The sequence below is a fragment of the Chanodichthys erythropterus genome, chromosome 24 (assembly GCF_024489055.1).
Source record: "Chanodichthys erythropterus isolate Z2021 chromosome 24, ASM2448905v1, whole genome shotgun sequence".
Lineage (NCBI taxonomy): Eukaryota > Metazoa > Chordata > Actinopteri > Cypriniformes > Xenocyprididae > Chanodichthys > Chanodichthys erythropterus.
The window spans coordinates 27729414-27801502 of record NC_090244.1 but is presented as its reverse complement, the minus strand read 5'-3'; the positions used below and the strand labels follow the sequence as shown (position 1 = coordinate 27801502).

Genomic DNA, 72089 nt, shown 5'->3' with positions numbered 1-72089 from the left:
AGTCAGCAGAGAAAAGGCAGAAAATTGGATCCAAATTTTCTAGGTCCATACACAATTAAAAACATTGAAGGCAATTATGCTGATCTGATGAGGGAGGGGCAAGTTTGCCAAAAATCAATATTGACCATTTGAAATGGTATACTGAGCAGAAGCCTCGCATTCCACACAAGATTGTGGCCGGAAGATCAACAGCAGCAACTGCATAAAAAAAAAAAATGTCAAACTGCTATATCTTTGCTCTGCTACTAGCTGCATCTTTACCATCATCACCTACCATCTCCAAAGCGGCTGCCTCACCTGACTCCGCTGCTGAATCTGTGACATCATCACCTACCACCACAACATCAGCAGTACAGCAGAATCTTTTCAGCAGTAAGTCCACATCAGAACTAAAGTAAAGATGTAAACTAATGAAAGTTAAGTCGTGTTTTTTTCACATTTACAATTTTTCTATCAATACAGTTGTTTAAGAGGCATGGGCAGGAAAAAAAATGTCTATGTGTTGCTTTCCAAAATTGGGCCATATAAGATATTTTTTGCAGACCCTAATAAAACTTCTCCAAATAATGAGCTTGAAAGTGAGGTAAGATATTCTGCGATTGAAATAGTATATCAAATGTTAACTTCCATTGCTAATCCCACACTGTTTTGATTCCTTGTTTAAGGTTATTAATGCATACATGAGACTTGTGTGGCGTCACAATGAACAGTCAAAAGAACAAACCTTCCAAATTGAAACATTCGAGATGACCAGCATTTGGAATGGAAAACTAAATCTAAATTAAAGGTTGGTTGCACTGTTTTATTTATGTACCAATTTTTTTTTATTTTTATTTATGTACTCTCATAGGCATTGTGAATGACCACCACCATTGGACACTTGTGGTAAACAAATGAAAAATTTCAATTTGCATTTGTTATGCAGGTATTACAGCAATATTTATAATGTACAAGGATCTGATATAATAGTAAAATTGGTCTATTAACTTGTTTGGGGAATTACAGCTTTTCTCAGTCACTTTGGTACATTTCTAGAATCATCCTTACAATTTGCAAAACTGTCTGTTCATTTCTCGAAATAATTCATACAAACAGCACAACATATTGGATTACTTGCAAAAGCCTGGAACTTGCTCAGAATCCTTATTCAAGCAAGTATTTATTTCATTGAACATATCATTGCCACCAGAATGACAAGTCCTTGTGTCATTGTTCTCGAACAAGATAGTCAAAATACTTAGCCATGTTGTCAGGATAACAGTGATGAATATTTCAGATGTAGCCTAAACTATGGCTACAGTTTTTATGACAGTGAACAAATTACTGAAAAATGTCCTTGTGACAAATAAAAAAGACAAGACTATATATACATACACATATGTATTCATGTGTATATGTGTGATATAGTATGTGTCTATATAACGTTCATTTAGCCTACTATACTGTAAGTGTAAAAACACCACTATAGCATGCACATTAGTGTGCAGTGCACATTGCTAAAATACATACCTGTTATGTACATGAAATGCATGAATGATTGAGGAAAAGGTTTTTCTCCAAACATTCAGCTGCACATTTAGACCCACATAAGCCATTGTAAGGTCATGATTGAGACCATAGTTAACAATAGTGGGGCCTCATAGTGGGCCTCATTTCACCAGAAACGTGCCTATGCCCTTTGCCTTATCTACCTCTTCTTCTGTTTTGCTACCTTCTACCACACATCCTTACTCTTCTTCTTCTTCCCAGTTGTTGACCCCATTCTTCCATTATCAGAAATTTAAACTCCTGTGTTGTTGTAGGAGTGTTGGAATTAATCATTGCATCGATGCATCGCGATGCAGACCTTAATCGATTATAGCCTATGATGTCATTCGCATATACGCGTGTCATGAGAGTTTAAAATGGCGGAAACAGGTGAAACACAGGCGCGAATATTAAAAAAAATGTAACTACAAATTTTAAATCTGAGATCTGGGGACATTTTTGGTTTTTATGAACGAATTGGTAGGCACGACAAGCTGGACAAGACACATGCGGTGTGTAAAACCTGTCACGCTGTTAAGGGGCCGTTCACACAGAACGCGTTTTTCTATTCCAATGCGCTACTTCCCATTGTTTTTCTGTGTAAACACGGACGTCCATGACCGTTACCGTTACGCTCGTGTCTCGCGTCTTTTGCAGCGCCTCTCTTCTTCTTCTTCTTCTTCTTCTTCTTCTTCTTCTTCTATGGATTTATTGGTGGGTTGCAAACCAACTGAAAAGGTGCATACCGCCACCTACTGTGCTGGAGTATGAAAGAAGCTGATACATGGAAGATTCTCTATATTCTGTATTTCAAGCCACTATTCCTCAAGAACTTCATTAATGCTGTAATTTGTCTACCACACTCTATTCCTGTTTTTAAAATATTGTATATTGTGAACTATGTAATACCCAAAGCTTGCATATCTCTTTTAAGCTCCATTCTTTCTTGTTCAACTTTACATCTTATCAAAACATGTTCTACAGTTTCCATTTGCTGGCATACATTACAAAAACCAGAGTTGTGTTTGCCCATGATATGTAGTGTTGCATTAAGATTTGTGTGCCCCATTCTTAATCTTGTAAAAATAATAAATTCCTTTCTATTTATATTATGACTAATTTGACTTGGTTTTACATTATTTTGTATTCTATAGCAATGTCTTCCTTTCTTACATGAGTCCCAGTATTTCTGCCATTTACTCCCACAAGCTTGTTGAATCAATGACTTCCCTTCTACCCTACTTAAAGTGACTGCTTTGTCAATATTATCCACTTTGAGTGCCTCCTTGGCCATTTTATCTGCCGTTTCATTTCCCTGTAAAAAAAAGCCAAAAAAGTGGTACGAAGCAGCGGGGTGTTACAAAGCTCGCGCCGCGCTGACATGTCATCTGCGCGGATCAATGGGCCGAGCCGCGCGACCGACTCGTCAGCGCAGCGCGGACGTGTTTTCTAGCGCCACCCAATGGGCAGCGCGGCGCGAGCTAATCTCATCCAATAGTATCCAGCTGCAGACCCGCAGCACCAGTTTCCGAACCGCAGTTTCATGATGTCTACAGTATTTAACAACAATACTTTTAAATAAAGTCATTTTTTCTGTTCAAATAGGCCTAATATGCATAAGATATCATGATGTACAAAGAGCAAAATTTTAAAACAGCCTATATGCTTAATGTGAATGAATGGATACAAACACAGTCGTGTATAGGCTACTGCGAGAATAGGCTACAACTACGTTTTTATTTTTAAATTATTTTCTCCACGTTTTAAATAGGCTAATACAATGACACAGAGTTTGAGAAGATTTTTGTTTTTTTTAATTAATTCAAACATATTAATACATGTGTAACATTTGACTGTATATTTGATCGTATTATTTCCTTCATGTTCAAATTGTTACACATAATACTTACATTATGTAACGTACACTGCACAATTTTTCGTTGTAAATTTACAGTAAATAATTGGATAAATTTTGCATGACTTTCACAGTAAGGATTACAGCAATATACTGTGAAATATACTCACAGCAATTTACTGTAATTTTATATCTGTGATATTACAATGCATTGTTGTAAAAGCACAACTGTATACTGTAACTTCACAGCTTCAATGATAAAGCAATTACTGTGATATTACAGTACATTACTGGGGAATTACAATCTTTTGCTGTACATCATTACAACAAGGCCCTGTACTTTTACAGTGTGTACTGTGAAAGTAATGTACAAGTTGACAATAATTTACTGTGAATTTACAATCATTGTACAATTAACCCCCTCCCCCCAACAAACAACTCTGAGGTAAAGTCAACGTTAGCCCAATGGCATATTTATTAACAAATAAATATTTTTCAATGTACAGCAGATGCCAAGAACTTCAAGAGTTCAAGAAATTAAACTTTCTAGTCATAAAAGCCATCTTAAAATGCAGAAAATGCAGAGAAATTGTGCAAACTTGCAATTCAACTACCTGTTCAAAATTCAACTATTCAACTAGCTGTGTCACAATAACAGTAATGGACAGGATGGGAATGAGGCCTTCATGGCAAGATAAGAGAGCAAGGGAGAGAGTGATGAAGGAATGTCGTAAAGGGGTCAGGCGCTCCTCTCAGTCTCAAACATTATAATGAGTCCACACGCAACAGCATTGTGTAAAAATCTTGTAGTGCAAAGTTGTCTTGAAAAATTACAAAAAGAACAAGGCTACTCAAAACTGAGCCTGACAACTACCGCTGTAAAAAAAAAACTATGATGCCCACTCAAAGTCAAAAAGTTTCCTCAAAAGGGTGCTCACTTGAGGGTTCATTGTTGTCTGCTTCTTGGTCTTTGAGCCTCTTTCAGGATTGATGCCCAGGAAGCACCTGTTAATAAGCAAAGATAGTTTCAGTTTTAAATAGACTTGCAGTATGTATTGCAGACAGCATTTATCAAGGTGTGCTTTTTGCTGTGCTTTTTCCCTACATCAAACCCTAATAGATTTATAATCCAAACTTGTTAGATCTTACTCTCACCATAATTGTTTTTTGCCATTTTTAGCCAAGGAGCCTCAGGTTAGGTTTGCCAGAGGCAAAGCGGTTGATTGTCTACTATAAGAGGCCATATCAACGTGCGCCGCCACTGAAATGCATCTTCACGCAATTGGCCAGTTGGTAAATTGAAACCAAATCCTGTTGAAAGTATGACAAACACATCCTTTTCAATTAAAGGTGCTAAAGAGGATGTTACGTTTTATACATTTTTGCAATATTACTTGAAACTGTCTTTACTAACTGATAAAAAACTATTTATTAGGTGCACTGAAAGGAATGATATTAATATACATAATCTGTGCACGAAGTAGGGCCTTAAAAACATCAGACAATCGTTTAGCCGATCATCGCTTAAACGATTGGCCCTCTGGCTTGTCAATCACTGCCATGACGTTCCTTGTGAGAGACGAGTGCAGCTGCGTGCTCCAGTAACTTTCCACACTCCACAGGCGCCGCATGCGATGTTTTTGTCCGGAGACAGGAGTAACAACTGCAGATTATGAGTTACCTGCGGTGAGTCTGACATAATGAATCCACTAACACAACACAGCGAATGCCGATGGTAAACACTCGTGTTCCAATACGAGTGTTTACGAGTTTTGGGAGGCGTTCCTTCAAAGGAGGGGGGTTGTTCTTACGCATGCGCTCATTTCAAAAACTCAGTAACAGTAACAGTAACCAAAGTTTCTCAGTCGACGAAAAGATCCTCTTTAGCACCTTTAAGGGCCTAAGAGCATATTGTTCTGCTTTTAAAGAAACTTTAATCTACTTCATTCAATACATTCGCGTTTCGCAATACACGTTTCGAAATCATCATCACATAGCCTGCCCCAAAACAAAATAAATAGCTGTGATTGGACCGGCAGGTATTTGTCAGCATAACGTGTAAAAACCCAGACTGATCTGCAGAGCGTAATTGAATGAGTTCGTGAGATCAGGATGGTCTCACCAGGCTAGCCTCAGGTACCTCGTTTGTCAGCATTTTCAACCTCAAGACAATCATTGAGTTGGAAGCCTGTACTATAATGTGAATTACAAGATTAAATGTGATCTTTATAAAATACCTTTGAATGAACTCCAGCATCGAAGATCCAGCGGCAGGATACTCAAGGTTGAATACGTAATAGCTGCTGAAGAAAGCAACTACTCCGTGTAAAAAGAAAGGGTGTGGGCCCATCACGACATGTCCCTCGATGGATATAAGCCATCCAGACGGCTTCATCATGTCACCTGAAATGAACAGATACAACATTATGTGTTATGAGCACTTTGCGATCTGCTTAAGAGACAAAGGGCTATACAAATGTAATTAGGGCCCAAGCGAAAATTCGCGCAGGGCCCTCTTGTTCTTCTAAGGATTATTATTATTTTTTATTTTTTTTATTTTTTAGGGCCCAAGCGAAAATTCGCGCAGGGCCCTCTTGTTCTTCTAAGGATTATTATTATTATTATTTTTTTTTTTTTTCGTCTTCCGGGGCTTTTTGGGGGCCTTAACATGCTCAAAAACTCTTGAAAATTGGCACACACATTGGAATCCGCGGCCATTAGGACGCCGGAGAGGCTGGTACCCGGGCGTGGCAGGGGGGCTCGACAGCGCCCCCTTGAAAAAAGTCTGAAAATTTGGTCCATATATTAAACATGCTTGCACGTATTAGTATGAAACTCGGTACACATATAGACCTCATCGGGCCGAACAACTTTCGTGCTCTAAGTTAAACACCACGCCAACAGGAAGTCAGCTATTAAGGGTTGTTTGAAAAACGCATGCTCTGGAATTTGATATACTCCTCCTAGACGATTAATCCGATCGCCACCAAACTCGGTCAGCATGAAGTCAAGACACTGATGATTAAAAATTGCCAGGGGATTTTTGATATCTCGAACGGTTTGGCCGTGGCGAGGCAACGAATTTATGGCGAGAAAAAGGAAACAGGAAATGTGTTATAACGTCTTAATACATATATTGATCTTTATGAAACTTCACGAGTGTGTTCGTTATAGGAGTCTGATCACATGGATGTGACTATTGTGAGTCAAAGTTATAGCGCCACCAACTGGCAGCAGGAAGTGTATCACTTTTTGAAATGTTTTGAGATCACCCTCTTATTTTTACCTGATTTGCTTCAAACTTCATCAGTGTAATGTCAATACACAGCAGATGTAGACCTATGACAGGATTTTTGATATTTGAAATATTGTTGCCATGGCAACAGGTCAAACTGTAATAATATTCTTGAGTGTTTTTGAGGCTCTTAACATGCTTCAAATTGCATGAAACTCGACACACACATCAATATTGTCATCCAGTAGACATGGACAAAGCCATAGAAATGGGCGTGGTGGAGGTGCTCAGTAGCGCCACCTTTTGACAAAAGTGGGGGGGTTAGTTTTTCCTACAGTCACCAAACTCGGTACACATATTGTTCTCATCAAGCCGGACAATTTTCTAATTTACATTCATTAGCTCCGACCAACAGGAAGTCAGCTATTTTGGTTTGAATGTTAATTTTTTGAAAAAACAGGCTATGAATTTTATAATACTACTCCTACAGGGTTTATCCAATTTACACCAAGCTTTTTTTAACTTGTTGCGAACACATTGAAGTTGTTTAATTGCAAACAGATTTTGGATATCTCAAACGGTTTGGCCGTGGCGAGGCAACGAATTTATGGCGAGAAAAGGGAAACAGGAAATGTGTTATAACTTCTGCATACATTGATTGATGTTTATGAAACTTCAGGAGTGTGTTGGTTGTAGTAGTCTGATCACATGGATGTAACTATTGTGAGTCAAAGTTATAGCGCCACCAAATGGCAGCAAGAAGTGTATCACTTTTAAAATGCTTTGAGATCACCCTCTTATTTTTACCTGATTTGCTTCAAACTTCATCAGTGTAATGTCAATACACAGCAGATGTAGACCTATGACAGGATTTTTGATATTTGAAATATCGTTGCCATGGCGACAGGTCAAACTGTAATAATATTCTTGAGTGTTTTTGAAGCTCTTAACATGCTTCAATTTGCATGAAACTCGACACACACATCAATATTGTCAACCAATAGACATGGACAAAGCCATAGAAATGGGCGTGGTGGAGGGGCTCAGTAGCGCCACCTTTTGACAAAAGTGGGGGGGTTAGTTTTTCCTACAGTCACCAAACTCGGTACATATATTGATCTCATCAAGCCGGACAATTTTCTAATTTACATTCATTAGCTCCGACCAACAGGAAGTCGGCTATTTTTGTTTGAATGTTAATTTTTTGAAAAAACAGGCTATGAATTTTATACTACTACTCCTACAGGGTTTATCCAATTTACACCAAGCTTTTTTTAACTTGTTGCTAACACATTGAAGTTGTTTAATTGCAACCGGATTTTGGATATCTCAAACAGTTTGGCCGTGGCAAGGCAACAAATTTATGGCAAGAAAAGGGAAACAAAGTGTTATAACTTCTGCATACATTAATTGATTTTGATGAAACTTTGGCTTAGTCTTCGTTGTACAAGGCTGATCACATGGATTTGACTATTGTGATTCAAAGTCATAGCGCCACCAACTGGAAGCAGAAAATGTGTCACTTTCAGCATACATTGAGATCACCCTCTTATTTTTACCTGATTTGCTTCAAAATTCATCAGAATAATGTTAAAACTTGGCACATGTAATCCTTTGAAAATGGGCAGGGAGGAGGGGCTCTATAGCGGCACCTTGTAGTGCAGTAAATGTGGAGTGAATTTGACATAGTCCTTTGATGTTTAACCGTTTTAAGTGCCTATTGCCCGCCGTGCACAGTTGCCCTGAAGCCACCGGGGTGGCGGTGCCACCGGGCTTGGGCCCGCCATCGCTGCTCGCAGCTATATATATTTTTTTTTTTTTTTTTTTTTTCGTCTTCCGGGGCTTTTTGGGGGCCTTAACATGCTCAAAAACTCTTGAAAATTGGCACACACATTGGAATCCGCGGCCATTAGGACGCCGGAGAGGCTGGTACCCGGGCGTGGCAGGGGGGCTCGACAGCGCCCCCTTGAAAAAAGTCTGAAAATTTGGTCCATATATTAAACATGCTTGCACGTATTAGTATGAAACTCGGTACACATATAGACCTCATCGGGCCGAACAACTTTCGCGCTCTAAGTTAATCGCCACGCCAACAGGAAGTCAGCTATTAAGGGTTGTTTGAAAAACGCATGCTCTGGAATTTGATATACTCCTCCTAGACGATTAATCCGATCGCCACCAAACTCGGTCAGCATGAAGTCAAGACACTGATGATTAAAAATTGCCAGGGGATTTTTGATATCTCGAACGGTTTGGCCGTGGCGAGGCAACGAATTTATGGCGAGAAAAAGGAAACAGGAAATGTGTTATAACGTCTTAATACATATATTGATCTTTATGAAACTTCACGAGTGTGTTCGTTATAGGATTCTGATCACATGGATGTGACTATTGTGAGTCAAAGTTATAGCGCCACCAACTGGCAGCAGGAAGTGTATCACTTTTTGAAATGTTTTGAGATCACCCTCTTATTTTTACCTGATTTGCTTCAAACTTCATCAGTGTAATGTCAATACACAGCAGATGTAGACCTATGACAGGATTTTTGATATTTGAAATATTGTTGCCATGGCAACAGGTCAAACTGTAATAATATTCTTGAGTGTTTTTGAGGCTCTTAACATGCTTCAAATTGCATGAAACTCGACACACACATCAATATTGTCAACCAGTAGACATGGACAAAGCCATAGAAATGGGCGTGGTGGAGGGGCTCAGTAGCGCCACCTTTTGACAAAAGTGGGGGGGTTAGTTTTTCCTACAGTCACCAAACTCGGTACACATATTATTCTCATCAAGCCGGACAATTTTCTAATTTACATTCATTAGCTCCGACCAACAGGAAGTCAGCTATTTTGGTTTGAATGTTAATTTTTTGAAAAAACAGGCTATGAATTTTATACTACTACTCCTACAGGGTTTATCCAATTTACACCAAGCTTTTTTTAACTTGTTGCGAACACATTGAAGTTGTTTAATTGCAAACGGATTTTGGATATCTCAAACGGTTTGGCCGTGGCGAGGCAACGAATTTATGGCGAGAAAAGGGAAACAGGAAATGTGTTATAACTTCTGCATACATTGATTGATGTTTATGAAACTTCAGGAGTGTGTTGGTTCTAGTAGTCTGATCACATGGATGTAACTATTGTGAGTCAAAGTTATAGCGCCACCAAATGGCAGCAAGAAGTGTATCACTTTTAAAATGCTTTGAGATCACCCTCTTATTTTTACCTGATTTGCTTCAAACTTCATCAGTGTAATGTCAATACACAGCAGATGTAGACCTATGACAGGATTTTTGATATTTGAAATATTGTTGCCATGGCAACAGGTCAAACTGTAATAATATTCTTGAGTGTTTTTGAGGCTCTTAACATGCTTCAAATTGCATGAAACTCGACACACACATCAATATTGTCAACCAGTAGACATGGACAAAGCCATAGAAATGGGCGTGGTGGAGGGGCTCAGTAGCGCCACCTTTTGTCAAAAGTGGGGGTTAGTTTTTCCTACAGTCACCAAACTCGGTACACATATTATTCTCATCAAGCCGGACAATTTTCTAATTTACATTCATTAGCTCCGACCAACAGGAAGTCAGCTATTTTGGTTTGAATGTTAATTTTTTGAAAAAACAGGCTATGAATTTTATACTACTACTCCTACAGGGTTTATCCAATTTACACCAAGCTTTTTTAACTTGTTGCTAACACATTGAAGTTGTTTAATTGCAAACGGATTTTGGATATCTCAAACGGTTTGGCCGTGGCGAGGCAACGAATTTATGGCAAGAAAAGGGAAACAAAGTGTTATAACTTCTGCATACATTAATTGATTTTGATGAAACTTTGGCTTAGTCTTCGTTGTACAAGGCTGATCACATGGATTTGACTATTGTGATTCAAAGTCATAGCGCCACCAACTGGAAGCAGAAAATGTGTCACTTTCAGCATACATTGAGATCACCCTCTTATTTTTACCTGATTTGCTTCAAAATTCATTAGAATAATGTTAAAACTTGGCACATGTAATCCTTTGAAAATGGGCAGGGAGGAGGGGCTCTATAACGGCACCTTGTAGTGCAGTAAATGTGGAGTGAATTTGACATAGTCCTTTGATGTTTAACCGTTTTAAGTGCCTATTGCCCGCTGTGCACAGTTGCCCTGAAGCCACCGGGGTGGCGGTGCCACCGGGCTTGGGCCCGCCATCGCTGCTCGCAGCTATATTTCTTATTATAATTAATATTATTTATTGTGGTCATGTAGATTTCTAGAATGAAAACAAAATAATGAGTTAGAAATGTTGATACTAGATCAAAGTAACATTACCTTGAATGATCAAGCAGGGGTTGCCGGGGAGTTCTGCAGTATTGACGTCCACAGCAGTGGCACATGGCTGTAACATAGTTAATACACAATAGCATGGATTTAGGATGAAGGATAAATATTGTTCATTGGTCAGAGGTAGTAAATCATGCAAGGTAAATGTTGATAATGTAATCATTTTGCATTTTAAATATTTGAATAAAAAATCTTACATCAACTTCAAGCATCAAGCTCTCTTTTGGCTCTTTGAAGTACAACATTAGGAGCAGCAGGATGCAGACAGCCTTGTCAGAGTCTGGATCATAGCAGGCCAGAACATCACAGATCTTGGGGTTGGGGTTGCACAGTAATCCAGGATGGTCTGTCCTCATCTGTTTTGTGTGCTGAACATAGTTACACACATTCTCAGACACATGGTCACAGCCAACAAATTTACAGTTGAACATTGTGGTGCATGTTAACTAGTCACCTACCTAATCTTTTTCTCCTCACTCTTAGCCTGACACTGAACAGGATAGTTAGCCTCACCCTCTGATGACCTGGAAAGAAAAAGGAGAAATTACACAAAGGCAACCAACAATAAGAATTTCAGTTTGAATGCAGATTATGATCATTGATCGTAATTTAATTTTAGCCATATGTCAAAAATTATAGTGGTATATATTGTTTTTTTTTTTTTTTTTTTTTTTTTTTTTTGTAGCACTTTGAGATTGCTCTCTCAATGTAAAGTGCATTTTAAACTTTTACAATTATTATTCATTCATATCAGGACAAGTGGGAACCCCAGTGTTAAAACCCTCCCGTTGTCGAACACGACTTACTCCAGTTAGCTCAGTCATGTTGTAATTAGGATATCCGCTGGAAAAATATTTTTTCATGGACCGTTATTAAAGTTAAACAGCTAACGGTTAGCCCTGCTAATCTATGATAACCTTGACTAATTACAGAAATGTGCACACATAAATAGTAATGTTTGTCCCATCATTGGTTTTATAAACTTTACAAACACCAGATTTGTTTAAACGGTGATAGTGACATGCAAAATTATAGCGAAACTCTCGTCATTACTAACATTACTACTATTAGCAAAAGCTGTGAGAGAACTTTCAACAATTCCGGGCACTTGCTAACAAAATGTTAACTGTTGTAACGTTAACTAGGATATCCGCTGGAAAAAAAAAAAAAAAAAAAAAATTAATGGACCGTTTGAATCACTAAGTTATTAAAGTTAAAAAGCTAACGGTTAGCCCTGCTAATCTATGATAACCTTGACTAATTACAGAAATGTGCACGCATAGATTGTAATGTTTGTCCCATCATTGGTTTTATAAACGGTGATAGTAACATGAAAAATTATAGCGAAACTCTCGTCATTACTATTAGCAAATGCTGTGAGAGAACTTTCAACAATTCTGGGCACTTGCTAACAAAATGTGAACTGTGTCATGCGATAAACGTTTATTTGAAAGTAAATATTATAATTATATTAAAATAACATGGGTGTAAGTGATGCAAACTCACCTTCTCATTCAGCCCGGAATAGAAGAGGGACACGACGGCGCCTTCAGTTCAAAACCAAACAGTTCGGTTATGTCATGTGACTTCCCAGGGCATATTTCAATACAATATTTCACTGTAATAATACTGTTTAATGCTGTGAAATCCTTAATTTTTTTCACTGTGTTGCTGTGATACTACAGACCTTGTTGTGATATAACAGCAGGTTTTAGATTGCAAGATTTTACTGTAAAATAAGAGTTAAATGCTGTAAAATCCAAGGAAACTGTAGTTTTTACAGGTATTCATTGGGATATTACAGGGAAACTTAATTACAACAAGTTACTGTAAAATAATACTGTTAATTATTGTGAAATGCTGGTAATTTCTAACAGTGTAGGCTATTTAATGTCAAATAAAAATAACCATTTAAAAAAAAAGCCTTAAACAAGTAAAACGTGTGTTGAAAACAAATAGGATATAAAACATTTCTAAAATAATAGGATTAAAACATATTTAAACTGCTCATAATAAAATAAAAACAAGCAAAAAACAAATAATCATCTTAAAACACTTAAAGATTATAAGCCCATATCATGGCATTTCTGCAGAAAACCCTGTCTTTTCATCCCTGAAAACAAAATGAATAAGTTTTATTAATATTTAATATTAACACGATACATATCTTTGACAAATGCAAAAAAATCTTTAATGATAAAATGTAAATGATTCAATAGCCTAGCAGACACTTAGTAATACAAATACTTAGTAATATAAATATATAAATATAAATTCGTTCACCACATCATGACAGAAATATCATACACTCACCATATACACCTTCTGATGTCTCATTGGCTTAAATGCATGTTTCACTTGTTCAAGGATTTGGAATGATTAAATACATGTAGGCTTATATTTTGACATTAAATGCCCTTAAATGCCTCTGTGTCTTTATATTATTTGTCAGAAGTTCACAACATGAACATAAGGAAATAATATCACATACAGTCAAGGGAGACATTTTTCTATATGGTTACACATTTATTATTATATTTTCAAAATTATATGGTTAAAAGTATTTGTTCACAGTTTATACAAATTAGTTCATGCCTTAACAAAACATAGTTTGCATTATCGATTAACTTGGTAATAAAACTCCTCTTTGTACATCATGATATCTTATGCATATTAGGCCCTATATGAACAGAAAAATGACTTTATTTAAAAGTATTGTTGTTAAATACTGTAGACATCATGAAACTGCGGTTCTGAAACTGGGGCTGCGGGTCTGCAGCTGCATACTATTGGATGAGATTAGCTCGCGCCGCGCTGCCCATTGGGTGGCGCTAGAAAACACGTCCGCGCTGCGCTGACGAGTCGGTCGCATATGACATGTCCGCGCGGCGCGAGCTTTGTAACACCCCGTTGCCTCGTACCACTTTTGGTGTGTTTGGCTTCCCATAAATTCAGCTGTGTATGCAGCGCCTCTCACATGAGCGCAGCGTTTTTAAGACGCCGTGTCAGTTAAAAGAATTTCAACTTTTACATGCAGCGCCGGTGTTACAATATATTCGGTTCCTGAAATATTCTGTTCCACTGGGTGGCGCTCACGCGAATATTCATGATATCCTCCTTTTGTGGGCGTGTCCTTGAGACAACGCGCAAGCGAATGGAACTGAAAATATTAGTAGACGTTTCTCAAATCGCATCGGTTTAATCGGTTATTTCGAAAAGGTAATAAAATATGACAGTCTTCATGCCAGCAGCTACTTAAAGAATGTTATTTTTGTTCAAAATATTATAATTATGATAGGAAATTATAGTTTAGCTTCATTATATTTAAAGTTTGACAAGGCAGGATATTGCAATACAAAACCCTGAAATGTGTCAAATATGACACATAGGCTACTCAAACAACCTTATGTAGGCCTACCTGATTTAAAACAATTTAAAAAGCAGTCAAATAAAATAATTCTGATAATAATAATTTCTGTGAGGTAATACAGCACAAATGAACAGAAAAAATAAACAATTGGGTAGCTCTGGCAGTGTGTGATCTAGACATAATGAAGGCTGTTCCCGAGTGCCAAGGCCCTGTTTTAATATTTACCTCAGTACCTCACATTTAGCATTTCCTCTTTTCACACATTGTTTTGAATGTCTTTTCAATTTGAGTTACATCAATTACTACTGTACTTGTTATAACATTTAATGTAATTAGTATTTATATGATTTGTAAAAAAAAAAAAAAAAAAACACCAAAAAAGAAAAGTCATTTTTCAGGATAATATTTTAAAGATAATTTTGTACAATCCAAATGAGCTTTACAGATCTTTAGAAAGGGTTTTAACAATGTCTGTCATGTTTTTCAATTATTGCACATGCACCTATAGGTCAATCAAGGTCAGTTACAATAACTTAGGACACTAAAGAGTCCTTTCTACTTACTCTGAGAAACACCAGAATAAAGAAGCCCAAGGTCTCTGATCACCTGTGTGAACGTGCCTTAGTCCTGCTGCAGGACACAAGAGGACTGCAGATGTGAACAGAGCAATAAACTGCAATGTCCGTAATGTAAGATGCCTGAGACAGTGGTAAAGGGAGACAGAATGACAGCTGATTGTCCTTCCAGTGCCAAACCACATGTAACCATAAGCACCCCAGACATGTTTGAGAATGTGAAATGCCTTGGTGGAAGATTGGAGTAACATCTCATAGCAAGAACTGCAAATCTGGTGCTGAGGATGAGATGCTCTAAAGCAGCTGGTGCCACTTCAGACTTTCAAATACTCTGTTCATCAAATGTCTGTGAAATTTGTTCAGTTTGTCTCAGTTGTTGAATCTTTTTGTTTGTACAAATACTTTAAGAAATTTGCTGGGGAAAAAAAATGCTGAAAGTGAAAAACTCACATTTTTCGAAAAATGTTGTTGTTGCTTTGCAACAAATATATGTGACAAATAACATCAAGTATGTACTTGTTTGACTTTGTCATGATATCCAGTAAAATATGAGAAAACAGGACATATTTGTAGTTTAGAGTTGATAAGGGTATAGCCTTACTGTGGTGATAAACACTGAAAATATCCAAATAGTCAAGAAATTAAGGATGACACAGTATATTCACACCAGGCTATAGCTTATAAACTTTTTATAAGGTCACAGATACATTTGTAGAGGTTTATTTCAAGTTGTCAACACTATGCAGTAGATAGTCACAAAATGAAAACGAAGGAAGCAAACTATCAAACTATTCAAAAACTTTTTAAAGCCTCACGAATAAAAACGCTAAACAGAAAACACATCGGTGTACAAGGTTATTCGCTCATGTTTGCTCTGCTGTATCCTTCTGTTTATCTGAATGCCTGTAGCGCAGACGATCATATTAAACAAACTGCATTGCTTTGAACATGTGAACAGTAGGGGTTCAATCTTCAGCTGGCTGGCGGTAGCAGCCACTGACAGGTCAAGTGACCTGGTGGCAGCTGCCAGTCTGATTCTGGCAGGTCACGTGACCTGCCATTGGCGCTGGTGGCAGCTGCCAGTCTGATTATAGCAGGTCTGTCAGAGGTTCTGGTGGCTGGCAGAGTATAACACGTTCCCTATATCTCTGTCGCTGCATGGAAATACATAATTGTATTATTAATTATATAACATTATGACTTTATTCTTTTGTATAATTCACGTTTTAGATGGGTTTATCTCAATTAAAGCAGTAAAATGACCGTGATCTCAACTGGTGGAAAATGACTCATAGCCCAGCCAGCCACTACTGAGACGCGAGTATAACGCGCTCTCTAATCACTTTCGCTGCATGAAAATACATAATTTTATTATTATTAATATCATATTATGACTATATTGTTTTGTATGGTGGACGTTTTAGATGGGTTTATCTCAATTAAAGCAGTAAAATGACCGTGATCTCAACTGGTGGAAAATGACGCTCAGCCCAGCCAGCCACTACTGAGTACGCGAGTATAACGCGCTCTCCAATCAATTTCGCTGCATGGAAATACATAATTTTATTATTATTAATACAGCTTATCTTATGACTATATTCTGTTGTATGGTTGGCGTTTCAGATGGGTTTACCTCAAATATATATACAATCTACTTAATGCTTTCTGTCCTCTGATTGACAGTACATAGCCTACATATGAAGTATGTGTAAGGCAAAAATGTACTGTACTGAAGCAACTTGATTATTCATATTTATACACAATTTTTAATGCTAAAAATTACTATTATTAATAAACTACTTTTTTTCGTGTTAATGTAAGTGTCAAATATAACACAGCATGCTTTCGGGGAACATTCTATTATGATTGATTTTCAAAAAATTGAGCTATAAAAGCCTGATGTATAAATATGATGCTCAACAACAAAAAACATGCACATACTTTTGAGTATCATATTTCATACACACATGCACTGGGACTCATGATTTTTATTTATACTGTACAAACTGTACATCCTCCCATATATATATATATATATATATATATATATATATATATATATATATATATATATATATATATATATATATATATATATATATATAATGAGAAATGGACAAATAAATGTTACCCAAACGTGTGGCTGGCTGGGCTGAGCGTCATTTTCCACCAGTTGAGATCACGGTCATTTTACTGCTTTCATTGAGATAAACCCATCTAAAACGTCCACCATACAAAAGAATAGTCATAATATGATATTAATAATAATAAAATTATGTATTTCCATGCAGCGAAAGTGATTACCCAGCTAACACAGTTACGTTGTGACGACGTAACTGGACCGGACCATATTCGTTGTGACGTACCAAATAACGTTCTAGGGACGTAACTTTGTGATTCCCATATTCGTCGTGGCGACGTTATAGTGGTACGTCTCTGTAACGTGAGGAGTACGTCTCAACGACCAAACTGGCACGTTGTAAAAACGTAACCAGATTGGCTCATATTAGTTGCAACGACGTCCCGAATAACGTTCCAGCGACGTAACTTTGTGATTCCCATATTCGTCGTGGCGATGTTATAGCGGTACGTCGCTGGAACGTGACAGGTACGTCTCAACGACCAAACTGGCACGTTGTGAAAACGTAACTGGATCGGCTCATATTAGTTGCAATGACGTCCCGAATAACATTCCAGCGACGTAAATTTGTGATCCCCATATTCGTCGTGGCGACGTTATAGTGGTACGTTGCTGGAACGTGACAGGTACGTCCTAAAGACCAAAATACCACCTCGACCTTTATCTTAAAATCTGCTTCTCACCTTTACTCCGGGAAATGGAGATGTGCACCGTCCATAACCTTGAAATCCATGCAGAAATGAAGCTCTAGCGCAAGTTCTGCTGGGAAGACTCAAATGTTACGTCACTTATCAATTCAGATCTAACCAATCATTATCTAACACTTGGAGTATAAAAGATCAGCACTTACGCTTGTCTGAGTTCGCAGATGCTGACGGAAACTTTCAGTTAACGGAGCGTCAGTCGCAAACCAATTTGCTATGTCTTCTAACAGATATACCGTGTGCGATTATTCAGATTCCGAGGAGGATTTCGTTCCACCATCTCCTCTTCCCCTGCGTCGTAGTACGCGCATTCAGTGCCGCGACACCTCATGGGTTCAGTGGCCCTCGGACAAAATAATCAACACTCTCGAGGCTGTCGGAATCCCGGTCAGCCAAGGATTATCCAGAGAAGACTTGCTTCTCATGGCCCAAAATACCCTAGGCAGTCCACCTATCACGGCCGACACCGCTGCTTCAACTTCAGCGCCGTCAGGCCACACCAAACAAGTCGGAAAGAAGAGGGCCGCCAAGTCGTCTTCTCCACATTCAGCCAAAAGATCCTCGCAGTCTGCACGGATAACATCTCCTCCGACCGTTTCCGGACCTGTGGATATTAATTCGCAGCTCATTCAGGTTGTTCAAAGCCTTTCTGACACCGTTAAAGGCTTAGAATCAAAGGTTTCGAAATTTGAAAATTCCTTTGCGTCCTCTAACCTTTCAGCAAATTCTTTTCCAAGCGCTCTAGCAACTCCAACGGATTTTCCTCCACCTGCCGGATTAAACTTTTCATCGTGTGTGCCTTCGACCTCTTCTGCCTTGCCTGCTTCTCTTACGATCCAGACGCCATTCCAACATGCTTCGGCCGTGCCCGCTACGCCAAACTTCAGTCTCTCCACGGCTGTTCCAGCTCAAGAGTTTGGTAGGAGTTTTGTTTCACCTGCTGCAGTAACGGTGTCACCCCAAATAAGAGCTAACATCATCCAAGGTAAGAACATAAACCTGGCAACCTTATTGCTTCCTTCACCTGCAGCTGACAGACAAATGGTTGACTGTGGTGACGTGGCAGTCTTTCTCAAAACGTCCGATCCCAGATCACAACGAAATCTCTCATTTGGCGAATTCGTTATTGCTTTCAGCATCTACCGAGACATTCTGTGCCAAGTGTTCCCAGATCGAAGGGAAGAGCTCGATCTTTACCTAACCATGATGGCGGATTTTAATCAAAGATATGGAGGAACTCTATTTTACGAATATCACAAATCTTTTTCTGCCAAATCCGCTTCTTACATTTGCCTGTACAACACAAAACTGAACTGGTCAGTTACCGACACCGAACTGCTCGTCCGTCATTTTGGCGGTCAAAAGATCTTAGCATGCACTATATGTAGCGCTCACGGACACTCGGCTTCATTCTGCCCTAAAGCATTCGCTACTAAAGACCCGGCCGCTGTCCATAGTGCTGAAAACGTAAGCGCTCCTCTCGACCGTAAAGGTCGCCCTATTGTGGAGTTTAACGGCATTAGCCTATGTAATAATTTCAATGAGTCTGTGTGTTCCTTTTCTCAATGTAAATTTGCTCATATTTGTAGCTTTTGCAAGGATCCACACCCGAAATCAGTCTGCCCTCGCCGGTACAGGCCAGCAACCCGAGGGAAGACCCAAATTCAGAAAAATTCTGAACAGACACCCATCAACACCTATTAATATTCCAGTCCTCTCTAGCTACCTCTCTTCTCACCCCGATCCAACTTTCGTTGATTACTTAATCACCGGTCTGTCTCAAGGGTTTCGGGTGGGCATCCTTTCCCATCTTACATCTTCTTTTGTGACAAAAAACCTTCGATCCGCTTTATCAGAGCCTGATGTGGTTTCAGCTCTGTTAGAGAAGGAAGTAAATAAAGGTTACGTTATTGGCCCTTTTGCTTCTCCTCCCTTTTCTCCTTTTCGGATCAATTCTATCGGCGTTGCTACTCGTAAATATTCTGGTAAAAACGTCTCATCTTCGACATGTCTTCTCCTCATTCTATTCATACCGCAAGTGTTAACGAACTAATCCCTTTAGCTCCGTTTTCTCTGCATTATGCTTCAGTCGACCATGCCATTCATTTAATCAAGATAGCCGGTCAAGGCGCTTGGCTGGCTAAAGCCGACATTACTGATGCTTTCAAGACTATGCCCATTCACCCCTCCGACTGGCCATTATTCGGCGTTAGATGGGAATCAAAATTTTACTTTGCAGTGAGGCTCACGTTCGGGTGTAGAAGTAGTCCCCATATTTTTAATTCTCTTTCTGAAGCCCTGTGTTGGATCCTGCTAAACGCCTGTAAACTTCCATTCGTTTTACATTTGCTCAACGATTTTCTGCTGATCGATTTTCCTTCTTCCCAATCTTCAATTCTCGACACGCTTAAGCAAGTTTTTAGTGATATCGGCGTTCCCCTTTCAGAGGAAAAAACCATGGGCCCCTCAACTTCGCTAGAATTTCTCGGCATCTTACTCGATACTGTCAACATGCAAGCCTCTCTTCCAAATGAGAAGCTTTTACGAATTAGGGAGTTTCTGGAAACTTTTTCTTCGTTACCTTCCGTATCTAAGCGCGACATGCTTTCTCTGCTCGGTCACTTAAATTTCGCTATGAGTATTATTCCTCAAGGCAGGACATTTATTTCTCGGCTGTTAACTCTCGCGCACTCCGTGCCAAAATTAAGCGACCCAATTCAGGTAGACGAAGGGTGTTTGTCTGATCTCAGCTTTTGGTCTCGCTTAATAAATCATTGGAACGGTATTTCCTTTTTCTATAATGATGTTCCTGAATCATCCATAGATTTGCAATTGTTCACTGACGCTGCCCCCTCTATCGGTTTCGGGGGTTTTTTTAAAGGGCAATGGTTTGCCGAGGAATGGCCAAAAGCATTTCCCAAGCCTGAATCAGGTTCCGTCTCTTCCGCTCTTCATGAAATCTACCCTTTGGCGGTAGCCAGTGTTCTCTGGGGCTCCGAGTGGTCTCGCAAACGTATTATGATGTTTTGCGATAACGAAGCCACGGTCGCTATCATCAACAAAGGTAGATCTTCCTCTCTGTTGATCATGCCAGTTCTAAGACGTTTAATTTGGCAATCCGTCGTTCATAATTTTATTATTTTGGCCGCGCACATTCCTGGTCACCGTAATATCATTGCTGACTCTCTTTCTCGCTTTCGTTTCCAGGCTTTCAGACGGCTCTGCCCTTCAGCCAATCAGGATCCAACACCATGCCCTCCACTAGCAAGGATCATATTAAATTAGACCAATTGCTCAAATCGGCTAGTCACTATATCTCCAAAGGCGTGGCTCCTTCCACACTTAAAGCTTATACTTCAGCATGGTCTTCATTTCTTATGTTTTGTTTTTCCCTTCAGATTTCTTTATTTCCCATTCTAATATCGACCGTCTGTGCTTTTCTAGTTCACAATTTTGAAAATCGCAAACTTAAAATTTCTTCCATCCGTAGGTCGCTCGCAGGCATTCAATTTTATGCAAGATATTTTAATCCTAATTACCCAAGTCTTTTCTCCGTGCCATCCATTCGCTTATTACTCAAAGGGATGGCTAACTCGTCCAGCAAACCTCCAGATCACCGCCTTCCAATTACTTTGTCTATTTTACAAAGATTAATTCTTTCCATCCGCAATGGTCTCTTTTCCCCTTATATTAACATTTTGCTGGAAGCAGTGTTTCTATCAGCCTTCTACGGTTTCATGCGCCCAGGGGAATTTACTTCAGATTCTAAACATTTCAATCCTGCCCTTGGTCTGTCTTTTTCTGATTTAGGTTTTTCACCCAATTTCTTTACTCTTTTTCTGAAGCATTCTAAGAATGATTCTCAAGGATCTGGTGTCACTCTAACCTTTTCTAAACTTAATAACAGCTTCTGTCCTTTCAATTCCATGATCAAATATCTCAAAGTCCGGCCTAAAACTCTCGATCATTTTCCCCTTTTCCTCTTACCTGATGGAGCACCCCTCACTAAAGCTTGGTTCAGGACTCATTTAGCTACCACCATAGAAAGCTGCAGCCTTTCCCCCTCGCTATATACTGGTCACTCTTTTAGGATCGGGGCTGCCACCACAGCAGCCCAACGAGGAGTTTCATCTTCAGCCATCAAGCTCCTGGGCAGATGGTCCTCCTCTGCATTCGAATCCTATATTAGACCAGATTCTAAAACCATCCTCGAAGCTCAACAAGCTCTCTCAAGTCAAGTTTAAGGTAAAATCATGCAAATACTGGTGGTGGTGTTTTCGTATTTCATTTAATCATTTCCAGCTTCTATAGCTGTTCAATTTTTGGGGGCTCGTGCGGCCTCATCTCTGTGTGGCCTATCGTGGCCGTGTGACCCATTGCGGCTTTGTCTCTGTGTGGCCGATCGCGGCCTCGTCTCTGTGTGGCCTATTGTGGCTGTGTGGCCCATTGCGGCCTTGTCTCTGCGTGGCCGATCGTGGCCTTGTCTCCGTGTGGCCTATCGTGGCTGCGTGGCCGATCACGGCCTTGTCTCTGTGTGGCCTATCGTGGCTGTGTGGCCGATCGCGGCCTCGTCTCTGTGTGGCCTATCGTGGCTGTGCGGCCGATCGCGGCCTTGTCTCTATGTGCCTATCGTGGCGTGTGGCCGATCGCGGCCTTGTCTCTGTGTGGCCTATCGCGGCTGTGTGGCCGATCGCGGCCTTGTCTCTGTGTGGCCTATCGTGGCTGTGTGGCCGATCGCGGCCTTGTCTCTGTGTGGCCCATCGTGGCCGTGTGGCCGATCGCGGCCTTGTCTCTGTGTAGCCTATCGTGGCTGCGTGGCCGACTGCGGCCTCCTCTCCGTGTTGCTTGTTTTCCTTGTCGCTCTCTTCCTTTTACGTTTTAATATGTTTTTCTCTGTTTCAGGAACTGCAAGATTCTTCTCGGGTGGGTATTCATTCCCCCTCACAGTTTTGAGGGGAAGTGGGCTCCGTCCCGGCAGTCACGTCTCACCACCATTTTTGGGGGTTGGCTACGCCCCTGCCTTCAGCTTCAGGCAGGATACGCAACGTCTGCAACCCTCAGTATCGTGAGCTACGGACGGGGCCTACGCCAAAGATCATAAACTTTCTATATATTCTGCTTACCGTTTGGTAATAAATATCAGTGTTACGTCATTTTGCCTCCTGAGTCTTTCTGGTAGAAATGAAGCTCTAGCGCAAGTTCTGCTGGGAAGACTCAAATGTTACGTCACTTATCAATTCAGATCTAACCAATCATTATCTAACACTTGGAGTATAAAAGATCAGCACTTACGCTTGTCTGAGTTCGCAGATGCTGACGAAAACTTTCACCTCCATCCTCCCCACCACCACCAGGATGGTCCCTGTCCATACTCCTCGGGGGTTGGCTACGCCCCTGCCTTCAGCTTCAGGCAGGATACGCAACGTCTGCAACCCTCAGTATCGTGAGCTACGGACGGGGCCTACGCCAAAGATCATAAACTTTCTATATATTCTGCTTACCGTTTGGTAATAAATATCAGTGTTACGTCATTTTGCCTCCTGAGTCTTTCTGGTAGAACTGATAAACACTTCATTCTCTGCTATAAAACCTAATAAATTCTAATTGTTATAGGGAATTGTGTTGCTTTGGTTCATACATTTGCAGATCAAAATATGTAGTGGAAACCAATATAAACCCTCATTAAATTCTGATAGAAAATGGCTAGAAACACACTGCATCCATGAAATCATCAGCATTGTTACTTTGTACAATTACTAAGCCAATAAATTTGAACATTACCATGTAACCATGTTTTAACCATGTAAAGTGTTAACACATGAATTCATAAATTGAACACATTCATAGATCAAACAATACAATCAATAAATAAATGTAACCAGTAATTAATGTTTTATTCTTTTAATTGACAAAGTGTTTTATCATTATATAGGTATAGTTAAAGGAACACTCCACTTTTTTTGAAAATAGGCTCATTGTCCAACTCCCCTAGAGTTAAACAGTTGAGTTTTACCGTTTTCGAATCCATTCAGCCGATCTCCGGTTCTGGCGGTACCACTTTTAGCATAGCTTAGCATAGTTCATTGAATCTGATTAGACCGTTAGCATCGCACTTAAAAATGACCAAAGAGTTTTGATATTTTTCCTATTTAAAACTTGACTCTTCTGTAGTTAAATCGTGTACTAAGACCGACAGAAAATGAAAAGTTGCGATTTTCTAGGCTGATATGGCTAGGAACTATACTCTCATTCAGGCGTAATAATCAAGGAACTTTGCTGCCGTTCCATGGCTGCAGCAGTGCAATGATATTACGCAGCACCCGTGAGCCCCTGCTTGCACAGGGAACTTGCCTTGCAACCATGGAGACGTTTGTGAGAGACGCTGCGTAACATCATTGCACTGCTGCAGCCATGATACGGCAGCAAAGTTCCTTGATTATTACGCCTGAATGAGAGTATAGTTCCTAGCCATATCAGCCTAGAAAATCACAACATTTTCCGTTGGTCTTAATACACGATTTATACAGAAGAGTCAAGTTTTAAATAGGAAAAATATCAAAACTCTTTGGTCATTTTTAAGCGCGATGCTAACGGTCTAATCAGATTCAATGAACTATGCTAAGCTATGCTAAAAGTGGTACCGCCAGACCCGGAGATCGGCTGAATGGATTCGGAAACGGTAAAACTCAACTGTTTAACTCTAGGGGAGTTGGAAAATTAGCCTATTTTCAAAAAAAGTGGAGTGTTCCTTTAAATAATGATTTTATAAATTATATTTATAGATACTCTTATGATTACTACTATCCATAATTTGGCACAAAAATGACAAAAGATATGAAAAAGATTCAGCAGATATTTTATTGCTTTATTTGCAAAAAATATATTTTAAACCATTTCCTAAGTGTCCTGTATGAGGCAGCTGCTACAAATAAACTGAGGTAATTTGCTTTAATACTGCTTTACTGCCAGACAATATCACAATTACCAAAGATATACAGTCCTTGAGCTTCTCAAAAGCTAAAAAAATCCAGAAGACGACATTCATAAAGAGTAAAAGATATGTATAAAGAACAATATAGAGATTTTTAGCATTCCTTCAAATAATAGTTTGGCCCACCCAAAAATACATGTACAGTTTTTGTTCAAGAAAATGAACATGTGGACTTTCTCAGGAAGAATTTGAGATCTCTCATTACCGTGTCCTCAGCTGTGTAGAACACTCTTGCCAACAGTGTTGCAGAGGTAGATGGAGAGCTGTGAGAGAAGAGGAAGAGTGTCTTTCTCAGGTTCTTCTGAGGCAAGGATATGAGGATGGTCTCTATATATTCACTTTGGATTTTGGCAAACTGGAAGCTAAAAAAAAAAATTGTAGTAGTTATTGTAACAAGGTTTATTGTTTGTTAGAAGGGTATTCCATGTTTAACTTACATGTTCCTCCTCTTCTTCATCCTGAGCTGCACTGTCACCTCGGTCACCACTGCCATCATCATCCTCCTCTGGCAGCTGAAAGGTTGAATTACATTGTTACAAGTTGCATTTTTACTTTTGAAAGAAGTCTCTTCTACTTACCAAGGCAGCATTTGATGAAAAAAAAAAAAAAAAAATACAGTAAAATAATAATACTGTGAAGTAGTTTTACTTTAATATTCTAAAATAGTTTTACTATTAACTGTTTTCTATTTTAATCTATTTTTAAAAGTAAGTTATTCCTGTGATCAAAGCTGAATTTTCAGCATCATTAACTCCAGTCTTCAGTCAGTGTCACATGATCCTTCAGAAATCATTCTAATATGCTGATTTGATGCTCAAGAACACAAAAAAATGAAGCAGCACATTTCAAAAGAAATGTCCAAGCATCAATTCAGCATATTAGAATGATGAAAGATCAAGTGGCACTGAAGACTAGAAAAAATATGCCGAAAATTTTCCGTCAATGGAATAAATTAAATTTTGCAACATCTTCCAAATCTCAATATCTTTGACTGGCAGTGTACATTATTATATTTAGATAATAAACAGTGCACAAATTCTCAGAGAACTTACATTTTAACGATTACTTCCCTCACTGCTGACTCCTTCAAGTTGGGGACACACTGAACGACTAGAAAAAACATTCTAAGACTGAAATCAACACACTTAAAAACTGTTTCCTTCGACTGAAGTGGATTTAAATACTTACAGATTATAAACAGACTGAACACAACTGGCTCTGACTCGACGTGTTTGGGCAAGATCAGTTGAAAGTATCAAATTACATTTATAATCGGCCTTACAGTCATTAAGTGTGCCCTGGCTTTAATCGTTGTTGTAGCCTCCTCAAAAATACATCTTTCTGTACACGAAAGCAAGAAAAAAATATTTTAAGAAAAAATACAGTAAGGGCATATTTCATGTAGCCTAAATGAATTGTGATTATAAGTACAGTTGAGCTTCCATTTATGTTCGCTAATTAATGTTTATATGTGAATAAAAGTCTAAACTCATACTGTATATTGCATTAAGCGAACAAGTCTCTTTGAAGTTCAAGTTTGGACTAAACTGCTCCATTCATATGGATCACTTTTACAATGTCTTTATGAACTTTTTGAAGTGTCAAAGTGTTAGTTGTATGGTCAGTAAATTGAGGGAGATAACTCTCAGATTTCATAAAAAAATATCTTCACTTATGTTTCGAAGATGAACAACACATTCTTGCATGTTCGGAATGACATAAGGGCGAGTCTTTTTTTTTTTTTCCATTTTTGTGTGAACTAACCCTTTAGGCAGGCGTACACTTTGTAAGTTCGAACACTCAGTAGTTTGTGAGCCTTTGCATACAAGTTAGTTAACCCGATAATCATGTCAAAGCAGTTGGTACATTGCACGACTGCACTACACAGCTTTTCTTTGTTTTAAAAACAGACTTAACATTTATGTATTATGGGTCCTAATTAGGAGACGATGAGCACATTAAGCTTTGTGCCATGCGGTTTATATTTATCAAGCAGTAAAAATGCTCCTTTCAACGCCCAAAACAAGAAGCTTGCGGATGAGATGATGAGAGGAAGAAGATTTTGGATTGTATATGATAGTTGAATTGATTCGAACAGTTTTAATCGAACAGATTTTAAAAAAGCTTTAAATCATGCCCTTTGAATCCGAATGAAATGCCAATCGGCCAATTCATTTCAACTAATGTGGTTACATGTGACTTTTTATTCCGTCTGTGCTACTAGTCTGATTATTAGAGCCCATGTAAACACAGCTAATGTTGCTGCTATAGCTTCAGATTTTAAAAAGTTATAGGGTTGCCAAGCAGCCTATGTAATGTGATTGTGTATAATTTGGGACTATACAATAGCTACATTTACATGGACCCTAATAATTAATTTGTAATAGGACTAGTTGCACAGTCGAATTAAAGGGATAGTTCACCAAAAAAAAAAAAAAAGAAAATTCTATCATCATTTACTCACCCTCAGCTTGTTCCAAAGCTATATAAAATATTTTAAAGAAAGTTTGTTACCAGGCTGCTTTGGGCCAACATTGACTTCCATAGTAGAAAAAACAAAACAAAAAAACTATGGAAGTCAATGGTGGTTTTTAACAGAAGAAATGTATACAGCTTTGGAACAAGCTGGAAAGTCTATAATTCTGGACAGACAGTGCATTTTAAAATATCAAATCCGATTTCTAAATAAATGTACACATCAACTATATTCAGATTCATCAATCACAATGATTTCATTCTGAATTAAATGAAAAGTGTAAATGTATCAAATAGTAAAATTGCTGACCCCTCAAATTCAGAATTATTAACATCTCCTTGTCTCTGTGAGTAATTGACTTGTGAAATTCAACCCTGTGAATTACCTGTTTGTCCTCCTGAGCCTTTTAACGAGAAGGCTGCTTTTATGGCTGGATGCTGATTGGCACATATTTTGACCATATTCTCATATCCAGGACAACAAAAGGATCAAGCAGACCTGAAACAAATGACCCATGATTGAAATCACTTTAAATCCATTTAGTCTTACCTAAGTGATATTGGATATTGGAAAAATGAGGCATAGTTGTTACCCAGTATACGCTGCTTCTCCTGGAACATGGTCTGCATGATGAATGATCTTTTGATCCTGGATCCAAGCAGTCCACCTGGAGATTATCTGAATGATATGTGGTTGTATATAAAGGGTAATTAATGAATGAACGTTACATACATACCGATAGCAGCAATATTAGTCCAGGACCTTATATCTATTGGTACTGAATAAGTCCGAAATTAATTTAATACCCAGCATGCTCATTGTTGTCTTGTTGTTGCTGCACAGGCTGTCTCTCCTCCAGCTGCTGAAAATAAAAAGTATGTTAGATTTATTAGAATGAATAGACCCACACATAACGTTATCGTTAAACCAGTAAGTGGAGACAAACGAGAATATTTTGTTATAAACAACTCTAAATCATTGATTTGTCTGGTTCATTGTCATTACAAAGAATTTAAATAAACAAATCGTGAAGTAATTAACCGTGTCTGATTAATCGTTTTATACAGATTTTATTGGATTTTCAATATGGTTCATATGAGCTTCAGGGAGGCCAGGCAGGGTCTAAAATTAACAAACACTCTACGTTACTACAGATGCCGTTTAACGAATATAAGTGATTATTCTGCCGTTTATAGCATTAAACAGTGAACGTTACACTTAAAATAACTAATATATATATATATATATATATATAAAACTGCATCTCAGATTTTAACGTTACCTCAGACCGCCTCACGGGGACAGCGCTCGTGCGCACATTAACCAAACGTAATTTATTTATGAAATACATTTAGAAAACCAAAAACACTGCACTAACATAACTCATCACAAGTTATATTTAGTGTCACATGGGCAAAAACGATGAATAAAAGTACATTTGTAGGGCTTACCTTTTACTCCGTGTCCGTCTGCTGGAAGTCGACCATTACAAAAGTCCGTTTGACTTGCTCGTTTAAAATTTCGAATTTGTCTCGCGCGTGCCCCATCCAATAAATCTCCTACATTCACAAACACAACGTATAATATAAACATGTCCATAACTTGTGGCGCTCTAACGGTTACACAGAACGGCATGCACCTTGCGGAAGAACATTGTAGCCGGAGCTACTTCTCTCTGTTTATGTCGATGACGAGTCACCCAGGTATTTGTGTATGGAGTTTCTGGAACGTTAGCCAAAATTCTTAAAAAAAAAAAGGAACTTTACCACGACGTCCTCACAACGTTGTCATTCAGTAAACCTCTTGTTCACAAACATATGAATAATCACAATTTATTAAGTAAAATGTTAGGTAGTTTTGCTGGCAAATATTTTATGAATATAGGTATATCTTAAATATAAATAAAACTATGTCGATTCATTTAAAAGCTTGAATCAATTAAATTTACTCATAATATCCAAATGCCATATTAACAAACATAATGTTGGCTTAATGCAATAACTGGAAAGTTATCAGGAGACCTATGGACCACGTCGCTACAACGTTCTCCGTGGTATTAACCAGCGACGTCTTTTGAGGACGTGCCCGCCACGTTTCTGGAACGTTAGCCAAGATTCTAAAAAATGGAACATTACCACGACGTCCTCACAACGTTGTCATAAAGTAATGTCACGCTGACCAAATGACGACTAACTGACGACGTCGTCACAACGTACTGTGTTTGCTGGGTAGTGAGCGCGTTATACTCGCGTCTCATAGTGGCTGGCTGGGCTATGCGTCATTTTCCACCAGTTGCGATCACGGTCATTTTACTGCTTTAATTGAGATAAACCCATCTAAAACGTGAATTATACAAAAGAACAGAGTCATAATATGATATTAATAATAATAAAATTATGTATTTCCATGCAGCGAAAGTGATTAGTGAGCGCATAATACTCGCGTCTCAGTAGTGGCTGGCTGGGCTATTTTCCACCAGTTGCGATCACGGTCATTTTACTGCTTTAATTGAGATAAACCCATCTAAAACGTGAATTATACAAAAGAATAGAGTCATAATATTATATTAATAATAATAAAATTATGTATTTTCATGCAGGGAAAGTGATTCGAGAACGCGTTATACTCCCGTCTCAGCAGTGGCTGGCTGGGCTATGCGTCATTTTCCACCAGTTGAGATCACGGTCATTTTACTGCTTTAATTGAGATAACCCCATCTAAAACGTCCACCATACAAAAGAATAGAGTCATAATATGATATTAATAATAATAAAATTATGTATTTTCATGCAGCGAGAGTGATTAGAGCGCGTTATACTCGCGTCTCAGCAGTGGCTGGCTGGGCTATGCGTCATTTTCCACCAGTTGAGATCACGGTCATTTTACTGCTTTAATTGAGATAAACCCATCTAAAACGTGAATTATACAAAAGAATAGAGTCACAATATGATATTAATAATAATAAAATTATGTATTTCCATGCAGCGAGAGTGATTAGAGAGCGCGTTATACTCGCGTCTCAGCATTGGCTGGCTGGGCTATGCGTCATTTTCCACCAGTTGAGATCACGGTCATTTTACTGCTTTAATTCAGATAAACCCATCTAAAACGTGAATTATACAAAAGAATAGAGTCATAAGATTATATTAAGAATAATAAAATTATGTATTTTCATGCAACGATAGAAATAAGGAACGCGTTACACTCTGCCAGCCACCGCTGACAGACCTGCCAGAATCAAGACTGGCAGCTGCCACCAGCCAGTTGAAGATTGAACCCCCACTCCATGTGAACTGTTGATTAACACTGAATATGTTATTACCTTTTCGAAATAATCCATTAAACCGATGCGATTTGAGGAGCGTGTACTAATATTTTCAGTTCCATTCGCTTGCGCGTTGTCTCAAGGACACGCCCACAATAGGAGGCTATCATGAATATTCGCGTAAGCGCCACCCAGGGGAACAGAATATTTCAGGAACCGAATATATTGTAACACCGGCGCTCATCAATGTCAGTTCCAAAACAGTGGACCAATCAGAAGAACTCGGAGGTGGGGCAAGCGTTGCGAGCTTCTGTTTACAGTAGCAAGTTGGCATGACAACTATTTTATATGACTGCAACATGGAGGAGGAGGCGCCCATTATTATCTTATTTTCTTTTTTTCCATGTCGAAACTTGTATCTGTCAATTCTGTCGTTTGCCTATTTCTATTATTTCTATTATTGTCGTTATTGCATCACATCTCAAAAGCGCGTCTCGAGACACTCGCGTTCTACGCTGTGCTTTTTAAAAACCCTTCCTGAGCGCTGTCTCGCGTTTTTAGACGCGTTCTGTGTGAACGGCCCTTAGAGCACTTAGTTCTAAATGCTCTGTTGTCTGTTGTGTGCAGACTTAAATTTAATGTTTACTACATTCAGGAAGTGCCCTGTGCTGTTATTTTATATTTATTTGATTTTATGTTGTATATTAGAGCTGTGCAGAGAGTTTTTGTTTTTAAGACTGTACTGTTTATTTTGGGTTATAAATTAATTTAATTGTTATACATTTGTTAACATTTAAATACTTTTTGAAGTAGTACACTGCACTTTAAATGCATTCAGTACTTGACAGTTGTATGTGCCTTTAGTATTTATTTACTAGTGTTCACTTACTACTAGTGTTCATTTACTAGTGTACTTACTCTGTTCAGACTTAAGTTTTATTTGAAGCAGATAAAATAAATAGGGAGTTCATATATCTGACTGTTTGTAGACTATTTACTGATGACAATGTAGCCATGTGCAGGATTATTGAAAATCGAGGTTGCAAAGAATGCATCGTGAAATCGAATCAAATCAAATCGTTGACATGATAGTCGTAATCGAATTGAATCATGAAACTAGTGCCAATTCACACCCCTACTTTGTTGTGCTCTGTCTATATATGCTTTCCAGTTGAAGATTCGTGATCATCAACAATCATGAGGTCAAAGGAACTGCCTGAAGAGCTCAGAGACAGAATTGTGGCAAGGCACAAATCTGGCCAAGGTTACAAAAAATTTCTGCTGCACTTAATGTTCCTAAGAACACAGTGGCCTCCATAATCCTTAAATGCTTTATGGCAAAGTGGCCCGACGGAAGCCTCTCCTCAGTGCAAGACACATGAAAGCTTGCATGGAGTTTGCCAAAATGGTGAGAAATAAGATTCTCTGGTCTAATGAGACCAAGATAGAACTTTTTGGCCTTAATTCTAAGCGGTATGTGTGGAGAAAACCAGGCACTGCTCATCACCTGTCCAATACAGTCCCAACAGTGAAGCATGGTGGTGGCAGCATCATGCTGTGGGGGTGTTTTTCAGCTGCAGAGACAGGACGACTGGTTGCAATCGAGGGAAAGATGAATGCGGCCAAGTACAGGGATATCCTGGATGAAAACCTTCTCCAGAGTGCTCAGGACCTCAGACTGGGCCGAAGGTTTACCTTCCAACAAGACAATGACCCTAAGCACACAGCTAAAATAACGAATGAGTGGCTTCCCAACAACTCCGTGACTGTTCTTGAATGGCCCAGCCAGAGCCCTGACTTAAACCCAATTGAGCATCTCTGGAGAGACCTAAAAATGGCTGTCCACCAACGTTTACCATCCAACCTGACAGAACTGGAGAAGATCTGCAAAGAGGAATGGCAGAGGATCCCCAAATCCAGGTGTGAAAAACTTGTTGCATCTTTCCCAAAAAGACTCATGGCTGTATTAGATCAAAAGGGTGCTTCTACTAAATACTGAGCAAAGGGTCTGAATACTAAGGACCATGTGATATTTCAGTTTTTCTTTTTTAATAAATCTGCAAAAATGTCAACAATTCTGTGTTTTTCTGTCAATATGGGTGCTGTGTGTACATTAATGAGGAAAAAAAATGAACTTAAATGATTTTAGTTAATGGCTGCAATATAACAAAGAGTGAAAAATTTAAGGGGGTCTGAATACTTTCCGTACCCACTGTATAACACATTTGGAGCAACATTACATTAGCAATTGATAATGTAGGAAACAGCAGAAAATTGTACATAATCAATTGCCTGAATGTACTAAAGCATTTGCAATTTGTTCCAAAGAATGGGAAATTTTGATGTGCACAACTTTTTTTTTTATATATATACATATATATATATATATATATATATATATATATATATAAAACACAATTAAGTTCCTAATTGTGCTGTACATGGTCTGCTAAAGTCAAATTTATGTTTTATTTTCCTTTATAATAAAATTGCTCCTTTTATTGCTTTCCTTTTTCAGTTTGCTGAATTTATACTTAGAGATGCTCCAATTGATTTCCTCAACACACCACAAGGAGTGGAAGAACTGAGGAAAGCAATAGAACCAGTCAAAAGTTGGGAAAAAAAAAACAATTTGTAATGTTTTTTGAAAGAAGTCATAATTACACACAACACCTGCATTTATTTGAACAAAAATATAGAGAATTAAATACAGAAAAAAAAAAAAAAAAAAAAACAAAAAAAAACAGTAATATTGTGAAATATTACAATTGGAAAAACAAAACAAAACTTTTCTATACAATACTGTAATAAAGCAATAAGCCCCAATCACTAAGCCTCTGCTTGCGACGTGGCTAACAACGCTCCTTAGCTGTTATAAAATATATATGTTTTATAAAATATAATTCATTTCTGTAATGCGAAGCTGAATTTATCACTCAAGTCTTCAGTGTCAGATGATCCTTCAGAAATCACTCTAATATGCCGTTTTATCATCAATGTTGGAAACATTTGTGCTGCTTAATATTATTAACATATATATATAATATAATGTATAACCTTGTTTATACTTTTAAGGATTCATTGATTTAAAAAAAAAAAAAAAAAACAATAAGACAGTATTTACTTAAAATGTAAACCTTTGAAACAATAAATATACAGTTGTCACAGTGCACAGAATAGAGAAGGAACAATACGACGAGCTTCAAAGTAAAGAGTCTTTAATTGTAATCCACATATGGGTAATCTACAGAGAGAAGGTACACACGCATACTTTAAAGCAGAGGTGGAGAACGTCGATCCTGCAGGCCATATTGTCCTGCAGAGTTTAGCTCAAACCCTGAAAAACAAAACAAAAAAAAAAAACACTCACCGGCCTGTAACTTTAATAATCCTGAGCACCTTGATTAGCTTCAGGTGTGTTTAATTAGGGTTGGCGCTAAACTCTGCAGGACAATGACCCTCCAGGATCGACATTCCCCACCCCTGCTTTAAAGTAACCTCGTAGACTGACAAAGACGCATGAACAGAACCAAACAAAAGGACACTAATGAATTACACACAGGTGATGGGAATGACGATAATGACAGGAAATAATAAGGGCAGACAAATGGGAGGAACCAAACAGAGAGTCATAGGGGTGTTACAATAGTACTGTTCAAAAGTTGTGGTCAATTTTTATTTTTTCTTTCTTTTTGTTATGAAATAAATTGATACTTTTATTTAGCATGAACCTGTTCATTTGATAAAAGTATAGACATAAGTAAAGACTTTTCTTGTTAGAAAAAAATCTATTTTTAATAAATGTTCTTTCTAAATGTAAATTAATCTATGAATTATATATATATATATATATATATATATATATATATATATATATATATATATATATATATATATATATATATATATATAAAGTATAGCAGGTTCCAAAATAAGCACCACAACAATCTCCATTCACAAATCACCATGCCTGCCCATTTGTATTAAAATAGAAAAGCATCATTTTAAATATATGTTATATATTTCTCCATATTACTTTTTTATTTTTGATCAAATTAGTGCAATCATGCATTAAGCATAAAAGACTTATTTGAAAATGCTAAAACAATGTTCCCAGACTGGTACTGTGTTTGCAAAGTATTTCAGAGAAGCCCCCAATTTAATTAGTTAAACAGTTATTTGGTGTATTTACAGTCTGTTTAAATTTATTTAGCAGAATTTCTCCTGTAAATTTAATTTAAATGGGATACGTTTTCTATTGCAATGCAGTGTAGTGTAGGGGAATTACAGTTAAGACTCAAGAACCACTGACTGAAGATGCAGTTAATTGAAGAGTTTTTATTAGATTTTTTTTTTTATGTTTTATGTTTTTTTTACTCAGCAGATATCAGCATTAATACTCACAAGTGTTGTGGCATGCCTCTTGTTAAAAAAGTCTCTCTAAGCTGGAGTTCCAGGTGTCAAAATTAGATTTTATTGGTAAAAGCCGAGATATGTAGCTGCACACATCTCAAATCTTGGGTCTCACTGCTCTGATTATGTTCTCTTCTGTGAATCTATCCAGCATTGTATGTCATACATCACTGTTGTCATTTAATTGTGAGGAACAAGCCCTCTTTTTATATATATATATATATATTTGAGTTTTATTCAGCTACCGGAAATGTATACCTGTCCATAGATTATATTACAGGTATGCAGTCACTAATCTCGCAAAACCTTTCTGTTCAAATATTCTGGGTAAAAATAGGAATAATAATACTACTTCTGATTTTTTCTCTCTTTCTCAGTGAATGCATTCCATTTTCTGACAATTTTTTTTGCCAAAGATCGTAATCATACATTTATTTCATAATAAATCCTTATACCTTTCGAAACATTTAGCCCTCCTGCATGTTAACAGGTCATGTTGCAGTTTTCTGTGAATATATATTGATAACCATTAACAATAATTACTGTTTTGTTAAATGTTTTTATTTAGTAATAACAATATCAGAATTAGTCATATGGATAAAAAACATTTTGGCCAAGTTGTGCAGCCCTACAAACAGGCAGAACAAACTCTAGGTTCTTTATCATTTTTGGTAAAAAAAACAAAACAAAAAAACACCTTTCTTGTTGCAGTTTTGATTTTACGGTTATAGTTTAGATTTTGGAATTCAGTTAATATTGCCTCTTTGAATGGTCTCAAAATTAATGCCATTTTTAAAATATTTGAAATTAATAAATGATGGAGTGAGGAAATAAGGGGGTAAAATCATATGTCCATGTAGATAGAATGAAATGTATAATTTTACATACAGAAGTGCTATTATTGGTATATCGCACCCATTTTAGGAACTTTTAAAAATCCAGACATGTGGGTGAAGATGTCCCTTCCCAAATAAAACTCCTAATGCAATATTTTAGCCCATAATTTTATTGGAACATCATACATGTTTCAGGGGAAATTAACCCATTATTTGAATTTACTTTGGAACATAAAATTACATTAAGTCTCAGTGAATACAGTAGGCTAATGTGTATTTTTCTTCATTTTTCACAAAAAAAAAAAAAAAAAAATGTATTGATTAATTAAATTTCTTTTGTAAAGTATAACACGTTCATGTAAAATTCAACAAGTACATAGTGGGTTTGTCTAAGGAGACAAAAGAAGAAAAAAAAAAAAAAAAAAAGAGAAACTCTCGAAGCGTCAACAAAATAAATGCAACGAACATTCTCTACTCTCGTTTACGATTAACTTAGGTTTGAAAAGCAATTAATCACTTTTGAGTTTACACTGCCATCTACACGAAACTGAATAAGTGTTCATTAAATTGAGCGTTTGGAGTTGGTTCAGTAAAACATTATCCTAAGTTTTCGTGTTTTAACTGTCATCTACAGGAAACACAACGGTACTGTCCGCGTGCACGCGAAGAGCTAGTTTACAGCCGGAGGATCAGAATTGGGTATAACACCGGAAAACATAGTTACTTCCTACCAAAACACAAATAGTCTCTTTTAACTGAAAATATGGGTGGCTCTTAAAAGAGCCTTTGGGTTGTTGAGTCTCGGTTGAATCTCTACTTGGAGCTGGTGTACTTGGTGACGGCCTTGGTGCCCTCGGACACGGCGTGTTTGGCCAGCTCTCCGGGCAGCAGCAGACGCACGGCGGTCTGGATCTCTCTAGAAGTGATGGTGGAGCGCTTGTTGTAGTGAGCGAGACGAGACGACTCACCGGCGATGCGCTCGAAGATGTCGTTGACGAAAGAGTTCATGATGCCCATCGCCTTGGAAGAGATGCCGGTGTCAGGATGAACCTGCTTCAGGACTTTGTACACGTAGATAGCGTAGCTCTCCTTCCTGGACTTTCTGCGCTTCTTTCCTCCCTTACCGGCGGTCTTCGTGACGGCCTTCTTGGAGCCCTTCTTAGGCGCGGACTTTGCTGGTTCAGGCATGATGCTTTTTGAACACAAACTTCACAAAGCAATGTGAGATTAGAAGCGACACAGAGATATTTATCCACCGCCCTATGCTAATTTACAAAGAGATACAGGAACTATCTGATTGCCTCTTTTAATAGGCCAAACCCATAAACTCGTATTTCATTGGACAACTCAAAGCATCACGAGCGGAATGAGGGCCAATCACATTCGCCACCGCCAACCGCTCAATGTTTGAACTACACCCTGACTGTTTCCTTTGTTTCATTTCCCGCTCTTTTTATTATTAGTTTGAGAAAATAAGCGATTCTAGACAAATATTGTAAATCATCGCGTAATTTTAACACAATTATAGAGCCATTGAGGGAGTTTGGAAGGAAAACAGCTTTTCTTAAGAACTTATTTTACAGTTTTTTTTCAATTGCTAAACGACAGTGGGCACAACTGGAGTCGCATGTGCAAAACTCTAACTACAGTCTGCACAGCAGCAGTTCATGTGGACCAAACTCTAGTTCGTTTTTCATTGCTTGAACAGTTTTCAAAACTCTACACACTTATCCCATGACTTTAACCACAACCTGCACAACACTGTGGATTTACAGAACTTTGTTCAAATGCTAACACACTTCTGTCAAAACTGTGAACCACACATTCAAAACAGATTAGATTTCAGCCTTGTACCTTTCAAACACTGCTGATTGCAATTTTGCAGGATTAGCCCCTCGATTATTTGTTCGAATTACAGTATGTACTTTTAGTTTCTACCTTTTTTCTCATCACTGTAATTCCGTAAATTACTACAGACTATTGAAGCAAACTACTAATTTTCATTTACCTTAAAGAATTATGTTCTAAAAATTTAAATAAATCATGTGAAAGAATGTCACTCTTTTCTTTGAAGAAAATATTACTTTGTATGAAATCACTGAAATTGTTCAAAATGTAAAGATGAAAAGTTTATATTTTCTGTGTTGGAGTTTGATGTTAGTGTTTTTACTCAGTGTGTTCTGAGTGACAGTGTGTGTTATCTCAGTGAGGGTTGTGCATAGGTGTTTGGCTGCACTGAGCCTAGTAGTGCAGACTAGTTAGAGTTTTGCACATGTAGCTCCAGTTGTCGTTTAGCAATCGAAAAAAACTGTAATTCATGAAACGGTGGTTTAACTGTTTAAACTACAGAAAATAGTAGATTAAAGACCATTTGACCTTATGTAAAATAAATAACATTTTTGTTTGCTGCATTTCCACTTTTGATAACTTCGATATTAATGCCCATTTGTTCATTTTTTAAAACATCTAAACTAATAAACATTCCCTAAATTAATAAACGTTTCTTAAGACTTAGTTCTAGACTAAAATGCATGTTTGAGCTGTTCTCTTATTGATATATATCTAAAAATATGTCAGCGCCTTTGTTTTTGTCTTAAGTTGCATACAGTATTCTTTTTTTTTCCTAGCGTACATTTATAAAAGCTAAATGTCATAATTCAAGTAAGGCCTAATCCTAATCTGTGAAATCGAGCCATTGTTTCATACAATTCGACATGACTAAAACATTACTCTTTATGTGAGAGAGTGGGTGGCTCTTAAAAGAGCCGTTGGGTTGGTGTAGTTGTTCCTGATTTCAGAAGTTTAACCTCCGAAGCCGTACAGAGTGCGTCCCTGTCGCTTCAGCGCGTACACAACATCCATGGCGGTCACGGTCTTTCTCTTGGCGTGCTCGGTGTAGGTGACGGCATCGCGGATGACGTTCTCCAGAAACACCTTCAACACTCCGCGGGTCTCCTCGTAGATCAGACCGGAGATGCGCTTAACACCGCCACGGCGAGCGAGACGACGGATGGCGGGTTTGGTGATTCCCTGGATGTTATCGCGCAGAACTTTACGGTGACGCTTGGCGCCTCCTTTTCCGAGCCCTTTACCGCCTTTGCCTCTTCCAGACATGTTTCACAAAACTCTATCTAATGATGATAAAGAATGAGAGACGAGCGTTAGTAGGAGGACTTTTACATTTGCTTACAGGACCTGATAGAGACCAGGACTGCTTCTCAAGGCACACACTCCTCCCCCAAGTAGCTAGAGCACAGGTGAATTAATTCCTGCCCTGACGTTTGTTTCATGTTACATTTCAGGTTTCATAAAATTTATTTCACAAACATAATGATTTACAGTACTGTTTGATAATGAAAAGTGGTATTCTGAAGAGGGACACAATACGTTATATCACAATATTAAGGCGAGACACTAGAGTAAAGCAAGCAAACAAACAAACAAGTTATCACCCTACTTCCCCAGTGGATTGCTTACAATAAGAATTTTTCTAAAATGTTATGTTATGTTTTAATATGCAAATTAGGCCTTATTTACTTACTACATTCCTATTTTTACTACATTTACTTATTTCTAGTACAAACATCTGAACTTTGGATGAAGTCAGGTTCATAATTTTTTTTTTTTTTTTTTAAATATTAGAGTCAAGGTTTTTACAGAGTGGATTTTGGATTTATCTTTTCATCACTCCATAATTCAGAAAATGCTGTGAACAAACAAAAACATTCAGAATTTTTCTTTGAACAAACTATATATGAACAAATTCCTCTGTAAAACCTTCAGAATACAGATTGGAATACAACTAAAGTTTGTTGTATGAAAGTGCTTCTGGAGTAGATATATATGGCTCAGCGTAGGATAAAAAATAATAAAAAAAAATTTAAAATCAACCTTTAAAATATGTATTGTAATTGAAATCTATAGACAAATAGATAAAGTGACAAAAAAAAAAAAAGCTTAAATGTGGATTTTGAATGTTTTCTTACCACTAGTCTGAGAAAAAAAAAAAAAAAAAAAAAAAAAAACAACTTTATAATAAGCAAATAAGCCCAACATCTCAAAATCACACATCAGCGTTTTAACTTGTAGTGTCTCACCTTAAAGTATTAAATATTTTAGTTTTTTTTTTTTTTTTGGACCTTTTTATTATTGGGACTTTCTAAAACACAAACACTGGAGACACAGACAAAATTATTGTATTAAAACTGCAATTATGCAGGATTATGTTTGATACTCTTTCACTTGACTACATTTTAACCCTTTTTTATTTTAATCTATTTTGATAGATTGTATGAAGTGTATCTCACAGGATATTGCTCTGTTAAGATATACAAAAAAAGCCATCAATATTTGTTTTATGTGATGCAAAAAAACTAAAACTAATATGCAAAATATGCTGTATGCATGACATGTTTAATGGTAGGTGTCCACTGGCGCGGGCAGAGCAGAGCGAGCATTTTCAAATAATTCATATGGAAGTCGAGCTTCACAATCCCACAATGCACCTTGTGAGTGTGAAGCTCAGCTTCCATAGGATTTAATTGAAAACGCTTGCTCTGCCCACCCCACGCCAGTGGACACCTACCATAAGTGTCCTAAAATTGAGGGGTTTAAATTAATTTTGTTTTTACACTATTGAACTGTCTCGTCAAGCTAAGGGCTTGAGGTCTGCTGTCCTGCAGAGTTTACCTCCAATCCTGTTCAAACAGACATGCCAGTAATTTCCAAATAAATCTGAATACTTTTAGCAAGGATTGGTGTGTTTGACTGGCATTGGAGCTGAACTCTGCAGGAACAGCTTCCCCTGTTCTACCCAGCAAGAAGAGTTGAAAATGCAAAGATGTAGTCAACTAAATATGATATCAGTTTAACTTTAATATTAACACACAAAAAGAGGAAAAACAAAACAAAAAAGATAGGTTCCATACTAAATATGTCAATATTGTGGATAAATTCTTACCCAAATCTGGCAACAATGATTCAAAATGTGCTAAACAGCAGACCGAACATTATTATTTAGTTCTGTTTAGGCATCAAAGGCTTTCTTGAATTGTTAACGCGCTTGGGGGAGCGGGGAGAAAAAACAACGCTTTATAATCTGCATATAATGACCTCTGACACCGGATTGGTACTTCCATAGCGGTTTGAGGTGTGTTGCACGATCACCAAACAACAGAGTAGACTGACTTAATGCTTCCTTCATCTATTAATAACTAACTTACTGAAATCAAATCACAGACTGTGGGACTGGTTGATTTACAATTGTAGTTTTCAGCATTACATTGAAAACTTCCTCGTTCAGTGTAATTTTGGTGGCTCTTAAAAGAGCCTTTGGGGTTTGATGTGGCTGATGCGGGTTTAGGCGCGCTCTCCGCGGATACGGCGGGCCAGCTGGATGTCTTTGGGCATGATGGTGACCCTCTTGGCGTGGATGGCGCACAGGTTGGTGTCTTCAAACAGACCGACCAAATAAGCCTCGCTGGCCTCCTGCAGGGCCATGACAGCTGAGCTCTGGAAGCGCAGATCTGTCTTGAAGTCCTGAGCGATTTCTCGGACCAGCCGCTGGAAGGGCAGTTTGCGGATCAGCAGCTCGGTGGACTTCTGATAACGGCGGATCTCTCGGAGAGCCACGGTCCCGGGCCTGTAACGATGGGGCTTTTTGACACCGCCAGTGGCCGGAGCGCTCTTACGGGCGGCTTTGGTAGCGAGCTGCTTCCTCGGGGCTTTGCCACCGGTGGATTTACGAGCAGTCTGCTTGGTTCTTGCCATTGCTGCAGTCGACTTCTCTTTCTGTCCTGCTTACGCTGGAAATGCTGCTCTGTGTTACACGCCTGCTTTTAAAGCATTTCGCGGCCATGAGCTCACAGTGTCGGGAGGGTGCCGAGGCTTGTGATTGGCTGATCTGTGACGTATGCTTATGACTGCTAGCCAATGACTTCGCTCCATCTTTTCAAACAAGCAGAGGGTTTCCCGCTCAATGTGCTTTGCTCAGTTTTGCTCATCAAACAGTGTAACATAGCCGGTGGCGTTATATTTATATTGCTGTATTTATTTATGAAATATTCATCTCATTTCTAAAGATTATGATGATCCTCAGATTCGAACAAAATAATATCATCTGTATAAAAGCACTAGAAAAAAAAAAAAAAAAAAAAAAAAAAACAGGAGCCCCATAACAATATAAAGTTACGTGATTTGCATGCGTTAATAACACTTTGTTCTTACTACTGTATTTGTAAGCGCAACAATCATACACATAGTTGTTTTGATGGGTCATTTCTTGATATATATATATATAATCATGTTTTAAGTCAAGAGTTTATGGTTTTATTAAACTGTTAAAGAAAACAGCTCTCTATCAGATAAAATGAGTGGCTCTTAAAAGAGCCTTTGGGTTTCAGTGAGACAGACTGAATCCGCTTATTTGGATTTGGCGGGTTTCTCGGTCTTCTTGGGCAGGAGCACAGCCTGGATGTTGGGCAGCACACCGCCCTGAGCGATGGTCACTCCGCCCAGAAGTTTGTTCAACTCTTCGTCGTTGCGCACCGCCAGCTGCAGATGACGGGGGATGATACGGGTCTTCTTGTTGTCCCGAGCGGCATTTCCAGCCAACTCCAGGATCTCAGCGGTAAGATACTCGAGCACAGCCGCCAGATAAACAGGAGCACCAGCACCAACGCGCTCGGCGTAGTTGCCTTTGCGGAGAAGCCTGTGAACACGGCCGACGGGAAACTGCAGTCCCGCCCTGGATGAGCGAGTCTTAGCCTTGGCTCTGGCTTTACCTCCAGTTTTGCCTCTTCCACTCATTTTCACTTGTAGCTACAACAGTTTCTTCAAACGACGCTGAAAGAATGAAGAACTGAGTTTCGCGGTACTGCCTTTAAGCGAACGTTCTTGTCGCTCATTGGTTGACAGTCTGTTAAGATTTCAAGCCAATCACTGAACTTCCCTCCAACACACATATCTCCAAACCTCTTCTGGTGATCGGTTTTGGGTAGAAGCTAGGTAGAGCTGGGAAACACCAGTAAACCTCAATAAAGTAAGGTTAATAATTTAAGGTTATTAAGATAAATAAATATTTATAACCTCTATTTTAGTTTACGGCATTTCAAAGTATACAATCGGCATGTGTAAAACATTGTCAGTTGAACTAAAGCGGTGAAACAACATTTTAACAAGCTTTAAAAATAATTTACTTTGCCAAGATTAAGGCCCGGTTTCACAGACAAGAGTTTAGACTAAAGCTGGATTCGGCCTTAGTTCAAATAAGAAGTTTTTATAAACGTTCACTAGAGAGAGAGAGAGAGAGAGAGAGAGAGAGAGAGAGAGAGAGAGAGAGAGAGAAAAAAAAAAACATTACTGGTATGCATGGCGCTGACATATTATAAGATATGTCAGTACAAGTTACTTTCAATTACAAAAGCTCAAACATCAATTTTAATCTAACTAGTTTAAGCCTTTTCTGTGAAACAAGCTTTTTTTTCACATCCACCTGGAAAGGTAAACAAAACCCACCATTATTTATCTCAGGGCTCGTCCACTTGCAGGTGAATATACTGAATTTAATTTTTTTTAAACTATTAAGTACATGAAGCCATGTTAAGTGTTTTCTCATGTTAATCACTGTAAAATGTCCCTCTGCTTTTTGTGGTTTAAATACTGCACCAGGAACATGCATGTTAACACATTTTAAACTTTTACAATTATTTACTTCCTTAACTATTAAAATAGCAGGTAAATTCATTAATATCAGAGTTTTGCTCTTTATTCAGAGATAGTGGTTGGCTCTTAACACTAGCACTACCGGAATTCTATAACTACTAGAACTGCCAATAGCGGTCATTTTGACTGTTCATACCAGACAGCAGTGAATGTCATTTTTTTCATGTTATATTTACTTCAAAGCTTCTATGGTCATGTTTAATGAAAAATGTGGGGTAATTTAAGCATACATAATATAATATGTTCGTGATATTATTGTGTAAGAGCTACTAGACCTCCCACAAAAGTGCATGCCGCAATTTGCTTTCTGCAATTTGCATCCGGCAAGCTGGAGATCAAAGTTTTTCACCGCAGTTAAAATGTTGTTTTTGAAAGTCAAAATGTCAACAAATATAAAATGAAGCAGAATATTTCGTTAGATAAAAACATATTGTGAATTTTGGAAATGATTACATCTGTCTTTATTCAATACATTTTGACTTTTGGAGTTTACAATGCTTTAGCATTATCGGAAATGTTTGGACCACACGAATCGGAAACAATTTTATGCAGCCTCTAATGAAATCTAGAATGAATAAATAGTTCTGTTATATTAGGACTCAGAACCTCAGAATCAGTGTCAGACGAACTGTCAAGAGACCAAGAGACATCGCTCTCTGCTCCTCCATCAGACTCTGCATCATCAATGTTCTCAAGCAAGGATAAAACCTCAGTGACAGTCATTTTCTTTCTTGTTGCCATTTTGACGGTAAAGCTAAGTTTTAGCTTATCAAAAGCATACAAAACTGCCAGAGAAAGGTTGCTAGGCAACAGCTACGCACATCTTTAACCGCGGGAAAAAGCGCTGAGGAGATACGCCTGCAATATGAGCGGTCAAATTGACCGCTATGGCCATTCAAGGTAGAAATACTCAGAACTCTTTTGTGTTTTGAAATTTTAATAAAATAACAATGTTAAAATAAAATTTACATTAATTTAAGAAAAGTCATGGAACTGTAGTTATATGGGTTTTATTTCAACAAAGTTATTACATTGCAAATCTTTAAAACGGTCAAAATGACTGCCTTGGTAGTTCTAGTGTTAAAAGAGCCGTTGAGGAGAAACAGTAAATACTTCATTTCTTTTTGGGCACTGCCTTTTTAGGCTTGGCGGCTTTAGGCTTTGCCGCCTTAGGTTTAGCCGCCTTGGCCTTTTTGGGGCTCTTGGCTGCTTTCTTAGCGGCTGCTGGCTTCTTTGCCTTCTTGGGGCTCTTCGTCGCCTTCTTAGCGGCTGTGGCGGCGGGTTTCTTGGCCTTCTTGGGCGATTTCTTGGCGGCGGGCTTCTTTGCCGCTGCGCTCTTGGGCTTCTTGGCAGCAGCGGGGTTCTTGGCCGCGGGCTTCTTCAATTTAGGAGCCGCTTTCTTAGCCGGTTTCTTCTTAGTCTCGGCGTTCTGCTTGTTGAGCTTGAATGAGCCCGAAGCGCCGGTCCCTTTGACCTGCACCAGGGTGCCTTTAGTCACCAGGCCCTTGATGGCGATCTTGACGCGGGAGTTGTTCTTCTCCACGTCGTAGCCGCTGGCGGCGATAGCTTTCTTCAGGGCGGCGAGGGACACGCCGCTCCTCTCCTTGGATGCGGACACAGCTTTGACGATGAGTTCGCCGACGCCTGGACCTGCTTTCTTGGCTTTCGCAGCTGACTTCTTCTTGGGCGCTTTGGCCGGGGCGGCAGCAGCCGGGGCTGGAGCGGTTTCTGCCATCTTTCTCTCGGATCGGATCTACAGTCTTTCAAACGCTGTCTGGTTTCAGCAATGATCAGCGCTCGAGCGCCTCTGCGCTCTTAAATAACACATGAGAACCTTATAGACTCAACCCGCCCTGCTCGGTGTCTGTGCGCCTCCACGAGCCCCTCACGACTGTGTTTTCTTCTCTTACATTTGGGACAAAACTGAAGCGGTAAAATAGTTTGTCGCAGTAAAAACAAAGTGAGCATCGAGCAGAGGTTCTGAACTTTCACTGGAGACTAAAATACGCGAAGAGGAAATGTTTCTTTTGCCTCCCGCAGACCAAATCCAAGTCGAGCATCAGCCACGGGGAAAAGCCGCGTGTACATTTGATGCCTCGTTTTAATGAAAAAGATGATTAAAGCCTGAACGCGTCCTCTGTGTGTTCAGAAAACAGTCTGAATGCAACTTTAATGAAATCAGCATTAGTGAGGGGCGTGAGGAGGCTTTCATACAGATGTTGTTTTGGGCAGCTTGAAGCACACGAACATCATCCGGAGGATCCGAGTCTGCTTGTGACTCTGTCTGGCCCTCATCTTCGCTTAGCAGATCTGTCCTTGTAATAATAATATAGGCTACTACGACTCAACACGCAAATAATGTTTTAAATTTACGTTTTCATAAGCTGATGTACATAATATTACGTAAATAAAAATGTAAATCGGCATATTTGTTTCTCCTTATTTGTCATTCATCTCAGTTTTCGCCATGTGAATTAATGAGGTTTGTGTTGAAGTCGAATGATTTGCTCATGTAAAGTAAGGCATAGCAACTTATTAAAAATAATAATAATAAAAACGTATACAATGTTTTAAACTTTGTATTGCTGCATTTCTCCTGCCATTGCCTCCTTAAAACGGTGTTCCTTCAAAAGTCTCTTTGGATAAAATCATCTGCTAAATGAATACATGTAAATAATAAAGTACAAGTCACTGATTGTAATTGTCTTATATTCTGATTTAACCACTATTAAATGCTAATTCATAAAATAGTCATATTATTTACACTATATGTTTGATATTTGCACTGATGTTGGGGATTTGGTCAGGCTATATATATTCTAACCCTAAACAAACTCTCTAGATTACACAGGCAGGTTAAACTGAGATTGGTACTATCTGAAGGACACTGAAGCTGAAGAGCTGATGTTAAAGGATTAGTCCACTTTCAAATAAAATTTTCCTGATAATTTACTCCCCCCCCCATGTCATCCAAGATGTTCATGTCTTTCTTTCTTCAGTTGAAAAGAAATCAAGGTTTTTGATTAAAACATTCCAGGATTATTCTCCTTAGTGGACTTAAATGGCCTCCAAACAGTTGAAGGCCAGTTTCAGTGCAGCTTTAAACGATACCAGATGAGGAATAAGGGTCTTATCTAGCGCAACAATCGTTCATTTTCTACAAAAATAAAAATGTATATGCTTTATAAACACAGATGATCACATTGCACATGCTTCCGCTTTCCGTATTCTTCAAAAAGCTTACGCTGTATATCCTGCGCCTTCCCTATTCTACTTAAGGAACGAACGGAACTGGCACTGCGTTCGTTCCGCAAGTAGAACAGGACAGGGTATAGGACATACAACGGATACAGTGGACAAAGGTTTGCTACATTTTGGTTGGATCTTTGTGGACTGATACAAACAAACTGTCCAACGCCATCAGATAAAGATGCAAGGACAACATCCAGACACCTCTTAAGCCCCGGGTATACTTCGGCCATCCGCGTTTGTGCATCGTCCGCATGACGTAATTTTCGTCATGCGGAGGGCTCATGGCCGGCCGCATACCCCGTCCGCATGCAACAGCGCATGCGCCAGCAGTTCAGAAGAGTTCCACTAGATGAGTCATTCTACGAAACGGGTGCCAGTTGGGTCCGCAATGTTTGATCAGATGCATAAGGCACAAAAAATGTCCCAAAGTCTGTTTCCAAAGCTTAAGGTCATTAATTCAAGTGTTCTTTTTAACATGATATATGATAATTTTTTTTTTTTTTTTTGAAGATTAGCATACTATTTTTAATTAATTTTCATTATTATATAGCCAATTTCACATGTCCATGTTAACCAACATGACATTTGTATCTAAAGTATCACCAAATAAGTTATATATATTTTTTTCAAACATATACTATTTTCAGGATTATATGTGTGTCCCTGTTTACACAAGATATACTTATTCACAATAAACTTAAATATTTTGTGATTTGTGCGTGTCCATCAGTTTGACACACCACCCCATCACACTAACTTGTTTTATCTATAAATAATGCTCTGTTCCTTTAAATGACATCACAAAGCCTAAGTGACATCATTTGAGCCTTATAGCCACCAAGAACAAAAGAAGGCAACTATGTACATTTTTTTACATTGTTTATTTGTTGCCTTTTCATGTTAGGCAGGGCCCGTCAAGCTTAACCTTACCACCCCGTCACGCAAAATAGATAGGGAAAACTGTTTTTTATTCATTTTTTTACATTATTAATACAAAGATAATTATGTTGATTGAATACATGTATGCTAGGTGAGAAACTTGACCACATGGGAGATTTGCAGACATTTTGTGAAGAAATTTACCACCCCGTCACGTTTTTGTGGTAAATTTCATCACAAAATGTCCCTCGATAAAAATCACGTTCTTGGGGGTAAAACTTTTTTCTTTTTGGCAAGGTTCCCGTGGTAAAATGTGCATTCCAGGGGCTATATAGCATATTTTTTGGGCTCACTTCAACCCGTGGACATGAAAAACAACCCGAAGCAACAGTGTAAAAGTAGCCTAGCCCAATTTTGCAGGAAAAATGCAGATTTGCAACACTGTTTCGTTCATTAATTCACCCATTCACTCACTCACTATATCACTCACACACTTTTTACTCAATTTGAATGTCTTCCCTCCCCCAGTTTTTAAAGTTTAAAACAGCAGATCATAGATAAACACTATACCACCCTGTCACATTTACCACCCCGTCACAGGGTCATTTTGTTAAAAGTTTATGGAAAGAAAATGAAATGGTACATAAATTAATGTTGAATTATGTTCTTGTTGTGTGGACTGATCAGATAAATTTAACTTAATTTGTATTTTTTCTGTGAATTAATTATTTCAGTACAAACAATGAGGCCATTGAAAGGTCAAATTCATATTTCAAGATTAAAAATCTAAGAATAAAAAAATAAATAAATAAATGGGACATTTTACTATTAGGAAAACATAGATTTTAAAAATATATTTCTTCTCTTACTACTCCAATGGCATACATATTGTCAGTGACGGGGTGGTACAAGAATGGATGTCTTGCCTAAATAAAAAGGGTAATAATAAAGATTTTGTGCCTGAGGTGGGAAAATGTGTTTTTTGGAGGATTAACATATCTTTCAAGTTGCATGTTTGTTTAAAAAAAAGTTTGCTCTTAATGAAAATTTTGAAAAGTGCAAAGTGTAAATGGCACCCGTTTCGTAGAATGACTCAGGTGGCAATACGCACAGTATTGAGCACAGTGTTCAGCCATCGAAGAAGAGTGTGAAAAGACCAGTTTAAAAACAACACGCTTGAAAAAATGAGAAAAACAGCACAATGGATGGCAAAATCGAGGAGTGTTTGTGCGAAAAGATCAAAAGTATCCACATTTGTACAATTCATGTTTGAAGGAGTACAAGTTTAGGGTGGCAAATTCATGGAGTGAAATAAGCAAAACTATTGGAAAGGATGAAGCGTTTTACCAACAGCGATGGAAGAATCTTCGGGATAGATACGTTAAAGCAGCAAGAAAACTGAAAGGAAGGAGCGCTGATCCAGGTGGAATCAAGCCCGTCCCGCAGATTGTTGTGATGCTTGGCTAGCTGTCTTCTTTTGTTAAACACAGAGAAACAGACACGAACTTCACCAAAGAGGTAAGGCAAACTTTACATTGGCATTCGATGCTACGTTACCTCTTCGGCTAACTTGCTAGCATACATAGCTTTTCTGACTTTTTACTGTTACATTGTTTCAGATCGAGTGCTCCAGTGAACCTGGATCTTTGTCATTGACAAAACCTGGAATGCATCAACCCAGACCCCGTTGAACCAGTTGCCCTTCTGTCCTCACCATCATCTTCCTCCTCAGACTCTTCACTATGCATGTCTTCATCGGCATGCACATCTGTGCCGTCGCCGTCCCCTCTTGGCTCGTAGAAGAGGAAAAGAGAGCAATTAACTCCAGTTCAAGAAGCCATAATGGCGAGATTGCAGAAGTACAACGAGGACAAGGAACTTGAGGATGAAGACATGTGCTTTGGCAAGATGGTGGGGAAGAGGCTGACCAAAATGTCCACGGGAAGCAAGGCCCATGCATGTTTGGAAATTTTGCAAGTCTTGTTCAAGTGGCAAATGGAGGACTGTGACTCTTGATAAAAATACACTGTACCTGTATGTTTTTTTTTTTTTACTTGTGTACTAACGCTTCTATGCACAACATATGGACATACCACACCTTAAGCAAAGATACAGATACAGTGTTTACATAGTTTTATGTAACCAATTTGCTAAAGGTGACATGACTGTTTACATGGATATACATGTATATCTGTTCTGAATTGCCATGTTTGCACATAACATTTGCACTACAGAAAGTTCTGGTTTATGTACGTAGTTTTATAAAAAAACTTTATATTTAGTGTATAATTATTTGCATACTTTAAATTATTTGTAAAATATTTTGTAGATTTAATATTTATACAATAATACAAGCACACTTACACAAAAGAACTGCTTTTGTCTCATTTGTTACAAGGTGTTCATATGTACAGAATGATGGCAATTGTGTATGTATATAAAATCAAACATTTAAGCTAGTAAATATTAAAGCAAAAAATAATACAAAGATAGTAAAGACAATATTTTAGGCACTGAGCAGTCAACATCTAGCTAATTTACTACTGGCCTCATGTTGTAATGAGCTTTGAATATGTTGTTGACTACTGTATAAATATATGCATACTTTAAATTTCTACAATACTGTGCTGCTTTTATCTTTATACAATAATAAAAGCACACTTACACAAAGAACTGTTTTTGTCTCAGATTTATTGCAGGGTTTTCATATATACGAAATGATTGCAACTGTTTATGCATATAAAAAATTCAAAATAACAAGTAAATAACAAGCAAAAACAATACAAAGGCAGTGAAAAGACAATATTTTAGCCACTGAGCAGTCCGCATTGTGCTATTTTTTTCTTCTTGTCGCATTTTCTAATGTGTTTGGCATATTGTTCTGTTTGATTACTGTAACCCTCTTTTTTTGCTGTGAACACTCCAGTCTCTTCGGCGTGGTTAACATAAATAAAACACGGGTTACAACGGTGATAATTCACGTTTCTTTCTTTAATCAGAATAAGAAGTATCGGCATAACAGCATGAACAGCTGCCTAACTCCTCGTACAACTTGCTTCTTTTCCCCAAGTGCACTCCCTTAAAGGGGCCGAGGCACAAAATAACTTCCCAACTAATATATAAATATACACTGTAAAAAATTTACTGTGAAATTTACAGTAACTTACTGGCAACAATTAGCCAGTAAGTTACTGTGAATACGTTTTACAGTAAGGGTACTGTACTTCCATTTACAGTATTTTATGTATACACTGTGAATTCAAAAACAATTAAATACTGTGATTTTAGTTGTATTTACAGTAACTTACTGGCTAATTGTTGCCAGTAAGTTACTGTGAATACGTTTTACAGTAAGGGTACTGTACTTCCATTTACAGTATTTTATGTATACACTGTGAAATCAAAAACAATTAAATACTGTGATTTTACTTGTATTTACAGTAACTTACTGGCTAATTGTTGCCAGTAAGTTACTGTGAATACATTTTACAGTAAGGGTACTGTACTTCCATTTACAGTATTTTGTGTATTCACTGTAAAATAAAAAACAATTAAACACTGTGATTTTAGTTGTATTTACAGTATTGATTGTTTTACTGTAGAAGAAAAAAATACTGTGATTTCGATTGCATTTACATACAAAAAACAGTTAAGCACTGTTTTTTTATGTATTGTATGCAATACATAACTATAAACAGTAGATAACAGGTAATCACTGTAAATTCAGTTTCTCGCTGTACAATTTAAATATTGTATCATTGTGATTTAATATTAGCCATCATTAAAAGAATCACCCATATTCTAAAACATAGCAATCAACTGCAGACAATAAGATAATTGTTAACAGTTATTTATTTAAAAACATGTGATGAACAGGAATGACAAAACAGGTACAACATAAAGGGATAATGGACATTGGACAACATTCCATTATACCATCCAAAGTTAACGAACATTCTGTGTTCCATGCACAGAATCTATGCAGAACTGAACACTTAATTCTCTGCTATAAAATATTATAAATTCTAATTGTATGATAGAAAATGGCTAGAAACAAACTGCATCCATGAAATCATCAGCATTGTTACTTTGTAAAATAAGCCAATACATTAACATTACCATGCAACCAAGTGTTATTAAGTTATGAGTACAGAGAATTGAACATGAATTTATAAATCAAACACATTCATAGACCAAACAATACAATCAATAAATAAATGTAACCAATGATTAATGTTTTATTCTTTTTATTGAAAAAGTGTTTCATCATTAGAGAGATGGGTATAGTTAAATAATGATTTTATCAATTATATTTATACTCTTATGATTACTACTCTCCACAATTTAGCACAAAAATGATATGTGAAAAAGATTTAGCAGATATTTTATTACTTTATTTGCAAAAAAATGTTTTAAACCATTTCTTAAGTGTCCTGTATGAGTAATATATACTGAGGTAATGTGCTTTAATACTGCTTTACTAGAACTTTTACAGTCCTTGAGCTTCCCAAAAGATAAAAAATCTAGAAGATGACACTCATAAAGAGTAAAAGATATGTATAAAGAGCAATATAGAGATTTTTAGCATTTCTTCAAATAATACTTTGGCCCACCCAAAAATACATGTACAGTTTTTGTTCAAGAAAATAAACATGTGGACTTTCTCAGGAAGAATTTGAGATCTCTCATTACCGTGTCCTCAGCTGTGTAGAACACTCTTTCCAACAGTGTTGAGGAGGAAGATGATGGAGAGCTGTGAGAGAAGAGGAAGTGTATCTTTCTCAGGCTCTTCTGAGGCAAGGATCACTTTGGATTTTTGCAAACTGGAAGCTAAAAACAATGTTATTGTAGTAGTTGTTGTAGTCAGGTTTATTATTTGTTAGAAAGGAATGAGGAAAGTGTGTCTAACTTACATGTTCCTCCTCCTCTTCATCTCGGTCACCACTGCCATCATCATCCTCCTCCTCTGGCAGCTGAAAGAGAAGATTACATTGATAGAAGCTGCATTTTTACTTTTGAAAGCAGTCTCTTCCACTTACCAAGGCTGCATTTGTTGAAAAATATAGTAAAATAATAATATTTTAAAGTAGTTTTACTTTAATATTCTAAACAATTTTACTATTAGCTATTTCATTACAGATTTTAAACACTGACTGAATGCAACTGGCTCTGACTAGGTGAGTTTGGGCAAGATCCGTTAAATTACCGAATTACATTTATAATCGTGTCACTGTCAGACTTACTCATTTTTCACCTTTCCCTTAAATCTAGGGTCTATCATAGCAGCATCCTCAAAAAATACATCTTCATGTACACGAAAGCACAAAAAAAATAATTTAAATATTACCTAAATGTTTTTTGTATTCTTCAAAGTATTTTGAAATCATTAAAATATTATCATGTATATATTGTAAGTTATAACATTGTTTTTATCATGACATGAGTTCATGTCGTTCCAAACCTGTTAAGACTTTCATTCATCTTCAAGACACAATAAAGATAATTTAATGAAATCTGAGAGCTTTGTTCCTTTCATTGACAGTCTACACAACTGCCACTTTGATGTTTAAAATAAAATAATTTCATACAGATCGTAAATATAGTCTAATAGAGAGGTTTAGTCCAAATTTTCTGAATAAACTTGATCACCTTATATAATAAACAAATTCAACACACTAGTGCATATACAAACAAGTTGAGCTTCCATTTTCCATTGTTTGCTAATTAATGTTTATATGTGAAAAAAGTCTAAACTCAAACTGTATATTGCATTAAGCGAACAAGTCTCTTCAAAAAATTTGGAATAAACTTCTCCATTCATATGGATCACTTTTACAATCACTTTATGAACTTTTTGAAGTGTCAAAGTGTTAGTTGCATGGTCTGTAAATTGAGGGATGGAAAGCTCTCAGATTTCATTAAAATATCTTCACTTATGTTTCGAAGATGAACAACAGTCTTGGCAGGCGTACACTGTGAAAGTTCTAACACAGTTTGTGAGCCTTTGCATACAAGTTAGTTAACCCAATAATCATATCAAAGCAGTTGGTACATTGCACGACTGCACTACACAGATTTTTTAAAAACAAGACTTAACATTTATCTATTATGGGTCCTAATTAGGAGACAATGAATACATTAAGCTTTGTGCCATGCTGTTTATATTTAAGCAGTAAAAATGCTCATTTCAACGGCCAAAACAAGGAGCTTGTGGATAAGATGATGAGTGGAAGGAGATTTTGGATTGTATTTGATAGTATCGAACAGATTTAAAAAAAGTTTTAAACATGCTCTTTCAATCCGAATGAAATGTCAATTGGACCCGGCCAATTCATTCCAATAAACATGTGACTTCTTGTTCCATCTGTGCTACTAGTCTGATTATTAGAACCCATGTAAACACAGCTAATGTTGCTGCTATAGTTTTAGATTAAAAAAAAAATAATATATATATATATATATATATATATATATATATATATAGGGTTGCCAAGCAGCCTATGTGATGTGATTGTGTATCATTTGTAAAGGATAAGTAAAGGATGACAGAATTTTCATTTTTGGGTGAACTTTAAGTCACATGCAACAATGTCATTCAGAATAAATTTGCCAAATCAAATTTTTTAAAATTTCATTCTGAATGTAAGGGGTGGTTTAAACCTTTTCTAATATGTTCGATAGGACATGTAAACACTTGATTAAAACTGAAATTTGAAAGTGTAAAGCATGTGGAATGATGTAGAAATGATGCAATGACGTACGAAATCAACCATTGCTGTTGAATGAATGGAGTGTAATAAATGACTGTTTTCATAAAATTTTTAAATGCTTGTTTTTAGTTTTGAGCATTTTTACTGCTTGATAAATATAAGCTGCACGGCAAATACTGTAGCTTCATGTTCTCTGCGTCTCCTAATCAGGACCTGGAATGATAAAGATAAAGTCTGCTTTTTGAAACATAAAAGAAGCAATGACAGGATGATGGTTAACATGCACCAACAGCAGGAAAGTCTGTAATTTTGGACAGACAGTGCATTTTAAGATATCAAATCTGATCTCTAAATAAATGTACACATCAACTATGTTCAGATTCATCAATCAGAGATTTAATTTTGACTGAAATAAAAAGTGTAAATGTATCAAATAGTAAAATTGCTGACCCCTTGAATTCAGAATTATTAACATCTTGTCTCTGTGAGAAATTGAATTGTGAAATTCAACCCTGTGAATTACCTGTTTGTCCTTCTGAGCCCTTTAACGAGAAGGCTGCTTTTATGGCTGGATGCTGATTGACACACCTTTTGACCATGTTTTCACATCCAGGACAACAAAATGATCAAGCAGACCTGAAAGACATGACCCATGATTGAAATCAATTTAAATACATTTAGTCTTACCTGTGATATTGGAAAAAATGAGGCATAGTTTTTCACCCAGTATACGCTGCTTCTCCTGGAACATCGTCCTCATGATGGATGATCTCTAGATCCTGGACCCGTGCAGTCCACCTGGAGATTATCTGAATGATATGTGGTTGTATATAAAGGGTAATTAAAGACTGAACGTTACATACATAGGGCTGGACGATATGGCCAAAATTTATATCACGATATAATTCTTAATTTCGGTCGATACGATATAATTCCGATATCGATATGAACTATATAATAGCCTCAGAAAAACTGCCAAGAATGGCCACAACGTCTGAAAAATTAATTTGCCAAATCTATGAAATCTCTTCCTATAAAACTATATAATATTTAAGAAATAAAAACAGTACAAATAAATTTATGTTCAGCTTTTATTTGTATTTAGCCTTCATACAAACATAAAAAATAAACATAAGACTCACTCACTTTTGTAATATTAATATCTTTAACATTAAACTATAACGTAGGCTGATTTTATTATCCTTAATATAGATTAAAACAAAAGTGCTTCAGCCAAGATAAAGATTGTGAAAAGTAAAAACAGAAAAAAAACAGTGAGAAACAACAAAAACACATTGCTGGGGCAGGAACATTGTTGAGTGTTGATGACACTAGGGGTGCAATGGTTCAAATTGCTCATGGTTCGGTTCGTATCACGGTTTTAGGGTCACGGTTATGGTACAGTTCGGTATGTGCTATTAGCACGTACCGAAACCGTGACCCTAAAAATAAGACTACTGTCAAATAAAAATAAAGAAAATAAGAACAAACGATCAAACTACAAGCAAATAAGTACATCACAAATAAGTACAATAAAGCAAATATTCAAATAAAATAAACAGTGCTTTTCAGGTTTTCAGGTACAGAATGGATAAAGTAATCAAATATAAAATAACACTGCATATTATCTTTACTGTATAAAATAAATAGTATTAATCATTATTGAAGTTACAAAAACTATTCAGTCAAGAGCAGTGAGTGATTTCTTTGTTATTTGTTGTTTGATTTAACATTAAAAACAGGCAGCAGGAATATTTTTTTTCCCTTTTACAGTTTTTTCCAATTGCTAACACAATAAAATGACATGCACAGCACAATTATTTAAACTGACACACAGAGAGCAAAACTTCTTCTCAAGTCTCCAAAAGTCTAAACAACTTTTCTGTTTTACACACATTTTGCATTTTAAAATAGCACTTTTTAAATTCACTAAATACAGTTCTCTGCATAAGACACAACAATCTGACATAAAGTCACATGTTTGCCATTTCAAAACACTGCCATTCAAAATGACACTACATGAGCTAATTGGCCAATTACATGTGCCACCTGGCCAAACACCTCAGTGGTTAATTGTTAACACTTCAATCAGGATGTAAGCACTATGAAAAGACCACAGGTGAGAACCTTTTTTTTTTTTACAACAACAATGGAAGACATTGCAGAGAGAGGAAGAGGAAGAGGAAGAGGGAGGTTGAGAATAAGAGGGGGAGGAAGAGTGAGAGGTAGGCGTAGAGCAGGTAGAGGAGTTCATGGCCAAAGAAGACAAACACTTTCAAATGAAATCAGAGCAACCTTAGTAGATCATGTCATCAACCATGGGTTGACAATGCGTGAGGCTGGACAGAGAGTGCAGCCAAACTTGAGCCGTTTTACTGTCGCCTCTGTCATCCGGACCTTTAGACTGGAGAACAGGTATGTAACCAAAATTTCATGTAGTACACATGTAGTATACCCCATGTCATAGTGTATCAGTTGGGTGACACCTGTTTACTTAGTGTATGACATCAGCCATTCATGAACTGTACAAGTTTCCTGTACAATGTACTCTACTGTGGGGGAAAATATTTAGGCTGCATTGTCCAAGCCCTATATATATTTTTATTTTATTTTTTCTAAAGGACTGAGAGACGACACCATGGTGGAGGAAGGGGCCAAATGTTCACCGGGGTACAGGAAGCTGCCATTGTAAACTTGGTTTTGGAAAATAATGAAATCAGATTACGAGAAATTCAAAGCCACATCATCCAAGACAACACCTTATTCAACAACATTCAACGAGTTAGTCTGTCCACAATGGCTCGCATTCTCAAGCGAAACCAAATCAGAATGAAACAACTTTATAAGGTGCCGTTTGAGAGAAACTCTCAAAGAAACAAAGAGTTCAGACGAGCATATGTGGATGTAAGTACTATATTGACTGCAGTACACTACACACAACATTGTTTCCCAGTGTACTGGATAACACCATATTGAGTGATTTTTGTTCTTTGTTTTCAGGGAGTACTGGAAATGGATGCTCATGCAATCCCACATGAGTTCATCTTTATAGATGAGGCTGGGTTCAACCTAGCAAAGACCAGAAGAAGAGGGAGAAACCTCATTGGCCACAGAGCCATTATAGATGTTCCTGGCCAACGTGGTGGGAACATCACAATGTGCGCTGCCATCTCCAATATGCATGGTGTCCTCCACCGTCATGCCAAACTTGGACCATACAACACAGCCCATATTCTCACATTTCTGGACAGACTTCACAACATTCTCATACCACCAGAGCGTATGAATGATGCAGACCATCAAAGAAACCGGTACGTTGTAGTATGGGACAACGTGAGCTTTCATCGTGCAGCCCCAGTCCAAAACTGGTTTGCTGACCACCCAACATTTCTCGTGCAATACCTCCCACCATACTCACCATTTCTGAACCCCATAGAAGAATTCTTTTCGGCATGGCGGTGGAAGGTATACGACCGGCAGCCCTTTGTGCGCATGCCTCTTGTGCAGGCCATGGAAGAGGCATGTGATGAGATTGATGTGGGTGCAATTCAGGGATGGATAAGGCACTCAAGGCGCTTCTTCCCTCGATGTCTGGCAAGGGAAGATATTGCCTGTGATGTTGACGAGGCGTTGTGGCCAGACCCGGCTGTGCGGCAAGATGCTGCCTAATTTTTCTTTCCTTTTTTTTGTTTTTTGTTTTTTTTACTGTAATATATTTTTTTTCAGAAATTTTCTTTTTCAGTTTACTTTTTTTGTAAGAATATTTTTGTTCAGTCCCATGTAAATATATCTGCTGTGCTTATGTTGTACTGACTTGTTTACTGTAGTGAAGGAAAAAAAATAAAAATGTTGCAACAGCATGTGTGTGTATCTGCAAATATTTCTGTGCATGTGAACAATCTGATACATATTTTAGTATTATGGCAAAGCATACTAAAGATGGGGGTGCTTTTCATTATGCCCAACAGTGTGTAGGTGGTTAGGCAAAAATCTGGTAATATGAATGAAGTGTGTGCCATTTCATGCAACAGTTTGATTTTGATAATGCTCTGTGTAGTTTTGGTTGCAGTGCTTCATTTTGCAGGATATATGAGGTATTTTGCAGTTTGGGTGTGTGGTTTTGTGAATTGTGTTAAGTGTTTTGATAAAACCAGACTAGTTTGAAAAATTGTGTGTTAGCAATTGGAAAAAACTGTAAGACATGCACGATCCAGTAGCTACATATACTGTTACACATGCGATGTCTTTCTCGACTGTTATACGTTCAATTAAGACATAACCGACTATGTTTGCTAGGATACTCGCCAAGACGGGCATGTTGACTTAATTTTTGTATGAATTTGTCCGCCGAAGCGCAAGACTTGAAAGAGAACTCAGTATTTGCGCGCTGACTGAAATAAGCGTGTGCGCGCGTCGCATGAGCGCACACAAATCTTCTCACAGCGCGTGCGAGTTCTCTTTCGCGTCTTGTTCTTAAAGGTTTAAATCAGCAAAGCTTAAATGAGTTTAGTTTAAACAGATAGCATCATGTGCTGTTCAGGTCTCACCTGCGCTCGCGCGCTATCAACACCCGGGTGATGACGGCGTAAATGACTGGACATTAGAGCATACGGCACTAGCTGTTAACAGTTTACAAAGAGTGACTGTTTTGTCCACGCTTTCTGATTATCGTTGTTGTAACGTTTTGCGCATCCATCGACTGAAACATACATTATCTGAACTCTGTCTGTTTTCCACGTTGCTATTTTAAACAAACCATATTAACCAATAGATACGCTGATGGCAGCGTGTATCTGTGATGTACGTCATCACGCAAATAGCCAATCGCGTTCTGCTCTTTCTAACGGCTGCGCCTCAAGTGAGAAATGTTGTAATGTATATATCGAAATACCGGAAATGTGTTTAAAAATCATATCATCGTTATCGAAAAAAATTATATCGCGATATATATTGATATTGAATTATTGTCCAGCCCTATACATACATATCAATAGCAGTCAGAAAAACGAATTTAATACCCACCCCTGCTTTTAATCATCAATTATTGTCATGGCATCATGGCTGTCTCTCCTCAGCTGCTGAAAATAAAAAGTATGTTAGATAGGAATGAATAGACTAATCACACATAACGTTAAACCAGTAACGTTAAGTGGCGACAAACGAGAATATTTCGTTATGAACAACTCTAAATCATTGACTTACCAGGATTATTGAAAGTAATTACAAATAATTTTATATTAAGTAATTAACCGTGTCTGATTAACGTTAACCGTTTTATACACAATGGTTCACGTGAGCTTCAGGAGACCAGGCACGGTCTAAAATTAACAAACACTCTACTACAGTTGCCATTTAACGAATATAAGTGATTATTCTGCTGTTTATAGCATTAAACAGTTAACATTACATTTAAAATAACTAAAAGAAAAATGTAAAACTGTCTCAGATTTGAACGTTACCGCCTCACGGGAGACAACGCTCGTGCGCACATAACCAAACGGAATTTATTTATTAAATACATTTAGAAAACCAAAAACACTGCACTAACATTACTCGTCACAAGTGATATTTAGTGTCATATGGGCAAAAACGATTAATAAAAGAAGATTTGCAGGGCTTACCTTTTACTCTGTGTCCGTCTGCTGGAGGTCGACCGTTGATGCGCATGCGCAGTACTCAGATTCTCCTAAAGTCCGTTTGACCTGCTTGTTTAAAAGTTCGAATTTGTCTCGCGCATGCCCCATCCAATAAATATCCGTAATTCACAAACACAACATATATATAATATATAAACAAGTCTTTTGGCACTCTAGCAGTTCATAAACAAAACGGCATATATTGCGGAAGAACACTGTAGCCGGAGCTACTTCTCTCTGTTATCTCTATGACGAGTCACGCAGGTATTTGTGCTACTCCGCAGCGGTTTCTACACGGTCTAAAATAGTCCAAATATACACACTTATTCTAGGTGTACCATAATAATTCAGGGTAAGACAAAAACACGGTTTGGAAAATAGATTCATGTTGTACATTCCCATTGTAGATTTTTTTGTACATTTTGAACACAAAAAGTTACACGTCTGGAATGTTATCAGGAGACCAATGGATCGCGTCGCTACAACATTCTCCGTGGGATTAACCAGCGACGTCTTTTGAGGACGTGCCCACGACGTTTCTGGAACGTTAGCCAAGATTCTAAAAAATGGAACATTACCACGACGTCCTCATAACGTTGTCATAAAGTAATGTCACACTGACCAAATAACGACTAACACTGACGACGTCGTCACAATGTACTGTGTTTGCTGGGTTGCAACTTATAACCAATGGTCATGCTTCAGTTCAAATCTGAAAAAATTGTGCATTTATGAAGCCTATATTGTTAGACCATGTCAGGGGAGACTTTGGAGATTAAGATAAGGCTTATCAAATATTTTATTGCCCTGTTAACACCTACACCCAAACACCCATTTACGGTCACAAAACAAACAAACAAAACATATTCTTGGAATCTTATGTGAATTCTTTAAAAAATATATATTGTATGGAATAGAAAGCTCCTGCAGCAGGTCCATCAGAGTACAAGTTACATGACACATTTTAATTTATTAATATTACACTTTTACTTAAAGCTCACCATCGAGTATTTACATCATATTCTGGTAATGAATTCTGAACAACAATAATCTGGAGCCGTCCATGTGAAAGGGGTACAAAGAAAGATATGATAAAAAAAAGGAAAATTACAGTAGTTTACCTTACTATTTACAGTACTATAGTGGCTAAATTGTGATTTTTTTTTACAGTAATGCTTTGACTACTGTGATTTCAACTGTAATTCTTGGACTACTGTGATTTTTACAGTCTTACTGTAAACTTTACAATATTCTACTGTAAAAATCTTATACAGTAATGTTACTGTGAAATCGACAGTAAATAACTGTAGATTTCACAGCCATTTTTTACAGTGTAACTCTGCATAAGACACTTGAAAATAAATTAAAACATTACTAAATCAATTATTAGTGTCTTCACAACTACATCAAAATTATTTTTCCTTCTTTTCCCTTTTTTAAATAAAACCATGAATTAACAAACTAAAATAAATAATGAATTAAACTGAAACTAAAATAAAATAATGAATTTAAGGTTACAGTCGTTTGCTCTTAATGAAAGAAACGTCCTCGTTTCTCAAAATAATCCTGTATAACTTTAACTCAGTTACATAGCAACAACATACTAACGGGATAACAGTGCATAAGTGCAGTATTGCATCAAAATTTGTTTGTGTGATATACCAAATTATTTCACAAAGCCTTAGAACACATTCCTCATATGCTGTATCGCACTCCTATGACACAATACTGTATGAAACTCGTTATATGTATTAAACAGTACAGCAAAAGTACAGTGCACAGACAACCAATATCTGCATATCAACATGCAAAATATGTGCATCAACATACAAAATCTTTAAACTGTACAGGTTTTTTAACCACACGGCCACTACGAGTCAGTTGTGGTGGGTCCACTGATGGTAAATTGTCTCGCTCCTGACCCTGAGAGTCCGTAGGGGAAACATTAGGCCTTGGCACAGAGTCTGGCCCTGACAAAGAAAGAGTTTGAGCTGAATAGTCAGTTCTTGACCCGCAAAAATTTTGCTTTGCAGTTTGGTTAGGCACATAAGGTGGTGTAGGGGGTCGGAAAGGCAAAGCTCCAGACAATGCAGTGAGGGGAACTGAGTGAGGGGCCTCAGCACTATTCACAACAGGAGGCACAGATACTGGAGAGGAAACGGCAGGTAAATTCCAAGAAGAACCTTGTAAGGCTTTAGGCGATTGTGATGAACCACCCACCTTCTTGACTGTGGATTTCTTGGGTCCGTAATCTCATAAGTTACACCAGGGGTGTCATCCTTGTCCATTCTCCTCAGAATTTTGTATGGCCCTTTCCATTTAGGAGCCAGTTTATTCTGCTTTTCAGCTGGGTCATCCAAAAACACAAAGTCACCAGGCTTATGTGGGTGGAAAAATGTCTTTTTATCATACTGCCGTTTCTGATTAAGTTTAGCTGCATTGGACCGCACAGCAGCATCTTTGAAAGCATATGATAAACGTGTGGTCACATCACGAGCATAGTCTGCAGGGGTGCCTGGTGTACAGGAAGTGATAGCCGGACTACAGTTCAAAAGGATATTGGCAGGTAGTCGTGGTTCTCTGCCATGTGCAAGAAAGAAAGGAGAGAACCCAGTGCTGGAATGAACGCTGGAATTATAAGCCAGTTCCACTTGAGGCAGATATTTATCCCATTCACCCCCACTTTCACAAATGTACTTGGCGAGTTGGTCTTTCAATGTTCGATTCAGTCTTTCGACCATACCATCACACTGGGCGTGGTAGGGTGAGGTACGGGTTTTCTCAATGCCAAGTTGACTGCACAGATGTTTAATCAAATCTGACTCAAACTGTCTACCTTGGTCCGTATGGACTACCTCAGGGACCCCATGCTGCTTAATGTAATCTTCAAAAATGCACTGTGCTACAGTTGTCGCACGCTGATCTTTCAGGGGGTACAGATTGACAAAACGAGTAAAATAGTCCATTACAACTAAAACATACCTATTCCCAAGTGAAGTAACAGGTAGCTCAGTAATGTCAGCAGCAATTCTTTGAAATGGTCTGTCTGCATTAATGGACTGTAATGGGGCCCTTTCATGAGGAGTGGTAGAAGCACATGACTGACAGGATACACATTCAGCACAGAATTTCTGAATATCACGGGACATGTATGGCCAATAGCATATTTTCCTGGCTCTCAGCAAGGCACGCTCAGCGCTCAAATGACCACTAAACTTCTCCCCATGAAAACACTTAAGAGCGGTTAGAATGAGTACTTCAGGCAAGACTACTTGGTAAACAGGAGGGCTATGAGGAGATAACTTTACTCTGCGACACAATATACCCTCTTGGACTGATAATTTGGGGAATTCATGCCAGAGTTTCCTCAGTGTGGCTGGGGAATGTTTCAGTCTGCCTAATGGTGGTCTTTGATTACCATTCTCTTTCCAGCCCATGACAGTACTAAGACAAAAGTCAGCCTTTTGCTGAACTTGTAATTCAGCCAAATCAACTGACAATGTCGGACTCACGTCAGGAAGAACTACACAAACATTTGGCACTTCAACAGGAGAGGAGACTTTTTTAGCAGTAGTATGGCTGGAAATTACACACTGCACTGCTTTTGTTTCTGTCACAGGTAAGCTAGGGCGCCGCGACAAGGAATCAGCATTACTATGCTGCTTCCCTTCTCTGTGAAGAATGGTAAAGTCGTACACATCCATTTCAAGTATCCAACGTGCTCTTCTACCAGTCGGATCATTATCAACTGAGGCCTTTTTGAGATTCAATAGGGGTTTGTGGTCGGTAATAATTTTGAATGGGGCCCCTGACAAGAAATGTCTGAAATGTCGGACAGACCACACCACAGCCCACAGCTCGCGGTCATAGGTGGACCATTTCTTTTCGGAAGGAGTCAGAGTGTGACTGGCATACGCAATTACGCGTTCCTTCCCATCCTGCGTCTGCGCAAGCACTGAACCTACACAGTCATGAGAAGCATCAGTGTATAGTAGAAAAGGCCGTGTGAATATAGGGTGAGCCACAATGGGAGGACTAGTGAGGGCATGCTTCAGTGATCTATAAGCCTCCTCGCATTCACTCGACCATTTGAAGACAGCACCTTTTTGGGTCAGAGCATGAAGGGGTGCAGCAACCACAGCAAAATTTCTGACAAACCTCCTATAATAGGAGCATAGACCAACAAATGCTCTCACCTCTGTGACAGTCCTAGGGGTAGGCCATGATCGGACCTTGTCTAGGTTCTTTGCATCTGGTAACAGACCCTGGCTGGATACAACATGACCCAGGTAGGACACTTCACTACGAGCAAAATGACATTTGTTAACCTTCAATTTTAGACCTGCTGAACGGAAGCGACTGAAAACCTCCTCAAGACTGTTAAGATGTTCACTGAAAGTCCGACTGAACACCAGCACATCATCAAGGTAAACAAGACAAACCTTCCAATGAAGTCCACGAAGCACCAGCTCCATCAGTCGTTGGAAAGTTGGAGGGGCATTCGTAAGACCCATCGGCATAACCTTGAATTGGTATAATGCACTGCCTGTATTGAATGCGGTTTTCTCCCTATCATTAGAGTCTAGCTCAACTTGCCAGTATCCACTGGACAAATCCATTGTGCTAAACCAACAGGCACCTGCCAAGCTGTCTAAAGCATCTGATGGTCGGGGTAAGGGGTATGAGTCTTTTACAGTGACTGCATTAAGCTTTCTAAAATCAATGCAGAATCTGTAACTGCCATCTCTCTTTTTCACTAAGACGACAGGGGAAGCCCAGGGGCTACAACTTTCCTCAATGACATCATGCGAAAGGAGCTGCTGAACCTGCCTATCTATCTCAGCTCGAATATGTGGAGATTTTCTGTAAGCCCTCTGCCTGATTGGCTGTACATCCCCAGTACGGATGGTATGCTTGACCAAATCTGTACGACCATAGTCATAATCATTTGCACTGAAAACATCTGAATATTTGAAAATCAGAGTCTCTAGCTGAGTCTGTTGTTCTCTGTCCAATGCAGACTGACTGAGGTCTACTTTAGGTTTTGGACAGGGCTCAATTTGTGTCTGTATCTGAGCTACTGTGGGTTCCAACATTGTGTATTCTTCACCTGGCTGAGTGACTAAGGAATGAAACTCACCAAGCCTTGTGCCACAGGGAACATGACAATCCTCATTTGTCGGATTCATGGCTCGAACAAAAGTTAGACCTGCTTTTACGGAGGTTACTGTACGTGCTACAAAAAGACCTGGTACTGTCTGACTTTCAGGGTCTAAAAGTCCAACATAATTGCAGGTGAAATCTTTTTCACCAATATTGGGCTGAATCTTTGCCAAAACATTCATCTGTGACCTGGCAGGGATCAGAATGGGCTCTAAAGTCACAGCACTACTCCGAAGAGGGACTATATCCTGTGAACACAAGAGAGGAACAGTCCAGTTCCACAATTTTAAATTGTTCTCTCTGAGATCAATTACAGCATGATGTTTGCTAAGAAAATCCCACCCAAGGATAACTGGCTGTGTTGCATTCCTAACCACCTGAACATCATGTGAGAACACTTCCTCACCAAGCCTAATAGTAATAGGTAACATACCAAGAGTGTCAAGATAGTCACCAGTCACTGATTTTGCCAAGAGAAAGGATTTCTGAATTGTTTTTTTTGTGAGAGAGGGAATTGACATTCTCAGTGTTTCGCTGATCAAAGATATTTCTGAACCACTGTCTACAAATGCTTGTACGGCAATGTTCTCAATGATAGCAAAAACATAAGGTGTGGGAATGACAGGTGTTACCAGTTCAGGTTGTTTGGGCCGGCTCATAGATTCAGCAGATACCTGGCTACCTGCTACCAGCCGTTTCCCTGAAGAGCAACATCCTCATCAACGAAACTGACATGATGATCACCAGATGAGAGTGGATGGTCAGTAGACGATCGTAGGCCATATCTCTCACCAGAGAACCTGTTGGAGGGCCATTCTGTTGTACGACGATCCTGATGATGAGGGGCGTGATGTAAACCATGATCTCGATGATCAGAAGTCGGGCTGACATAACGATCGTGATGATGTAGAGTGGGGCCAACATGTTGGTTGCGATGATAAGAAGAAGGGCTGGCATGTTGAGAAGCATAATGTGGAGGCAGGCTGGCGTGACGATCTCGATGAGGTGGACTGATATGACGATCTCGATGTGGAGAAGCACTGATGTGACGATCTCGATGAAGTGGCGATGGGCTGACATGACGGTCTCGATAACGTGAAGATGGGCTGACATGACGATCTCGATAACATGAAGATGGGCTGACATGACGATCTTGATAATGTGAAGATGGGCTGACATGACGATCTTGATAATGTGGAGATGGGCTGCCGTGACGATCTTGATGTAGAGGCGGTGCAGGTGATGATGGGTATCTCCTCGGAGATGAGAGTGGAGAGTAGCGATGTTTGTCTCTACCACGTTCTGGTGAGTAGCCTCTCTGTCTGGAGGAAGCATATTGAAAACTTTGCTCATGCTGTTTCTTTAATTGACTGACTTCCATCCTGAGAGACTTAACATCAGCAGTTAGTTGCTTTACTGCAGTCATGATTTCAGAAGAAATGTCCCCCGTTGATGCGGTCTTTGTGGACACCATTGCAGAAAGCGATTCTCCGCTGGGTGAAGTTGCAGATGTGTTCGGTGTCAGACTGGTCTTTTGACTAATAGTGGAAAGGGGTGCAAGCCTGAGAACTTCCTGTGCCCGTTCCCATTTACAAGCAATGGCTAAAGCTTCCTCTAGGCTAGTAGCGCCATGTTCATGACATTTTGCTTGAAGAACAGGGTCAAGACCAGCTATGAACCGTCTAAATCTTTCCATAGCAATGGCAGACTCACCATAATTTGGAAATGCTTCTAAAACAAGTCTTGTGATCTCAGCAGCAAATACTTCCAACGGCTCTTTGGGCATTCGTGGTCTGGCATTCACAAATGTCTGAAAATGCAGCAAAAATTGCTTCCTTCCAAAAACGTCATTTAATGCAGCAATACACAGTTCATAGTTCTGTTGTATCTCAGGAGCCAAGGAGAGCCAGTAAGCTAAAGCATCTCCACTCAACCTCGTAGGCAAAATGGCAGCCAAATCTTGTGTCTGTGCATCAGCACAAGCCTTAACAGCAAGCTCTAATCGGGCTTTCCATAAGGAAAAACTGTCTTTGTCCCTACCGTCCCCATGGAAACACGGTGGAAGATCGACTTTGAAGTGCAGCACTTTTGTAGTGTGATAAGCCGAAGCCGCACTCTCTGTACGACGAGCTGTTGTGTCCAATTCGTCCCCATCGCTCTCGTTGGGAGACGAAGAACGTGCGGGAAGCACGCGAGAATCAATAGACATTTTCCCGTAGATTCAGACACTGTTTAACTTCGAACGGCGCGAGCGGTGAAATAGTCTCTTTTAAACGGACTAAATGTCTCATCAAAGTTCACTCACCACAACGCTTCGCGGTGCATTGAAAAATGCGCCGTCTTAGTTGAATGCCACTGCCGCGAAACTTCCAGAAACTCGTGAACTTGAAACCGCTGCCACCAGTCTGTAACCCTCTTTTTTTGCTGTGAACACTCCAGTCTCTTCGGCGTGGTTAACATAAATAAAACACGGGTTACAACGGTGATAATTCACGTTTCTTTCTTTAATCAGAATAAGAAGTATCGGCATAACAGCATGAACAGCTGCCTAACTCCTCGTACAACTTGCTTCTTTTCCCCAAGTGCACTCCCTTAAAGGGGCCGAGGCACAAAATAACTTCCCAACTAATATATAAATATAACTCTGCATAAGACACTTGAAAATAAATGAAAACATTACTAAATCAATTATTAGTGTCTTCACAACTACATCAAAATTATTTTTCCTTCTTTTCCCTTTTTTAAATAAAACCATGAATTAACAAGCTAAAATAAATAATGAATTAAACTGAAACTAAAATAAAATAATGAATTTAAGGTTACATTACTGTCCTTCAACATTGAGCTGTCCTCTTCTGACGACTCTGTCCTGCCATGGCAGAGAGCCTTGAGGTGTTTGAAAGAAGGTTGCCAGGTTCTTCCTCGTCAGAAGTGCGGCTCGTGTTGCTCGAGCAGCAGAGAGGTGCCTTGAATCTTGAAGGTTGTTTTCGCCATCCACAATCCATTTTTCATTTATAACATCACATACATACATACATACATGTCATTACTATGTTCATATTTCAAAATGTTAGTTTTAGCAAAACGTACCAGGATAAGGTCGCATCAGATTCACGTGTAGTGGGAAAGCTGCCTCTCCAGCAAGGGCGTAGGGGCTCAAAATGTCTGTGCCTGGCAGGGCAGCTGGAGGTGGCAAGCCCAGGGTTCCATCAAGGATCTTATATCCAAACTCGCTCTCTTTGAAGATGCCACCATCGCTTTCATGGCCATATGCTCCAATGTCTACCATTGTAAAATGGTAGTGTGCGTTGCATGCCGCCATTAATACAACTGAATGTGTGCCTTTGTAATTGAAAAAGTCATTACAAGAATACAAGAATATTTAATAGGGCTAATAATAGGCTACTTTGATTTTGAGTGCAGTGCTCGTAAACATAATCAGTCTTTTGTCTATTAGAATAATCATGTCGTCGCATTCAGATAGGCTACACCACTGTATCAGTGTCCAGTTTGCACATATAATTCATTTGAAGAAGACTTGATGAAATATGTGTGCATAACTACTAATGTTTGGTGCAGGAGAATGTGTGAAATAAAAACATTACAAAACTTGACAGACAGACAGACAGATAGATAGATAGATAGATAGATAGATAGATAGATAGATAGATAGATAGATAGATAGATAGATAGATAGATAGATAGATAGATAGATAGATAGATAGATAGATAGATAGATAGATAGATAGATAGAAAGAAAAGGGGAGATGGGAGAGGACGCTGGCATTGTCTGTTCGCCGCTTCTCCACTCGAGTTTTGAGTTTTAATTTGATCTTAATGATTTTATTTTAATGACTGTAACTAGTTCAATTCGTCAGAATTCAAACTGGGACTGTTGTATGGATCATACCGATTTAGATGACTCCACTTGACTGGTAGCGGTTGGAAGCAAGTGCCTGAGGCTAACTTTGTAGCGAACCAGCCACGGCTTTTCCTCTGCATGCATTTCCAGCGCTTACAGGTTTGTGGCGCCTACCAAGATCCACCATTTTCCAGCCACATTACGGATGACATTTTGGTGCCGAGTTCTTCTTTTTCTCAAAATACCGGCGCTGTGGCTAGTGGTTGACAACAGATGTGGAGTCTGTGCGTCTGGCATAATGAACCACTCGACCACTCAACTGATGGAATATAACAACTACAACACTCCATCATGTATATCAGTCATTAAAGAACTTGGTCTCTTAAATCGGCCTTGTTACATCCACAGAAGCACTCAGTGAAAACTTGTTTACACCCGGTCTGATGACGCTATCCCCTCCGTCTGGTCAGCTGTTCGCCTTGTCGCATCTCTTCCACGTCATCAGAGCACTGACACTCTGTGGGTTAGTAACACGGGAGACACTGCAACAGCGCCACACATAGAGATGGATAGAAAACGTGGAGTGGATCACAATTAACTTTGAACTGTTTAATACACAATCGCTCACTAACAAATCTGGCTTTATACATGATCACATTCGTGACAAAAGTTGTCTACTTGTCATCCTGCTATAGAATTCTTCCAGTTACTGGACTGCTTAAACCTCAGACAATATGTTGACGTTCCCACTCACACCAAGGGGAATATTCTTGATTTGGTCATTACTGAGTCTGCCCTTTTAAGTGCACCATTTGTATATGATCTGGGTGTATCTGACCATAAGGTCATCTCCATGGAGCTGTCCTTTCCGTCTTCCTACATGAAGCCTAAACGTGAAATACGTTTTAGAAATCTGAAAAAGATTAACACAGAAAACATGATCTTAAGCCTTCAACATCTCCTTTCTGCAAATATTTTATCAGTCACTGAATCTGTGGAATTTTATAATCAGACATTGAGCCGCATTTTGGATTTCCATGCACCCGTCAAAGTTAGGAAAATTAGAAAAAGTTAGAAAAGTTTTCCCATTCAGCTCCCTGGTTCACAAGTGACCTGCGAAAAATGAAGGCAGCTGGACGTGCCCTTGAACGGCGGTACAACCCTTCTGAACTAACTGTTCATAAGCTGGCCTATCCGGACCATCAAAAAGCCTATCTGAAGTCGATCAAAGAAGCACAGTCACAGTACTATTCAAATATTATTCAAAATAGTCCTGGCAATTCCAAACAGTTGTTTGACACCATAAATCATCTCCTTAAAACTCAAAGTGCTCCTCTTACATGAGCTACAGAAGAACAATGTAATGATTTTATGACCTTTTTTTAGAACCAAAACTGCTAAAATTCGCTCCTCTTTTTCTGTTTCTTCTCCCTCACCTTTCCCAACTGCCAATCAGCAGTTAGGTTTTTCAAGGTTTCTTTGCTGCTTCCCAGAAGTTACTCAACCAGAGGTTGAGGACATCATCAAGGGGATGAGATCTGTCACGATCACCAGTGAGAGTGCCCTATCAGCCACTAGAGGGCACTCCATTCCGGACTCTCATTTCCACCCATTGCATTCACTACATTACCCATAATGCACTCCCCGGACTAATTATCTCATCATCATTGCACTCACCTGTTTGGTATCACATCATTAGTGTCTGTCTATTTATACCTGGTTTGTTTCTGCCTTTGTTTGTGGTTCTTTGTATTTTTGTTACGTGTACTTTTGTGCTACTGGCTTTTGTTTTGTGGACTGTTTCTGTGATTTTGACCCTTGCCTGTTCCTTGGATTATGTGTTTGGAGTTCCCTTAAATAAACATCACTGCACTTGGATCTTACCATCTTGTTTCTGTGTGCATCCGTGACAAGATCCTCCACCTGTGCCCTTGATCCCTTCCCTACAGCTCTGGTGAAAGCAAATATTTCTGTCATGAGTCATTTTATCACTATGATAATAAACCAATCAATTCAGTCTGGTCATGTACTGTCTGCTCTAAAAACAGCTATAATCAGACCACTACTCAAGAAACCTTCCCTGGACCCTCAAACTCTTGCTAATTATAGGCTGATATCCAACCTACTATTCCTTCCGAAGGTTTTGGAGAAAGTAGTTGCCAGGCATCTTCAAGATCACCTCAAATACAACAACCTTTTTGAAAAGTTTCAGTCTGGCTTTCGTTCCGCCCACAGCATGGAAACAGCCTTAGTGAGAGTGACAAATGACCTGCTAATGACAGATGATGTGGGTTCACCATCACTCCTTGTCCTCTTGGCCCTTTCTGCAGCTTTCGACACCGTTGACCACGGTGTACTTCTCAAATGGCTGCACCACTCTATTGGTCTCAATAACACCGTCTTGCGCTGGTTTGAGTCATACCTCACAGATAGATCTGAATTTGTGGCCATGGGAAGCTCTAGCTCCCGTTTACACACTGTTGATTGCGGGGTTCCACAGGGCTCAGCTCTTGAACCTATTTTGTTCATTCTCTACATGCTACCCCTCGGCAATGTCATCAATCGTTTGGGAATTTCTTTCCATTGTTATGCTGATGATACACAATTATACATCAAAACTGACAGTCATTCATCATCTTTATCATCCTCATCTTCATCAACAATTCTATCCACAGTCACTACCTGTTTGGAGGAAATAAGGGCATGGATGACTCATAACTTTTGCCAGCTAAATAGTTCAAAGACAGAAGCTATACTCATTGGTTCCCCTCATCAGATCAGATCATCTTCCATAACCTGTATTACATTCTCTGGCCAGGACGTTCCGCTATCATCATTAGTCACCAATCTTGGTATCAAGTTTGATCCTCATTTAACCTTTGAGGCCCACATTAAACATCTTTGCAAAACATCTTTTCTCCACCTCAGGAATATAGCCAGACTCCGTCCCACACTTACTCTACATGATGCTGAGAAACTCATTCACGCCTTTGTCTCCTCAAGATTGGACTATTGTAACACTCTTCTCATCGGGGTTCCTAGCAAGAGCATCCAGAAACTCCAGCACATACAAAACAGTGCCGCTAGGATCCTGATAAGATTGTATAAATATGAACACATCAAACCAATTCTTCG

General features: G+C 38.5%; 5 protein-coding genes across 5 annotated transcripts; all 5 read right to left on the bottom strand.

Annotated features, from left to right (window-relative positions):
* Nucleotides 1–35548: 35548 nt before the first annotated feature.
* On the bottom strand, nt 35549–36932 carry LOC137015127 (histone H2B-like). The gene has a single exon (XM_067379841.1). The coding sequence runs from the start codon at nt 36916–36918 to the stop codon at nt 36544–36546; it is 375 nt and encodes a 124-aa protein (XP_067235942.1). The 5' UTR covers nt 36919–36932; the 3' UTR covers nt 35549–36543.
* A 1600-nt stretch (nt 36933–38532) lies between these two features.
* Nucleotides 38533–38844, bottom strand: LOC137015373 (histone H4). The gene has a single exon (XM_067380290.1). The coding sequence runs from the start codon at nt 38842–38844 to the stop codon at nt 38533–38535; it is 312 nt and encodes a 103-aa protein (XP_067236391.1).
* Nucleotides 38845–41088: 2244 nt separating this feature from the next.
* LOC137015166 (histone H3) lies at nt 41089–41499 on the bottom strand. Its single transcript, XM_067379924.1, has one exon. The coding sequence runs from the start codon at nt 41497–41499 to the stop codon at nt 41089–41091; it is 411 nt and encodes a 136-aa protein (XP_067236025.1).
* A 651-nt stretch (nt 41500–42150) lies between these two features.
* On the bottom strand, nt 42151–42537 carry LOC137014861 (histone H2A). Its single transcript, XM_067379371.1, has one exon. It carries the CDS (start codon nt 42535–42537, stop codon nt 42151–42153), a length of 387 nt encoding a protein of 128 aa, XP_067235472.1.
* Nucleotides 42538–44347: 1810 nt separating this feature from the next.
* Nucleotides 44348–45223, bottom strand: LOC137014966 (histone H1-like). The gene has a single exon (XM_067379553.1). The coding sequence runs from the start codon at nt 45185–45187 to the stop codon at nt 44567–44569; it is 621 nt and encodes a 206-aa protein (XP_067235654.1). The 5' UTR covers nt 45188–45223; the 3' UTR covers nt 44348–44566.
* Nucleotides 45224–72089: the final 26866 nt, after the last annotated feature.

Bases quoted from the DNA above. Each gene is read 5' to 3' on its own strand.
- LOC137015166 (XM_067379924.1), bottom strand. From the start codon at position 41,499: ATGGCAAGAACCAAGCAGACTGCTCGTAAATCCACCGGTGGCAAAGCC.
- LOC137014966 (XM_067379553.1), bottom strand. From the start codon at position 45,187: ATGGCAGAAACCGCTCCAGCCCCGGCTGCTGCCGCCCCGGCCAAAGCG.
- LOC137014861 (XM_067379371.1), bottom strand. From the start codon at position 42,537: ATGAGTGGAAGAGGCAAAACTGGAGGTAAAGCCAGAGCCAAGGCTAAG.
- LOC137015373 (XM_067380290.1), bottom strand. From the start codon at position 38,844: ATGTCTGGAAGAGGCAAAGGCGGTAAAGGGCTCGGAAAAGGAGGCGCC.
- LOC137015127 (XM_067379841.1), bottom strand. From the start codon at position 36,918: ATGCCTGAACCAGCAAAGTCCGCGCCTAAGAAGGGCTCCAAGAAGGCC.